The 60,948-nt window shown below is 36.2% G+C and overlaps 1 protein-coding gene across 2 annotated transcripts; it reads right to left on the reverse strand.

The window, feature by feature from the left end:
* Positions 1-15,000: 15,000 nt before the first annotated feature.
* Positions 15,001-60,707, reverse strand: EIF4E (eukaryotic translation initiation factor 4E). Of its 2 annotated transcripts, XM_027599167.2 has the most exons (7): positions 59,825-60,702; positions 35,815-35,921; positions 26,192-26,287; positions 23,422-23,485; positions 22,606-22,719; positions 21,157-21,296; positions 18,566-19,046 (listed from the first exon to the last, which is right to left on the reverse strand). In XM_027599167.2, exons 1-7 carry the CDS (start codon positions 59,840-59,842, stop codon positions 18,932-18,934), a joined length of 654 nt encoding a protein of 217 aa, XP_027454968.1. In that variant the 5' UTR covers positions 59,843-60,702; the 3' UTR covers positions 18,566-18,931. The 2 variants fall into 2 exon arrangements, with proteins under 2 accessions (XP_027454969.1, XP_027454968.1); XM_027599168.2 differs by lacking the exon at positions 26,192-26,287 and having other exon boundaries at positions 15,001-19,046; positions 59,825-60,707.
* Between the last annotated feature and the right edge of the window lie 241 nt (positions 60,708-60,948).

The following is a 60,948-nucleotide window of genomic DNA, read 5'->3' on the forward strand; positions in this document are numbered from 1 at the left end:
AGCACTTTAGAAGTATTAACTCCTTTAATCCTCATAACCCCATGAGTTAGATGCTGTTATGATCCCTAGTTTACAGATGAGGAATAGAAGTACAGAGAGGTTGAAAAATTTGCCCAAAGCCACAAGCTGATAAGTGGCAAAACCCTTTCTTTCTGCTAATATCAGCCAGTGCTCAATATAATATTAAAAGCCACAGCAGAATAAAGAGGCATTATATAGAAAGTAGCAATTCATGCTGAATACAATGGTCATAAACCTATAAGCACTAACAGCATAGATAGGTTTGACTTCAAAAAAATTTAATTTGTGGATGAGAACATATAACTCAGGTCATTAAATGATATACTGGTACATGTATAATGTGAAGCAACTCTTAGAAAACAATAGTAAAGAGCAACTTGACAGAAACATGGACTAAGGATATAAATATGCAGAAGAGTAAAAAGAGGCAAATACACATATGAAAATATTTTCAAAACATTACCATACAGAGAAAAATGAAGTACCAATGACATTACCACTTTACATTCATCAGATTATCAAGAATTAAGAGCCTCAGCACCTTACCAAATTTCTTACTATGGCTGACAAGGCCTTTTGTAATCTAGCCCTAGACCACCCCTTCTGAAGTAATTTTTTTCTTTTCTTCCCCTATCACTCCACCCCAGCTACATTGTCCAGCTAGTAATCTTCAAATAAAAAACACTGTCCTGTCTGCCTGAAATACTCCCTCCTTAGATATTATCATGGTTTGCTCCTTCACTTAAATCATGTCTTTGCCCAAAAACCACCTGCTCAGAAATTTGTCCTCATCTCCCTAAGAGAAAATCCCCTTCCCATAATGCTCCGCCTGCTTATCCTACCTTATTTCCCTTTATGGCACTTAGCAGTTATCTAGTGTAATGATCGTTTTATTGTATGTGTACAATATTTATTTTATTAGATTGCATTCATTGTTTATTGCCTGTCTTCCTCAATAGACTGTAAACTCCATGATGGCAGAACATTTTCACTCTAGTGCCTGGAATAGTGCCAGACACATGGGTGAAATAATAAGTATTTGTTGACTGAATGAACAAACATACAATGAGCAAACACCTACCACTAGTAAAAGTACTAATGACACTCTTCTACACTTGTAGAGGATATGTGAATTTATAACAGAATTTTTGAATTTGTATATGACAACATTCCTTTAACACAGCAATGGATCACCATCCTCATAATCTAAATACAGCTCCAAAATATAAGGACACACCCATAGGAAAGATGTCTCTAATAGCAATACTTGTAGAAGAAAAAGCTAGCAACATGAATGAATGTTCACCAATAAGGATATAGTTGAATAAAATGTGGTACGTATACAGCACAGATTATCCAGGCTTTAAAATAACTGAAGTTAGGGGCACCTGGGTGGCTCAGTCGTTTAAGCATCCAACTCTTGATCATGATCTCAGGGTCGTGAGATCAAGCCCCACATGGACCCGCACATGGGGCTCCATACTGGGTGTGGAGCCTTGTTCAGGATTCTCTCTCTCTCTCTCCCCGCTGCCCTCCCCCCACAGCACCACACAAAGTCTCTCTCTCAAAAAAAAAAAAAAATTAACTGAAATTAGACCCACGCCTATCAACTTAGGAGTATTTGTACTATATAGTAAGCAAGAAAAGGAAGATTCAGATAAATGTACATAAACCTCCACTCTATACCTGGGTGCATTTATAAGCACAGTGAAATGTGAGCTAATAGATTTGTAATAATGGGTATATGGGGTTTGGGTATGGTAAGAAAAAAAAAGAATTCACTTTCAAAAAATGTCTACACCAAAATAAACACAATATGTGCACCATTGTGTACTATTGCACAGACAACTATAGGCTAACAGTCATTCCCTACCATTCTTTTTTTTTTTTTTTTTAAGTTATTTATTTGACAGAGAGAGACACAGCGAGAGAGAGAACACAAGCGGGGGGAGAGGGAGAAGCAGGTTTCCCGCTAATGCGGGGCTCGATCCCAGCACCCTGGGATCATGACCTGAGCCAAAGGCAGACGTTTAACAACTGAGCCACCCAGGCGCCCCCTACCATTCTTTCTTGCTATCAAAGTCTACCTGTCAATACAGAAGCAGAACATGCCAGAAGCACTCTTTCCCAGCCTCACTTGCAGCTGAGGGATAACCGTGTAACCTGACCAATGGAAAGTAAACACTTGCTAGGGTCTCTAGGAAAGATCTTTTTCCTTAAGAAGAGAGACACCAGGAAAAGTAGCTTATTTCCTTGCTTCCTGATTTTGAACATAGTTATCTGAGTAAGTTATGGCTGGAACTGTGAGAGCCATCTTGTGACTAGAAAAGGAAAGCCAAGAAAATCAAGAGAAGCCAATCCAAAGCCCCAACTTTGCTAAGCTGCTGTAAACGCTGTAACTGTCAACTGGTAGCCTTATTATATGGTAGCTATTTAATTAATAAACCTCTGTTGTTGATACTGCTTTTTGTCAAGTATTTGGGTCAATTATAGCTCAACATCTAAACTAGCTCTAGGTTTATCTGGATATTATGAATGCATGAAAATTTGACCACCAAAATATTAACGGTAGTCCTCATACTTTTATAAATTTGAATTTTTAATGAGCAAATATCATTTATATAGTCAGACCAAAATAATAAAGCTGATTTCATTATTTTAAAAAATGATGACTTCAGGGTCAGGTAGTAAATAAAAAAGAGATAACTTTTAATGCTGTAAATATGTTCATACTGAGAATTGTAAGAATTGAAGTACTTTCTTAAAAAGGGGCTAAAAATATTACATCACGGAATGGTTAATTCTAACAAAGAACACAAGTTAAAGAATGCTTTGAAAACTTAAAGTATCCACTACAAGAATCAAAAATAAAATACACATTTTAGGAAGACAAAAGCAAAGAAAATAGTTTAAACCAAGACACTGAAAAAAGCAATCAAGCATTTAAGAAAAACTAAAAAGATGATTATCATCAAACACATTAATTATAAGAATAAATTAATCTTCTGTATTAAAGACAGATGGGGGCGCCTGGCTGGCTCCATCAGTAGAGCATGCAACTTTTTATCTTGGGGTTGTAAGTTCGAGCCCCACGTTGTGTATAGAGATTTAAAAAAAAACAAAAATGGAAAAAGATGATATCAGAAAGGGTTAAAAATGACCAAATTCTGGTTTCCAATTGAAAATAATAGACTGAGGATAAATTTACCTCCCTTCCTTCCCATAATCATAATGCAATAACAATGAAGAAGAATAAGGACTTCTTACGCAAAATAGCTAGAAACCAGCATCTTTCCCTTTCTCTTCTTGGAAATTGTACAAAAACAAGAATATAGGGAGGAAGGAAACCTTGTGGCCTCTCCCAATGAAACATAGGAAAAGGATAATCCGCAGACACCTAAACATAGGTAAGTACCGCCAAAAGCGCTTGAGACTGCACAGAAGTGAACACAGACAGCCCAGGGGTGGCAGATCTGAGAGCACCAGAAAAAATACACTTGCACGCTAAAATGCATGGCCTTCTTTACAACAACAAGCACAAGAACTAAAGTGAGGGCTATCGCAGACAAAGGGGAGTGGAAAGCTTAGAGAGTATCAAAAAGGCCCAGCAACAGAAAATGTGAGAAATACCAGTAAAGTACAGTTAAATTTTGCAATTCACTAAATAACTTTTTTAAATGGGCATAAAGATACTATCAGAAGTAAAATAGCAGTGTCTGGGTGGCTCAGTCGGTTAAGTGTCTGCCTTTAGTTCAGGTCATGATCCCAGGGTCCTGGAATTGAGAGCTGCCAAGCTCCGCATCAGGCTCCCCACTCAGTGGGGAACTGCTTCTCCCTCTCCCTCTGCCCCACCCCAATGCTCTCTCTCTCTCTCAAATAAATATCTTAAAAAAAAAAACAACAAAACTGACCAACAGATGAATACTCCTCCAGAGAATATGAAAAATTATTGTAAAAAAAGAACAAAATGGTTTTCTAGACTATTCTGATAGCAACTGAAATCCAATGAACTTAATTAAGTAAAAGGTAAGGGGATTTATTTGCACACTGATGCAGAAATTATTGAACAAAAAATAGAAAGAGCAGGGAAATATATGGGTTCAGGAACAACTGGAACCAGGAATGCAAACCACCAGGTCCCACACTATCCTTATTTTTTTTTTAGGATTTTATTTTATTTATTTGAGAGAGAGAGCACAAGAGAGGGTAGGGTCAGAGGGAGAAGCAGATTCCTCACTGAGCAGGGAGCCCGATGCGGGACTTGATCCTGGGTTTCCGGGATCATGACCTGAGCCGAAGGCGGTCGCTTAACCAACTGAGCCACCCAGGTGCCCCCCAACACTATCCTTATTGATTCTAGGGCATGCATGCATGTGCACAAACACACACACATACACACACACACATTTTGGGAAAGGAGTATAAATGTGGCCAAAGTGGAGAAGTTTTATAAGAACAGAGCAGGAATTTTCAGTCCTGGCTGCACAGTTGATTACCCGGTGACTACCTGAGGGGCTGTTAAAAATACCAGAAAAATTGTAAATAAAAGACAAGAACAATTTTTGAAAACACACAACCTCAGCCCTTAAAACATATTCAAAATCACTCAAAGTAAGAGAACATTAAAACTATACCAAAATACCATGTCTCCATTTTCCACTGGCAAATATTCAAATATTAGCAACGTGCTCAGTTGGTGAAGTCATGGGCAAACAGGCACGTTCATATACTGCAGGTGGCAACGTACACTGAAGCAAACTTTAAGGAAGGGACCAACAAAAACTACATCACTTATCTTTTAATCAAACAATCCTGTTTCTAGGAGTTTAACCTGAAGATATGTGAAAATTTAACTGCAAAAGAATATTCACTGCAGCATTGTTTGTAATTGCATATATTGAAACACATACAGTCATACATAGGAGTGGTTGAATAAACTATGGGACAGACAATGGAGTACTCTGTAGCTATAAATAAGATCTCTGTGAATTGATGTGAAACAATTTCCAAGATACACTGTCAGGTGAAATAAGCAAAGTACAAAAGTATTTGTAGTATATCACCCTTTGTGTAAGGAATAAAAGGAAGTTAAATATGTATGTATCTACTCCTTTGTGCAAAAATAAATAAAGGAAAGATAACGCTGAGACTCATGAATTTAGTTACCCGAAGGAGGTGGGTTGAAATGGGGTAGAAAGGACACAAGAAATGAGGGGGAGAAGAGGGTGTTGTTTTTCCGAGTATAGCTTCCTAAACCATTCTGTCTTTTGGAATCATGTTAATGTTTTACACATTCAAGGAAGATGAAAGGAACCAAGGGAAAGGGGCGAGGGGAGGAAGAAAAAAAGGAGGGAAAGGAAAAGAGAAGGGACAAGAGAGAAACAAGAAGTGATGGGGCAATGGAACCTAAAATGGAATACAAACAGAAACCAATGAACAAAATGGCACTTCCAATGATAACACAGCCACACTGAAGGGACGGGTAGGAGGGAGAACTGAAGCTGTGAACACAGTATGTGAACTAAATGCCCTACATCAAAAGATCAAATGAACTCTGAACATATCTTGAATTTTTAGATTTTTTTTGTAAAGACAAAGGCTAGCAACTATGAAACTATTTTCTACTCCAGGATTGAACAAGTAGGTATAATACATTGGGGATGATGTCTTGTTTTCTCACTGCACAAAGAATTACACATGAAAAGAGAAAATGCAAAGACCCCTGTGTGATGCTGAGTTGGAATTAGAGATATCAGTGTAAACTCATGGATTTCAGGATATAAAGGATTATAGAAAGACATGTATGTAAATACATACATACTCCTATTTCCTAGCTCTGTCTACTGTGAGAACTTTTAAGCAATGACACCTTGGTAGCAATGAGGATACTAACTGTCCAGATCTCGGTTATAAATTCCAGTCTCCACTAAAGGAATCAGGGATCCAGAGAGAAATCACCAATTTCAGAGCTACTGAAGTAGAGAAGTACACGAGTCAAGAAAAGTCTGGAACACTCTTTTGTACCCGAAAGTAAATTCCACTCAAAGAATGATATGAACATGTCAAAAGGACAAAGAATCAGGTTGAAGGAGCTCCCACTTCAATGTGAACATCAAATATGAACATCAAAATAATGATGATAAAGGATTATTATCAATTAATGGAAAGCATGAGTCTGCACTAAATAAGAGAAAGCTCTAACAATAGGAAACCAACTAATAAATACAGAAGGATTATGAAACAGAAAAATCACCATTTGTCAATCATAACTGAAGATATCACCATCACTAGGTACTAAAACTTTGTGGGCAAAATTTGTGAAGAAACAGAAGTTCCACAAGATACTTATTAACTACAAAGGGAAAATTAGTAAAATCCTCCACTGTAAAATGGAGAAACCCACAGAAATTACCTTATTCAAGTGATCAAAATTAACATCACCAGTAATGGAACAAATTGGCATCATGTGTTCCTGGTAGGATGCCCTGAGAAAAACACGTTAACTTCTGTTGTATACTTGCTGAAAGTTCATAACCTCATTCTAATCATGAGGAACCATTATTCAAACCCAAACAGAAATAGACTACAAAATAGCTGGCCGGTTCTCTTCAAAGATGTTATTGTCATTAAGCCAAAAGGAGGGCTGAGGACCGATTCCAGATTAAAGGATGCTAAGGGGATAGGATACCTGAATGCAACATATAAACTGGTTTTCAATTGCTATCAAGGAAATTATTGGGACAGATGATAATATCTGAGTAAGATCTATGGATTATACCATTGTATCAGTGCTAATTTCCTGATTTTGATCATTGTATTATGCGTAGGTAAGAAAACATTCTGGCTTTTAGGAAATATGAAGTAAATGTTTTAAGAAACACACAAGTATTTAGGGCAAAGGAGGGTATCAGCTATTCTCAAGAGGTTCAGAAAAAAAATTTAGAATAAAGTAAATGTGGTAAAATGCTAACATTGATGAATCTGGGTGAAGGTATACAGAAATTCTTTGTATTATTACAATTTTTCTATGACTTTGAAATTGTCAAAATTAAAAGTTAAAAAATATTTTCTGGAGTTCACACATAGATAACTAATTATTGTTCTGGAATAAACTACCTATTCAAGATCCTAACCTACACTAAAGCCGCAGGGACTTCCGGAAGTAGGGAGTAGAGGAGGGGTGTTCAGGGTAAGTAACATCAATGATTATCTACTGCAATGGAGAAACATTAGCCATTTTTCTGTATGATAAAGCATACAATTAACAGTGAAATGTTATCTGTTAGCATCAAAGAACTTTGCATTGAATTGATGAGGCAAAAACTTTCACAAATACAAAGGGAAAATGAACACATCTACAAATCTATTAGAACAAGATTTATTAGGTGAGAGATTTTTGTTCTGCTTTGTTGTTAGTATAAACTACCGTGGCATGTAATAACCATTTAATAAACATATTTTCATTTACATTATACAAATTTACAGATTATAATCATCATGGTGTGGGGGTGGGGTAGGAACCATGTCCTCTTTTGTTCATCATTGTCTATTCAAGACTTAGCAATGCCTAACATATAATAGGTCCTCAATATTTATTGAATGGCTAAATACTGAGCCTATTTATTAATATTTGTGGGAGACTGAATACTAAGAAACATCTTTAATAGATCAGAATTCCAGTGGGATAAAGTTAAAGTGCATATTCCCTGCACCTTCTTTTCAATTTTTAACTTAGTAAGTTGATACCACACTTGGATGATGAATATAGGCTCTTTTATTATACAAAGTTAAGTATTCAGGTTATTGCAGATGATCCAGGTTTACTACCATGAACTGTGACCTTAAATAGGCAAGTAGTGTGCAATATAATTATTGTTCCCCCCCAAAAAACATTCCACAGAGTACCTATCTAAAACCAGCATTATTGGGGCACCTGAACGGCTCCGCTGGTTAAGCATCTGACTCTTGATTTCAGCTCAGTCATGATCTCAGGGTTGTGAGATCAAGCCCTAATTCAGGCTCCTTGCTGGGGGTAGAGGCTGCTTGGGATTCTCTCTCCCTCTGCCCTTGCCCCTCACTCCAACCCACTTACACTCTCTCTCAAAAAAAAAAAATAAAATAAAATAACAGGCGCCTGGGTGGCTCAGTTGGTTAAGCAACTGCCTTCGGCTCGGGTCACGGTTCCAGGGTCCTGGGATGGAGCCCCACATCAGGCTCCCTGCTTGGCGGGAAGCCTGCTTCTCCCTCTCCCACTCCCCCTGCTTGTGTTACCTCTCTCGCTCTATCAATTAAATAAAGTAAAATAAAATAAAAAAATAAAACCAGCATTATCAGTTCTTACAATGTTGTGACTATTTTAACTGATTAAGACTTAACAATACCCATTCATTTACCTAGGAATATATTTTGTTTATATGTTAGAGTCTAATTAAAAGTTAAAAGAACTCAAACAACTTAATAGCAAAAAACCCCAAACAATCCTATTTAAAAAATGGGCAGTCTAAATACGTATTTTTCCAAAGAAAACATACAGATGGCCAATAGACACATCAAAGATGTTCAACATCATTAATTATCAGGGAAATGCAAAACAAAATCACAATGAGATATCACCTCCCATCAGTCAGAATGGCTAGAATCAAAAAGACAAGAAATAACAAGTGTTGGCGAGGATGTAGAGAAAAGCGGTCCTTTGTGGGAATATAAATTGGTGAGCCACTATGGAAAACAGTATGGAGGTTCCTCAATAAATTAAAAATATAACTACCACATGATCCACCTATTCCACTTCTGGGTACTTATCCAAACAAAAACACTATTTCAAAAAGATGTATGCACCCCATTATGTTCATTGCAGCATTATTTACAATAGCCAAGACACGAAAACAACCTAAGAGTCCATCAATGGATGAATGAATCAAAATGTGGTATACACACATAATGGAATACTACTGGGGCCATTAAAAAAAAAAAATCTATTTGAGACATGGATGGACCTTAAACATATTATGCTAAGAAGCCAGAGAAAGACAAATAACATGATTTCACTTATATGTGGAATCTAAAAAACAAACTTGCAAACCAAATTCATATAGAGAACAGACTAATCGCTATCAGAGGGGATGAGGATTGGGGGGGTGAGCGAAACGAGTGAAGTCAATTGTATGGTGATGGGTGGTAACTAGACTTATGGTGGTGATCACCTTGTACTGTATACAAATACTGAATTATGTCATACACTTCAAGCTAGTATTATATACTAATCTTACTTCAGTTTTTAAAAAGTTAAACTAGGGGCACCTGGCTGGCTCAGTCAGAAGAGCATGCAACTCTTGATCTCAGGGTTTTAAGTTCCAGCCCCACATTGGGTGTAGAGATTAAATAAATAAAACTTAAAAAAAAAAAGTTAAACCAAGTATAAACAAGTAACAAAGGCTTTATAAATACTTTTCCATTGCCGATGTGGCCAAATGGTATAAACTGTTTTATATTTTTAGGGTGGTGCAGTCAGTTAAGCATTGGACTCTTGATTTCAGCTCAGATTATGATCTCAGGGTCTTGAGATTGAGCCCTGGGTAGGACTCTGTGCTCAGCACGGAGTCTACTTGGGACTCTCCCTCTCTCAGATAAATAAATCTTAAAACAAAACAAAACAAACCTGCTTTATAAATTTAATAGGTTCACATTACCAGGGATATTTCCTATGGTATTTTTTCAAACTGCAGATGTGACTAACTAGATGAAGATCAAGACCAGCATTAAAAAAAACAAAAAACAAAACAAAAACAGATCAGCACAGAAAAATCTCAGAATGCGTCCCTTATGGTAAAGTTGAGTACAGCTTAGTGAAACTTTTGTTTTGGGATATACATATACATATACATATAAATTGAGCCACAATATAAAATGTATTCCTTATTGTAGGTTGTTTTATGCTTCAGAACTCCTTCAGTACAAATCTAGATCCATCTCTGCAGATTTGGTGACATTCCATTCAGGTACATGTCTTTATCAAGTTCAACTTTCACAAAAAGAATGGCAATCTTATTCCAAACACTGCTCCTAAAGCATATGATCACAAACGTAACTAGTTCTTCAGACAAATGTCAAGAAGTAAAACTCACTGGTATTTGAAACCTATTAAAAGATCACTTGAGAAAGGTATTTGCCACAGCTCCTTAACAGAACTTTTTGCAATTAAAGAAAAATGTACCATTTTGGACAGTGCAGATACAGAGCATTATGCCTTAAAGTATGGTCCATGGATCACAATAATCACCTGAATCACTTGGAACTTATTAGAAATGCAGAATTATAGGTTTGATTCCAAGTATAATGAACAGAATGGCCAGCTGATTCACGTGCAGAATGAAAACAATCTAAAGGACTGGTTGTCAATGGGCACAGTACCATTGACCACTACCATCAGTGGAAATTTATGGGATACTTTGCTTGTAGCAATTACAGGTGGAGTACACAAAAGAGATCTACACACCTAAGGACTAGTATCTTAAACAACATTCAAACATCCTGCCAGACATTCACATAACCTTTTAAAAAATCTATTTGTAATAGATTTTGAATTGAAATTTTGAATTTAACTATATTACATAATGTCATTTAACCAATTTTTGCACAATCTTAACATACTGAATTTTCTAGAAATACCATATGTAAATTGAAAAGATAGTTTTAGTCCAGAACTTTACTAAGTATTATTCACCATTTTAGAGTAACGTAATAGCTTACATTTAAGACTATCACCTTCCTACTGATACTAGGTAGAAGTTCAATTATCAGACATCATTATGTAGTTATACTTGAGCTAAAATAATTTTACTAAAAACTACTTCCCTCTAATTTTTCTTCTCTTGTTATTCTATTATTCTCTAGTTAGGGTATTTGTTAATTTTTCTTTAAAATGTGGATAAGCAAGTTATATCACCCATGAATTTCACACTTCAGGATAAGAATGTGCAATGATACATTTCCTTTTACATATGGGGTGCTATGTCTGACAGATTTAAGAACTACTGATTTAAAGATTTATGCACATTACCATCCCCCTAGAGCAGGAGCCCTTCATTTGGTGATACAAGGACATTCAGGCTAATTAATCCATGGAGTGGCTTCAGGAGGTCAACAGAATTCCCAAATACTATATACAATTTGATATATATGCACAGCCACCCTGGAGGGGTAACACATAACTTTGTCCCATCAAAAACTGTTAGATTAAGAACCATTACATTATACCCTGAGATTCTATGTACTGGACTGGATTATAAACTTGGATCTCAAAAAGTAGTTGAGCCCCCTACCCACTGACACTTATGGAACTAGAGTTTGCATCACCTCATTAGCTTACATTGACAAACATTTTTAAAAACCCCATAAAAGAATTACTATAGAATGTCAGTCACTGCATCATGTACACTACAGGTGTTCTAGCACATTCGTTTTTTATGAAGACCCACGGAAGATGACTAATAGTCATTACACATTCACAACACATCAAGCACTGCACTATACTCTGTACACACAACCTCAATTAAGTCTCACAACTGCCCTCTGATGTATCACTTGCTTCACAGATGACAAAATTGACTTAGAGAGGCTCAATGAATTTGACTAAGTTTATATATCTAATAGATGGCAGAACTAGAATCTGAACTCAGGCTGTCAGACTCCAAAGCATGTGTGTATGTGCTTTTCTGGATCAGGTAGCTATTTTTTCCTTTGATCTTTCTATGGAATATTGACTGGATCCTGTCCTTTGGCATAGCCTGTTAGATGACTTACAGCAAAAATTGTGGCCACAAATGCAGTTGCCCAAGCATAGTATTAGCATCTCTGAATTACTTGCTTTTCCCTTTTATTTGGTTGCTAGACTGACTTCATGGAATGAATGCATTTTTCATGCTAACCTTACTTCTGGCTTAATCTTTTCTCACATTTCCCCCCTTTCTTCATTCTTCTACTCCCTGTAATAAAACAAGGAACAAATAAATGCATACTACATGCTGCTTTAGATAATACAGTAAATATATTTTTGTAAGAGTCCTACAGAGTGAGTACAAGCTTTCTTGGATAATTCAAAAACCACCTTGCAATCATTTTTATAATTAAAAACACCAACTATCACTTTGATAACAAGTACATAAGCTCCAGTATTTTCCAGTTTGCGAAAACACTGGTTACTTTGCTTTCAAAAGAGCAGTAAAAGAAGTCTTAACATGCAGATAAAACAATAAGCATTTGAGGACATGGGCAAAAAGGAAGGAGTTCAACTGGAGATGTCTTTTAACATAAAAACCCAGACACTAAAAGGGACAATTAGGAGAAACTGTGGTGGACTGAGAGACACTGTGTTAAGTGGAAGGTGAAAGGAAATAAATAACAATGCACATCATACTTAATTGACTGTATTGGTAATAAAGCCATCAAGTGGGGACGGGGTTAGGAGTTTGCTAGAAGTGAAAAGGAAATGAGAAGAGAAGATATTTGGCTTTTGCCAGTAACACCATGGCTACAAAACATTTAGACTAAGGATCAGACTTAAAAAAAGAAAAGAAAAAAGAATTAGCCCTTTCTCCACTAAGGGTCAGATAGTATCTTAGTCTTTGTAGGCCACAGTCTCTATCACAACCAGCCAACTCTGCCACTGTAGCACAAACAGCCACAGACATATATAAACAAATGGATGTGGCTGTTTCAATAGAACTTTATTTACAAAATGGAATGCAGACCAAACGTAGCCTATGAGTTGGTAGTTTGCTAACCCCTGACATAAGAGATCCAATAGCCAGGGAGAAACAAATCTGAAGCACAAGAGGAAGGTCATGGATAAGGACAAATATTTGGAAGTCACTGTCACAAATAAAATGACAGAATGGATAACCTAAGAAGAGCAGAAATGGAAAATATGAATATTTAAAGACAGAAACTTTATGAAGAACAACACTTTCTGAAAAGCATGAGGAGGAGGTAAATAATTAGTGGTTTCCTGAAAGTAGAAAAAGCATGTGAAATGAAAACTCATGATTCCCTTAAATGTCATTCTGGCTCAATTAACAAATCCCTTATGCTTGAGGAAGTGCAGGACACTGCAATTATTTAACCATGGTCATTATCTGGAAGGCAGAGCCAGAACACAGAAAAGGCCCCAAATGTGTATGTAATACACTTAAGGCCATGACATGAGACAACACAAAGCAGGGTCAAGTTGGAGCAAAATCTTGCACCTCACATTATTTTATAGAGTATCCTATATAAAAACAAACTCCACAGACATTTCACAGAAACTATTTACACAAAATTGAGTCAAAGGTTGAAAACAAAAATAAAGCAAAAAATTAATACCCTTAAAAACAAAACCAAATGCCAAGGGAAATGGTTTTGACAATATATAGATGTGTTTGGGAAATGCTCTCATTTTAAAAATTATGAAGTTAAGTTCATTACACTGCTTAAAAATAAAACAGGGTCCAATATCAATGTATTTGATTCAAGCTTTTTCAATGTTACAGGCCTAAAATATAATAGGTCTTATTGCTTGTCTTTGGGAAAACATACAATCTAGCAAAGAAACTATTTATGACTTGTATTTATAACAATGTTGGCTCATGAGAAGTAAAGCAATTAAAAACCAATTAAAAAAATATCACAAGGCCCCAAACTGCAAAACTTGCAAAGGAGCACTATAGAACAGTTATAGAACTGATGATGATTCATGTATGTGGATTAGAACAGTCTGGATGGGGAAGGGGTAGAGAGTAAGTGTCACTGCTAAAGAACAGAAAACTATTTCCTTTACCCAAACCCAAAAAACTCCAGTATACAAAGGTAAGACTACAATTTACACAGGGGACTTATATAAAGGCAAAAATGACCAGGAAAGCAGGCAGGCAGTCCTCCAACAGAGCACACATTCATACAATGGATCACTAGACCATGAACAAAAATAATGTTCTATGTGCGCAATGACAGGTAAAAATGTCCAAAATTACTAAATGAGAAAACGCCAGCAAAATGATTTGTGTCCAAAGTTACACACACATGCCCACACATGTATCTGGTGTGTGCACAGAAAATCCAGACATTTACAATAGATGTGAGTGGTACCTTGAAAAAGAAGAGTGGGACTGAATGAGAGAGGAAATTTTTACCTTCTACCTTTCTGTAGTGAAAATAAAATAAGCATGCATTATGTTTGGTCAAACATTAAAGGAAAAAACATTATCAGTATTTTGGGAGGGTAGCTATAGGACTGCTCTCTATAAAACCACACCAATGTAGACATTTAAAATGCTTCACCATACTCAGTATGTTAAATGAAAGTTGTAATTTTTAAAAAGTACAATCAACATAACCAGAAAAGAACTACCAAATTTCTCTTGGACAATCTTACAGACTTCAGTAATATAAAGTAAAAATTACATCTTGCAAAAGCTGTAATTCGCATGTGAGGGTTTAGTCCAGTCTTCCTATATAATGTGATCTGTTCATTCAATGTTAAACAGCCTTATTTTATATGTACCTTCAGATTAATTCCTAGTAATAGAGATGCAAGGAATTCTATTTCAATAACAGAAACTGCAGAACTTTATAGATTTATTTTTAAGACATGTCTGCTTTTAAAAGTTTACAGCAGGGGCTTTTTATTCTATTCATTCTATTTTCTCCTGTATGCCCATTACCAAGAACATAATAAATATAAGTATTCAATACATATTTTTGGGGGGGTATGAAAGGTAGGAACAGAACCTCTGTGAAAAACTATGAGGCATTACAAGTTCTGAATTAAAAGAAAACGGGACAAGATTAAAATGTGAAAATTGGGGGCACCTGGGTGGCTCAGTCATTAAGCATCTGCCTCTGGCTCAGGTCATGATCCCGGGGTCCTGGGATCGAGCCCCACATTGGGCTCCCTGCTCAGCGGGAAGCCTGTTTCTCCCTCTCCCTTTCCCACTCCCCCTGCTTGTGTTCTCTCTCTCTCACCCTGTCAAATAAATAAATAAGATTTAAAAAATAAAGTGAAAATTTGTTCCTCTGAATTAAAAAAAAAACCATAGTACCACATGTGACCGCATGACTGCAATTTCATTTCTGGCTTCTAGCAATGGAATAGAAACAGCAACATTAAAATCTAAACTACTCAAAGTACTAGGAAGGCTGCCTCATGTCTACTTTGGAATTCATAGTAAGCAGGATACCACACAGTATTAAAGATGTTACAGTTCAGGACTGAAATTTTGACACCAAGTCCAGTAGTTGTGAGGAGATGAGGCACAGAGAAATAACAAACCTAGTTGTTTCAGCGAAGAGCAGGCAAATGAGCTGGTCTTGGCTCCTGAGGAAAACTACCTAAGAGTAGTGTTTCTCAAATTATATGTGAAGGACCAGTTTTAACCCTTAAATTGCACTGTCAAAAACATACTTTTGTAAAATATATTTTCAAAAATTACTAGAAAAATTACTGATCATATATTTTAATGTGACAGTAATATCAAACTGCTATAGAATGTAGACATTCTCAATTTCTAAACTGGTCCAGAGAGAACAATGACCTAGCATTTTGTTTTCTAATGTCAATCTGACCTAAAATCTTGCATTCATCTAGAGTCTAACTCTGAGTGAGAAAATTTAGTTGTTCCCCCCCACCTCCACTAAATAATGAAGACAACCCCTAACAATTAAGAGATAAAAAGTAGCATAGAGACTTGTCATTAACGTTTTAATTTTAAAATGTAAAACACTGCATCATACTACCTTAGAAAATTAAAATTATCCTTTTAAATGCAAGCTACAGCATTTAAGAATGTTGACTCCTATCAACTTGAAAATTTTGCTTTACCATTTATTTTAGAAGATAACAGGATATAGACACTTAAAGTTATATATGAAAATATCTGCTTAACTTATATTAACTATGTAACTCATGTATCTATAAACTCCTGTTATCTTTGTTTCCATGTTCTCAAAACTCCCCCAAATGATTAATTTAGTTGATTGCTAAGAGGGTGAGCCTCGGGGGCCTATTTTAAGTTCCATTACCAAAGGAAGTAAAATGAAAGTAAAATGCCTGGCCTATACAATGACTACAATCTGATGTGATTTACTATAGCCTGTAAAATAGGCTCTACACTACTGAGAGAGTATAATGTAAGTATAGGGTCTCTGGAACCAAATGAATTTTGCAACTTACAAGCTGTAAAGTAACTTACATCCTCACTGCTTCTGTTTCATCTATAAAATGGGAATAACAGCACCTACATCAAAGGATAATTGTGCAAGTTAAAGTGCATGTAAAGTGCTTGGAACACTGCCTGCCACATAGTAAGTACTATATAAGTATTGTAATTATTTCTTACACAGTATGTCTCAAATCCTTCTCTAGAACTGGATTAACAATTAAATTGGTTAAATATGTCACATCCCTACAATTAATTACAATTCTTCTATTAAAAGATTTCATTTCTCTATTATGAAAATATATTTATTTATCATCTCCTATTGGACAGGGAGAAAAAAGTAAGATAGAAAATCATGTACAGTCTAATCTTATATTTAGAAAAGATGCTAATGAAGTTATGAAAAGTTGCAAGTCATTCTAATACTTATGTAGCATCTGCCAAAAGTGACTCAGTAATTTATCATTCTCCCCACCCACTGGGAAAAGACTTAAAATAAAACTGACTATGATTCTAAAATAGTAATAATAAGGATAATCAAATGCATATTATAAATCAGGTTTTTTAAAAAATTTAGAAATTGTACACTTAATTATTCCTCCCTCCACTCCTGAAAGCCGATGCTTCTTAAAATGGACTACATCTCAGAATTAAGGAAATAGAGCACTGAGTTCTAATAGATATACTACTCCAATCCCACCCATTGCCAACACACCACCATCACCACCATCACTTAGAAGCAGCTCTTGTAGTGCTCACAACTACACATATCAACAGACAATAAATCACCTTATCCAATCACCCAAGCTTAAAAAGCAGGTATCAGATACAGTCTATTGAGATTATAAACACAAAAGATTCAGTATTTCTAGAATACTGAACAAGAGGTGTTTGTGGTATTGAGAGTACTCAGATGGTAGCCTGTGGCACCCTTTAAATGGTTTTAAAATTCTTCAATGAAATCAATACTATTAATTTCATGTTTACTTTATATAGGATTTTTGTTAAACTTATCAGTTTTTAAATTAATTCATAATCACCATTTAAAGACAAATTTTCCTCTTATCTAATGATTTTCATTCTATCTGTAAGTCCAGCTTACCCTTTTGTCTATAATAACCAATTTCATTTTCTCTCATCTGAAACACACAATTATTATATACAAAGTTTTTCACATGTGCTTTCAAATGCCTACAAAGAGTAGATCAAGTTTTCTAATTTACATAAAACCATACTATACCAATTTACCAATATAAATATGTCTTCATACCTATTTATTCCATTCTATTTAGACAGTAACACTAACAAAATTCCTAATGAATATGCCCCCACCACCTGAACTCTTTCCCTATGCTATCATGTTGACACTTAGAAAAGAACATCTCAATTCAGCAACGAAGTTTTACAACTACCATTCCTACCAATCAAATGGTAACGCACCAAGATAACAACTCTCTGGAGTTCTACCACATTAAGAGTACATTATTTACCTAAGACCGAAGGACTGTGCCTTCCTGTATAAAAAACAAAGATAGCCACATCAATTTAATTCCATATATATGGTGCTACCTATTCAATTTATTAAAATTTGTAATAAACATAATAATCAAACTAGTGCTCCAAACTTATGCTGTTCACGTGGAAGACACTACAAGAAGACACAATAGAGACTGCCTGGCAATAAGAGGTACAAATTCCTTCTATAGAGATGGAGAAATAAAAGGACAAATCTAGTTGTCTAAAAGACAATTCACTGTACACATTTTATTTACAGTTTTGTACACTGTCTTAATATGAATGGGACCGCTTTTCTACTTGAGCCATTTTTTAACCAAAGCAAAATAACCTAAGTAATACAAAGTGTTAAAATACAGCATAAAGATACAAAAACAGACATACTAATTCTAATTAGGAATGTAATTATGATGTTACATTTTTTATAATCCACAATTATGTTTAGGAAATCACACAAACATAGATCACTGATTTGAATGAAATGCATAAATTTGTAGCAAAGCTTTGTAGTTACAAAAAACCAAAAATATTACCAAAGAATGCACAAAATTAATGTTTATTCCACCTTTGTGTCATATTCCTGGATCCTTCACCAATGTTACATGAGGAAAAAAACAAAAGCAAAACAAATAAAAACTGAAATCAGAATCACTAATGTTATCAAGTAGGGAAACAAATAAATTAAAATCTAGCAGCCATCAGCAAGAGTACAGCAAAGACAATGCTGTAAAAGGAAACAAAGAAAATTGCTAGAAAACTGTATGCTTCATACTCTTTCAAACCAGCAAAATATGCTCCTGCATACAATGGAACATAAACAGAATTTTTTTCCTGTAAGGTATAGAAATGCAAGTTCTTTTTTGAATATTGTGGATGGGTAAGATGTGTTTGTAATGGTAATTCTACTAAGCTATTACAGAGTGGGCCAGGAACACATTTATGGATTCTGGGGATGATGTGTACTGTAATTCTCTGATTGGGATAGTGGACACTCTAGCCAAAATTAAAAAAAAAAAAAAAAAAAAACATGAACACAGAAGTACAAGACAAAGGCGAATGAGACTTCTCTTATATCTTAGCAACATTTAGATGGAAATCAAATTTAAATGCAGTCCACTCTGCTTTTGAAGAGGCTTTGGTTCAGCTCCCAAATCTCGATTGCTTGACGCAGTCTCCTATGAGAATACTCAGAAGGTGTCTTCTTAAACAACAAACCTATTTTTAGTGGTGGAGCCGCTCTTAGTAGCTGTGTCTGCATGGGACTGATAACCAATCACTATCTTTGGAGGAAGTCCTAACCTTTCCTTGTATACCCTCCTAGAAGAAGAAAAAGAAAAACAGTAGCCATTAATTTTTATTCACACACACCAAATTTGATATTACTGTTCTTTACATTAAAAAGTCCAGAGAGTGAAATAGGAAATTGTACATCCTTTTCCTTTTAGCAAAATTTACTCTTCATTTTTCACAACAATCTCAGTTAATCACTAAACCAATATTTAGACTCTACTATGTTATCAGGTACTGAGTAATTACTAATAAATCAATAATAAGCAAAGCATGGACGGTCCCTGGGTGTTTACAGTATTTGATTATTTATAAACAATCACAAATACATATACTGGAGCTGTATCACATGTATAACTCATTTATACAAAATAAATTGTCTACATGTCTACTTTAATTTTCTGATATAAAATGCTAAATTATATTTTACATATAAACCATAATAAATATTATCACTGCATTACATTTACTGTAATTATTACTTTATGATATTTTCAGAGTAATTTAGAACATACATGATTTCTGCTTTATATACTAACTCTGCAACCTAATTTTCAAATAACATTTGCCTCTATTTTAAGAACAAACTATGATGAGTGCCCAAGTGGGTAAGTATAGGGGCTGTGATGTTGTGTAACAGGGATGATCTAATCTTGTCTGTGAAATCAGAGAAATCTCCCCTTTAAAAGTCATGAGGTTAAAAGTAAGATGCTGAGAGAAAGAAGCACATCTGAAAGCTGGGGAACAATATAAGGCTGTGTGGCTACAGCTCATAAGGAAAAAGGAGTATGAGCAAAAAGGATGACAAAGTAAAATTGGGGACAGATCATAGCATCACAGGTAAAGTAGGAATCCAGACATTTATTCTCAAGAAAAAATAGCAACACTTCAAAAATAAACACCAAAATAAAGAGATATACATTTATACATATTGTAGCTAAATTCTTCAATATGATACCAGGACAGTTTTATCCACAGTCCACCTTCCAGAAGATTCTACTACCTTCCTTCAAATAGTTTCTAAAAATAATTTTATAACTAAAATAACTATTATCAGATTTATATTATGATACCATGTATTCCCTTCCATTATACTTAACCATTAAAAATGCCAGAAAGCCAGAGCACTGAGCCATGTAACTTGGAAGGGTTTAAAGAAACCCTCCCTTGAAAAACTGAAGTCAAATATTTCACAAAGATTTCAATAATTTTTAATACTGACACAAATACAAGATTTTCAGAGGAAAGAAATTCACACTTATTTTTAAACTGTTTTCAAATATGAAATCCCCACAACTAATAAGTTTTGATGCTGACAGAAAGATTAGAATACGACCACAAATCAACAGTCAACTTCTCTTTTAGAGAAAACCTCTGTAGCATGAAACCTGGAGAATTTCCATACCTTTTGGTCCAAAAAGGACTAAAGGAGAATTCATAATGTTTGAAAAAAAATCACAAAGGGCAAACCAAACATTTTGTGACCGATGAGCAATACTTAATTTTAACACAAAATTTAAAGTCAAATTTTACTAATTTAAATGTAATAAAAAGAAGATCCCAGGTAACAATGACCAATGTATGGGGTGGGGAGGGGGGTGGGAATGATAGGCAATTTTTGCAAGGAATAATATTCACACACATAAAAATTTAAAAACATACACATGTGGGTTTTAAAAATATGGACAGAACTAAGACATGTCACTGAAAATTTTATGTACAGTGTACCCACATGTGCACAGAATACATATATACTATTTGCCAACACTCACTGAATTACTAAGAGTATTATAATATTAATGTTATGATTTTAAAGTAGAAAAAAGACAATATTGTCATATGATAAATGAATAAAATGTTACATGCCAAAATAGAGTGCTCTGGTGATTGATTATATACTCCATTGTGAGGGAAAAGAAATTTTACAGAAATTAAAAAAAAAAAAAAGAACAAGAAAATAAAAACGAACAGAACAGTTAAGGATTATAAGTTTTCATGAAAACATTACAAGGAGAATAATAATCTACAAATCTAAGTGTTTTTAAAGCTATAAATAACAGTACTTCTGCTTTTAGTTATCTTAATATTTTATTTTCTTATCTTAATATTTTAAAGGAAGTATACGAACAGCAAAACTTACCCTATATGTGTAACAGCCTCTCTGTTTTCACATTCAGTAGTCCATATTGCTATCTTATCACCTTTAGTTCTAACATTAACAACAGCTCCACATACATCATCACTGTAGTCATCAAAAGATTCTCCAATAAGGCACAGCAGCTTTAAAAAAAAATTCAATCCCAAATTACATGAAATAAATTATACACTGCTTATTGAACTACAAATGTCTCTTATATTTGTATATATACAAAACTGAAACAGCTTTTAAATCAAAAGTTGACTTTCTGAATGTCTAATTTATATTTATGTATAGAGTTCTTTGTCCTGACTTTTTAAAAATTCATTTGTTTCTTTGTTTAATATCAAGAACATTAACAGTTGTTCTAGCTTTTTTAGCAAATGGAGAATTGATGTCAGGGCAAACATAAAAGGCAAATCATCTTAATATTCATCTGTTCTGCTGCTGCTTCTACTTGCCAGCAGACAAATTTAATGGAATAACTGAATAGTTGCTCATGCTGCCTCTTGTTCTTGCTGTTTTTCATGAACACAAATTTTTTTTATTGTGGCAAATATACATAAATTTTACCCATTTTGACCATTAAAAAAATTTTGAGTATAGACAACACATGCCATTAAATCACTTTAACCATTATTAAGGGTATGGTTCAGTGGCATTAAGTATATTGACAACATTGTATAACTATCACAACCATCCATCTCCAGAACTTTTGTCATCTTACAAAACTGAAATGACTTTTTAAAGTGGAATTCTAAAATGTATTTACTGATAATCTCCCCCAAAGCAAAATTAAGTCCCTTCATTTAAAAAAGAAAAAAAAACCCAAACAACATTCATTCAAATACTAACTGTTTAACTTAGTAAGTGCTAACTATAAATGAGACACTGTGACAAGTGCTAAGAATCCAAAAAAGACTATTATCCCTACTTCTGATAGCTTGGGGTTTAGAACTTCTCCCTAGAGAAAATGACAGTTACCTCATATTTAATATATGTTTTATAAAGCCAAAAGTTCCAAAAGTTCCAGGTTATATCACAATATATATCACAATATATAAGGTTAATAATATCAAGCTACAATTTCATTGTTTGCTTCACTGATCTAAAAAATTTAGTATACAAAGTAATACTCTAAGAGGGCTGTAAAAACTTACATCATACAAAACGCGAGGTTCTGTAATTTTGAAGTTAATGAAATGACCAGGATGAGCTCTCTCATGGAAGATGAGAGTCAACTACCAATCACTTTTATCTGATTTGTACTATGGTATGGGGTTTCACTGTACCAGTATCTAAAATATGGGGTATTCACATGACAGAACAAAATTGCTGGCTTAGATTTTGTAAGGTGGGCATCCTTATCTCTTGAATTAAGTAACTGATGTAAAATGTAATCCAAATTAAGTTTTAGTATTCCAAAACTGCTTTGTAATTTTAAAACCTTACTGTCTCTAGCCAAAAGCGGTCCAGGTCACTTCGTCTCTGCTGCTTGTTCAATGTAATTAGCCATCGTCCTCCTCGTTTGTTTTTCTCATCTTCCCACATAGGCTCAATACCATCCTACAAGGTTAGTAGGTAATAATATTAGACAAAATTGTTACTTTAATTGAGGAGATCACTAGAAAGAGGAAGCAACAACTCTATCAACTTCTTATTTTATTCTCCATAAAGCTGTTATTGATGTAGTGGGGAAAAAAGCAGGCAGGACTTAAAGCCAGAGGCATGGGACTGCAGAATTAGAGTCCTGACAGATATTTATTAGCTATCAAACCCTTGGGTTTCAATTTGAGGTTCTTAAACACTGAGAAACGGATACCCTTGAGAAGCTACATACATTTTGATATCTAGAAAATATATGCAAAAATTATGCAATTTCAGAGTTAATGAATGCCCCACCCCCTACCACTTGACAAACCCATTTATAAACATAAATATCCCAAAGACCAATGCATCCCAAGTTAAGAATTCCTGACAAACTCTAGACTTCAGTCTACTCAAATGTATGAGAGAGACTGGACTGGATGATCAAAGCTCTCTTCAAAAATCAATCACAGTGTGTGCCCATAGAGTAAGAGACTCTCATTCTCAATTATTTATAGCAATAGGGTAAAATTTGTTTATGCTAAAGCCCAGTAAAACTAATTTAATTATTCTCCAAACCTCAGAGCATTAACTATTCCTAAGTTTCTGACAAGATTTCTTAATAAGTAACTCAACGGTCCAGTCTTATAATAAATACATGAAATCACCAGTTAAGCATACCTTAAAAAGTGAGTAGTCACAGCCTGGCATTAAATTACTAGACAACTGGATGTGGTTGTACAGACTAGGTAAAAGAAAAGGACAATTATAAACATAGAATATGTAATGCAGAGTTTAGGTACTTAACATATATATTTAAAGAACATGATGAAAATAAAAAGATAAAAGTTCATGTTTACTTGTTTGTCTACTGAGTCAATTTCTGTAATGGACCAAACAGTTATCTTAATAATGGTCAGTTCAAGAATCAGCATTTGATGATTTTCAAGAAAGTATTTTTAATGATTTTATTCTGACAAAAGTATATTTTGATATATTAGTTAACTCAGTGCATACATATATATATACATATATATATATATAAGAAACTCATAATAGGAGGTATGAGGCAGCTTTAAGTGCATGAAAGAATTCATGAGGCTAATGAGCAGTTTTAAACACACAAAAAAACAAATCAAGGGAAAGTCAGGACTGCATGACTAAAAGACAACACTAATATCCTTGAAGGCATCCTAGAACAGACCAATGGGTCTCAAATACTGCAGTCATTAATATCAGTCAGCATAGCAATCATTTGGAAAGCTTTGGAAAAAACAAGTGAGCAAGCAAACAAAAAACACCCCAGGCCCTACTCCTTGTGATTTTAATCCCTTTATAGATAGTGTGGAACCCTGGAATCTGTATTTCTAAACTTTCCCCAAATTAACAGAATAACACTTGGGATGACTTAGATACTCACCAGCCTGAAGGTAGAAGGCTAAATCATTTGATCTCCTGAAGTTTTTTCTTGCAAAATTATAAAATTGGCAACAGAATAAGAATGCTTTGCTTGTCTCCAATATTAGTTGCAGAAACATGATCTTTACTACATCTGTAAACCATGGCCAATGCTACTATCCTTAGTCAGATTCTCTTGATGCTATTTTAACCCAGTCTAGAAATATTTCGAGTTTTAAGAAAGATTCTGGAATCCTTTGGATCACATTCCATAGGATGACATACCAATCCAATTTAGGGGAAGGTAGCCTAAGGCTGAATAAGATCTGTAGAGTTACTACTCAATGGTCACTCTTTACAAACTACATTATCACTGGCAGCTTCCATTAGGCAACAAAAGAGGCCTGGGTAGTAACAGTAACTATAGAATTAACACTACCACTTTATGAAATTAATTGACAGGGTAGAAATGCTTTCTTCAATGGCATTCAAGGTAGAAATAACCAATGCTTCTTTATGCTGTCTCCTTTCTCCTTCATGATGCTCTAAGGTCTATTAAGTTTATAGTAATGAGAATTTGTAATGACACATTTAAACAGAATCAGAGCACTACAGAGAAGACTGGATAAATCCCAAAGGGCTCAACAGCTGTTTACCACTAAATCTGCCAGGAAAAAAGAAATTAAGAAGTGCTTAGGTATTTACAGAAAGCTAAAGAATTCCTGCATTATGTCTAAGTGTAAAAGTCCACTGTGCAACGACATTGCTTACACATAACTAAAGTATTGGGGCCATGTTCTAATTAGAGGCCCACTTAGAAACCCAATTATGTAAACTGGTGAAAAGCCAAACATAAATGCAGATCTGGTTCAGTGGGGGAAATGGTTCAAGACTCTTGCTCTTCCTCCTCCATGGGAGACTGGAGACTTTTTGGTTTAGAGTCGGACTCAAATACAATCAAAGAAGAAAATCACTTGATGTTTTGATGAAGGGCAAAACACAGCAACACTAGTTTAACTAGACAAATAAGCCTATGAATTACTGGGGATTTAAATAGAGTTCCATTAAAAAAAAGATAATGATTTCAATATAAAGGGGCCACTCTTAAAGTGCATAGCTTAAAATTTAAGAGTTTTCTCTAATTATTCTATGCTTTTTTGTTTTCCATGATTCAAATGCATACTAAATGCCTATTATGGGCAAAGCACTGCAAAGATACAGAAGAATACTGTTTCTGCCCTTAAAGAAGTATACATATATGAATCTTCTGACAATCTATTCTTTTGTGTGGGCAAAATAAACTCAGGGGTTATGTTAATACATAAGAGTTGCATCACTGATTCAACATATATAGGATACAGAAATATACTAGATGTACAAATTAGAATTTTTAGGTAACTGCTATTTACACCTCTTAAAAATGTTTTAACAAGTTTTATCTTTGAAATGAAAATTATTTTTCAAATAAATTACATATTAAATTAACTTTGTTTTTTGAGAATCAATATTACAAAACATCTTGAAAAAAGTTTTGACCCCCAAATCTTTTAACTTTTTGCTAAATCTGAAACAAAATCTCAAAGAATATCTTTAAGTTGATCAACTACCATCACAGATACTTGGCCAAACCTTTCAGCCTTTGAAAAATCTCAGAATCCCTATCACAGGAAACCCCAGGTGTTATACCAAAAAGAATTTGCACAAATGGGAACCTAACAAAGCTCCGGAGTATTAGGCAAATGTATCTAGGCAACAAAGAAAAGGGATGGGTTCCAACAAATTGTCAAAAGTTCTAGAAGCAAGAAAGGACTCTCAAGGGAAGGATCTCTTAGGACAAGGAATATAGAATATACACAGGGCTAAAGATGACAAGACTGAAGCTTTCTAAATGATGAGATATAATCAATTCAAACAATTATGAGGAGACGGACAAACAAAAAGGTAGGTCTACAGATGCACATTTATTAGTTGTTTACCTTATCCTTCATTTTGTGATTGTGACTCAAAATGAAAAATTACACAATTAATAAAACATCCTAAAATGGTTACTTACGCCCAAAAGTCTTCAACAGTATCAAACTTAGAGATCAGCCGAAGGTTTGCTTGCCAAGTTTTGCTTTTATCATTTTTAAAAAACCAGAGTGCCCATCTAAAAGTAAAAAGTCAGTGTCAAACGTGGTAGTTTTTAATTTACATTCCTAGCAGCATTCTTCACAATAGCCAAAGGGAGGAAGCAGCCCATCTCATCACTGACAGATGAATAGATAAACAAAATGTGGTTTAAACATACAGTGGAATATGTGTCAGACTTAAAAAAGAAAGTCTGAGATTGAACCTTAAGGACATTAAGTGAAATAAGCCAATCAAAAAAGACAAACAGTATGAATCTACTTGTATGAGGTATCTAAAGTAATCAAATTCATAAAGACAGAAAGTAACATGGCAGGGACTAGAAGGAAAGGGAATGGACAACTGTTTAATGGGTACAGAGTTTCAGTTTTGCAAGATGAAAAGAGTTCTGGAGACTGGTTGCACAACAGTATGGATGTACTTAACACTACTGAACCGTACTTAAAAAATGGCTAAGATGGTGAATTTTATGTTATGGTGTATTTTACCACAATTAAAAATTTATTTTATTTTAAAAATAATTTTAAATGGTAGGTACTATTACAGTGGAAAATAATGAGTAGTTTTTGCTCTTTCATTTAGAAAGTATGTATTTTGTACCTATTTCCTAACAGATTCTCTGCTATACTTTAGAGACCCATTGAGGCTCATCCCCCAGAGTAATTCACAGAAATGTAATAGACAATTACAGGGTGGTAAGTGCTATGACAGACATAATCAAGCAGTTACTTAAGAAAAACAGCAGAGGCACTTAACCAGAAAAGAAAGCAGGGAGCAAGAAAGCTGAATATTCAGAGAAATGAAAAGGTATTAGCCAAGAATGGAAAATAAGAGACTCCTAAAAAGGGGGGGGCAACTATGAAATGCAATTCTGTTTACTCAAGCACACAAATGGGAAAATAACAAAATAAAGGGATTCACTGAGTAATGCTATCACAGATATGTTCTGAAAAAAAAAAAAAGAAATAATGTATACTAGTTTCTATACATCTATATATAACTGTTAAAAAGAGTTTTATTCTAATACCTGGAAGATAAACTCAGGTCACATCAAAGTTACACTTAAATATCCCAAGATAACATCTTTAGTACAATTCTATTATCTAAATTACGATACCAAAGGTAACTCAAAAGGGAAATTTCATTTTCTCATTTAGAATAATATTGTCTGAAGACAGGTTTCCAAAAACATATACACATTTCATAACTCCATGATTAATGCTTAGATAATCTGACATAAAAATAAGATGCATTTCAACATCCACTTGATAATGTGAATTTGCCAAGCCGCTATCAGGGACAAAAAAGAAAAAAGCAAAGGCACAGAAATTATCAAACACACATTTAATAAGGTCAAGTACTACACTCTGGTCTTCCAAAATTAATGAAACCTTTCCTCAAAAAATTAAAAATAGAACTACCATATCATCCAGCAATTCCACTTCTGGGTATTTATCTGAAGAAAACGAAAACACTAACTCAAAAAGATATATGCACCACCCTCATGTTCATGCAGCATTATTTACAATAGCCAAGATGTGGAAACAACCTCAGTGCCCATCAATGAATGAATGGATAAAGAAAATGTATGTACACAATGGAATATTATTCACCCACAAAAAAAGAGGAAGAAATCTGTCACTTGAGACATTGGATGGACCTTGAGGGCATATGCTAACTGACAAAGACACACAAATACCGTATGTTCTCATTTAAATGGGGAATCTTAAAACAAAAGCAAACTAAAAAACCAAGGTCATAAACACAGAAAACAGAGTGGTGGTTGCCAGAGGTAAGGGCTGGGTGAAAAGGGGTGAAGAGGGTCAAAAGGTCAAAAGGTACAAACTCCCAGTTATAAAATAAATAAGTCATTAACTATATACAACATGGTGACTACTGTTAATGACAATGTATTATGTGTATGAAAGTTGCTAAGAGAGTAAATCTTAAAAGTTCTCATTACAAGGAAAAAAAACTTTATAACTATATATGGTGACAGATATTAAGTACACTTACTACAGTGATCATTTCACAATATACACAAATACTGAGTCATGTTTTATACCTGAAACTAATGTTATATGTCAATTATACCTCAATTAAAAATGGTAATAAAATTTTTTCTTTTTTTTTTTACTGCATCCAGCCATTGAACATATAAAAATCTATCCTAAGAAAATAATCAGATGATTAGGCAAAAATTTGTACAAGAATGTTAATGTTGGAAAATCTGGAAACATCTCATGTGCTTTCAACAAGGGATCATTTAAATCCAGTTATCAAAATGTGGTCTGCAATGCTTAGGGGACTCCAGGACCCTTTCAGGAGCTCTGATAAGAACTATTTTCATAATAATCCTAAGACATTATTTTATTTTTCACTGTGTTGACATTTGTACTAATGGTGCAAAAGCAATGGTGGGATAAATCTCCTGGTGTCTTAGCAAGTTCCATACAATGGGACCAAATTGTGCTAGCAGTCATTGTACCCTTTACCTTCACCACCTCTCATAGTAACAACGTCAGTTGCAGTTAAGAATGCCACTGATGAAGCAATAATTATTGGTTTCATTAAATTTCAATCTATGTACATCTTTTTCATATTCTGCAAAAAATCAAAAACAACAAAAAAACATTTCTGCATACCAAAGTACAATCAATGCTTAACGAACTGAACTGTGACGTGAACTAGCCACTTTTTTCACAGAACTCCATTTTAACCATGACTGATAGATAAACCAGGTTATTTCTTGAAAATGAGGAGAATAAGCCTGATGCTTATCATGTGAGCTTTCAGGAGAAAATCATAATTTTGGAAAGCCTGCATGTGCCACTGAGACAAACTTACAGACATTTCTGATGAGTTTAGTAGTGATATTAATGAATGTTACGGTTTTCATACTGTATCATTAATGAGAAGTATCAATATCCAGAAGATCTGCATAACTCACTGAACCAATGTTTTCCAAATGACCACTGGTGTTGCAAAATCATGCATGGGTAAAAGATCCATGCCAAATGCAAGATAGGCCAATAGATATTAATGTAACAGAGAGGGAAAGGTTCTTGGATATGGTTGCAGATTCTACATTGCAGCTGACCTATAAAAAACCTATTATCAAAGGAGAGTATCTATAATTAACTTACAAGGCTATTAAAAAATTCTCCTTTTCCAACCATGTACTTCTATGAGGTCATATATTCTTATACTTCCTATGAAACAACTTATCTCCTTCATAGACTGAATGCAGAAGCAGCTATGAAATACATACCACTAATTTCTGTTAAGTCAGGCACTTAAAGAGATTTATAAAAATGCAAAAATGCTATTCTTCCCACTATATTTTTGAATATTTTTTCATAAAAAATATTTATGTTAACATGCAATGGATTTTCTAAATGAATATAATTTTACATTTTCTCAGATTTATATACAAATGGAAATAGATAAAAATCTACATAACCAAAGCTCTGTGGGGTCCTCAATAAAAAGGTCATGAGACCAAAAATTTGAGAACTGCTAACTTAAATAAAATATACACCAATAAAATAGACCACTATGCAGCTACTAAATAGAATAATTACGTGGATAAAGTTATTCCTAAAGATGGACATGAAACCAGAAGCCATGGAGAAAAGGTGGTATTGGACTACATAAAAATCAAAAACCTGAAAAAAAAAATCAAAATCCTATAGAAAAAAAAAACATGTAATTCCACAGACAATGTTAAAAGACAAATGATTTGGCTAATTCACTTTCAACCTAATGTCCTACGTGGATAAGTTAGCATCCTTAATTACAATGCTTGGAAATAAACTTTTTTTTTTTTAAAGATTTATTTATTTTAGAAAGATGGGGGCGAAGATCTCAAGCAGACTCCCCGCTGAGCACAGAGTGCAATGCAGGGCTTAATCTCACAACCCTGAGATCATGACCTGAGTCAAAATCAGAAGAGGGACACTTAACCAAATGAGCCACCCAGGCACCCTGGAAATAAACTTTAAAGAATACCTACCCCCCACCCCTAGACAAAAGAACTGAGCAGACTGTCCACAGATAAAAACATAAATGTTCAATATATATAAAACAGCTTTGCAACATCAATAAAAGAAATGCAAATTTAGGGACGCCTGGGTGGCTCAGTTAAGCATCTGCCTTCGGCTCAGGTCATGATCCCAGGGTCCTGGAATCTAGGCCCACATCAGGTTCCCTGCTCAGCGGGTAGCCTGCTTCTCCCTTCCCCTGCTTGTGTACTCGCTCTCTATCTCTCTCGGACAAATAAATAAATAAAATCTTTAAAAAAAAAAAGGCAAATTTAAAATGAGAAGACTTTTTTTTTTTTAAATAAATCAGACTAGGACCAACCAATTGGCAAAAATGTAGAAACCAGGAGCTCTCAAACTGCTAAGAGCCTAAGCTGATAAAGGAGGATAATTTGTCAATTAAGGTTGTTAAAGCATAGTCTTTCACCTAAGAAATCTGAAATTTTGGGCCTCCTGGGTGGCTCAGTTAGTTAAGTGTCTGCCTTTGGCTTGGGTCATGATCTCAGGGTCCTGGGATCAAGCCCTACATCAGGCTCCGTGCTCGCGGGGCAACCTGCTTCTCCCCCTCTCCTTCTGCTCCTCCCCACCACTCTCTCTCTCTCTCTCAAATAAATAAAATCTTTTTAAAAAATTTGAAATTTTATCTTATAAATATATTCACACAAGTGCACAAAAAACATACAGGAATGCATACTATACAACACTGTAAATAGGAAACAAAAAAGTCTATATACCCATTAATACAAGCCTGACAAAATACATGACTATTCATTTTAATACAAAGCACCAGTTTAAAACAACGAGGCAAATCTGAACAAACAAAAATGTCAACAGTATTGTCACCTGTATAAAAAAAAAAGATAGATATGCACATTGAAAAGCTACGGAATACTACAAACCAAATTTAACACTGACTACTCCAGGGAGTGAGGAAAAGTAAAATGGAGAAGAGAGTATGTGAGGAAAAAAGAACTTTTACTTTATATACTTGTACCCTGATGATTTATTCTTTTTTATACATTTTTTAACAATGCATAATTATACAATATTTACAAAAAGTAAATAATGAGGAAACTACAAAGATCTGAACATAAAACATCTTAGAATATTTTTCTAAATGATATTATTATCGAAGTAGAATTCAAAGAGAAATTGAAATCCTCAGAGACTTCATTTCAGTTTATCTACTAATGACATTTTTCAGGCTCTTCTCAAATTTTATTCAAGCTGTGAGGGATATATGCCTTGATTACTTCTCCCAACAATCAATAACAACAATACCAAAAACTGGTTCACAGACAAAAGGCACACAGTTAGCTTTTTATAAGATAAACACTAAGAACATGAAGAAAAAAAAAATAGGGGTGCCTGGGTGGCTCAGTCGGTTGAGCTTCCAGTCGGTTGAGCTTCCAACTTTTAGTGGGGAGTATGCTTGAGATTCTCTCCCTCTGCCCCTTCCCCTGCTGTGCATGCATGCACTGTCTCTCTCTCTAAAATCAATAAATCTTAAAAAAAAAAAAAAAAGATTAAAAAATACCTTAAGGGTTTTGGTGCTACTCTTATGTTGAATTATATGAAATTGCTACTAATCAATCATTCAACTTTGGTACAATGCTTTCCTGAGGAAGGATTTTACCCTTTATGTACTATTTGACCTTTGATGGCTCACTCATTAGCTGACAATCCCCACTGTGTAGAGAATTAATTTCTTCCTCACTACAGGATATGCTGCACCACAGGTCTCTTATGAAAAAACTCATAAAACATGTTTGGACATTTATTTCAGTAAGTCTACCATGATAATGAAGAAATTATAAAAAATATTCAAGCCATAAAGGGAAAATGTAAATTTTGGGTAAGTGAAACTATAGGTATACCTCAGATATACTGCAGATGCAGTTCTAAACCACCATACTAAAAGCAAGTTTACAATAAAGTAAGTCAGACTATTGAAGTTTTTGGTTTCCCAATGCACATAAAAGTTATGTTTATACTATACTGTGCTTTATTTTTTTTTTTAATTTTATTTATTTGACAGAGAGAGACACAGTGAGAGAGGGAACACAAGCAGAGGGAGTGGGAGAGGGAGATGCAGGGCTTGATCCCAGGACCCTGGGATCATGACCCGAGCTGAAGGCAGACACTTAACAACTGAGCCATCCAGGCGCCCCTATACTGTACTTTAGTAAGGGTGCAACATCGTTGTCTAAAAAACTAATGTATGTACCTTAATTTAAAAATACTTTATTGCTAAAAACCATCATTTAAGCTTTTAGTGAGTCATAATCCTTTTGCTGGTGGAAGGTCCTGTTTTGATGATGCTGGCTGCTGACTGATCAGGGGGTGGTTACTGAAGGATGGGGTAGCTATGGTAAGACAGACAGCAGTGAAGTTTGCCACATTAATTGACTCTTCCTTTCACAAACGACTTATCTGCAGCACGCAATGCTGTTTGGATATTTTATCTGCAGAACTTCTTTCAAAATTGGAGTCAATCCTCTCAAACTCTGCTGCTGCTTTATCAACTAAGTTTATGTAATATTCTAAATCCTTTGTTGTTATTTCAACAATCTTCACCATTTCAAGAAACCATTTTCTTTGCTCCTCCACAACAAGCAACTCCTTATCCAATCAACTTTTATGATGAGTTGCAGCAATTCAGTCATATGTTCAGGCTCCACTTCTCATTCTAGTTCTTTGCTATTTTTACCACATCTGCAGTTGCTTCCTCCACCAAAGTCTTTCTGAAGCCCTCAAAACCATCCAGGAGGGCTGGAATCAACTTCTTCCAAACACCTATTCATGTTAATATTTTGACCTCTACCCATGGAATCACAAATGTTCTTACTGGCATCTTAGAATGGTGAATCCTTTCCAGAAGGTTTTCAGTGTACTTTGTCCAGATCAATCAGAGGAATCCCTACCTATGGCAGCTACAGTCTTACAAAATGTATTTCTTAAATAGTCAGACTTCAAAGTCAAAATTACTCCTTTATTCAGATGTTGTATAAACTGCAAAATAGATGTATTAGCAGGCATGAAAACATGTACCTTGTACATCAGAACTCTTGGGTGACCAAGTACATTGTTCAATGAGCAGTAGTATTTTAAAAGGAATTTTTTAGTTCTGAGCAGGTTTGAACAGTGGGCTTAAAATATTCAGTAAACCATTTTGTAAACACAAGTGCTGTCATTCAGACTTTACTCTTCCATTTATAAAGCATAGGAGAGTAGATTTAGCATAATTCTTTAGGACCCTAGGATTTTCAGGACAGTAAATAAGCATTGGCTTCAACCTAAAGTCACCGGCTATATTAGACCCTAACAGAAGTCAGCCTGTCCTTGGAAGCTAGGCACTGACTTCTCCTCTCTAGCTATGAAAGTCCATCCAGATGGCATCTTCTTCCACTAGAAGGCTGTTTCATTTACACTGAAAACCTACTGTTTAGTGTAGCTTCATAATGCTCTTAGCTAAATCTTCTGGATAACTTGCAGCAGCTTCTACATCAGCACTTGCTGCTTCACCTTGCACTTTGATGTTACAGAGACAGTTTCTTTCCTCAAACCTCATGAACCAAACCTGTGTTAGCTTTAAACTTTTCTTCTGCAGCTTCCTCACCTCTCTCAGCCTTCAAAGAATTGAAAAGAATTAGGTCCTTGCTCTGGATTAGGTTTTGGCTTAAGAGAATACTGTGGTTGGTTTGATCTTCTATCCAGACCACTTAAAACTTTCTCCCTATCAGCAATAAGGCTGTTTCACTTTCTCATTATTCATGTGCTCACTGGAGTAGCACTTTTAATTTCCTTCAAGAACTTTTCCTTTGCCTTCACAAGTTGGCTATTTAGTGCAAGAGGCTTAGTTTTTGGCCCATCTCGGCTTTCAACATGCCTTCCTCACTAAGCTTAATCTAGTTTCTAGCTTTTGATTTAAAGTGAGATGTGTATGACTCTTCCTTTCACTTGAATACTTACAGGCCACTATAGGGTTATTAATTGGCCTAATATCAATATTGTTGTGTCTCAGGGGAGAGGGAGAGAGATGGGGAACAACCAGTGAATAAAGCAATTAGAACAAAACACAGTATTTATTAAGTATGTCATCTTATACGGGCACAGTTCATGGTGCCCCAAAATAATTATAATAGTTACATCAAAGATCACTGATTTCAGATCATCATAACAAACATAATGAAAAAGTTTGAGATATTGCAAGAATTGCCAAAATGTGACAAAGAGACACAAAATTAGCAAATGCTGTTGGAAAAATGGCACCAAAAGACTTGCTCAAAGCAGGGTCACCACAAACATTCAATTTGTAAAAAATGAAGTATCTGCAAAATGCAATGAAACAAGGAATGCCTATGAAACATACACAGGCTTATGGGATTTTTAAAGTAGATAGGGTAAAAAAGTCTTGGGGTAGGGGAATGAAAGGAATTGAAATACTTAAATATCCTCAAATTAATTCTAATTTGCTTTCTTCTAGATTCTTAAAATATTTCTGCATTGCCTTTTTCTTCTATCAGCTCTCAGAGCGTTAATGTTAATTTTCATCATATAAACCATAATAACACAAATATACTGGGAAGGGGTGGGGTGGAATTGGGAAAACTAAATAATGAGCTACTACTCAACTACTACACTTAACTATGAAACTTAACTCATCTTTTTTTTTTTTTTTTAAGTAGGCTCCACCCCAACATGGAGCTTGAACTCACGACCCCCGAGATCAAGAGTTGCATGCTCTACCAATTGAGCCAGCTAGGTGCCTTGCAATTTAATTCATCTTAAAACTCTCCTCTTTCCTCTCGTAACTTGTCTTAAAAAGAAACCAACCAACCTCCAGACTCTATATCCCCCAGCCTTTTCTCCTTCACAGCCCAACTTCAATTTGCTTGTTCTTGCTCTATAATACGTTTATATTCACTATACAAACTACTCCAATCTTTTTCCATCATCTACATTCTACTAAACTTTCTCCTACCTTAGCAAGAAGTTTATCATTCAATCCAATGGCCATTTTGAGCCTTTTTCAATTGTTTAATCCAATGGATATTTGATCTTTTTGTGGAACATATGCTATTGACCACCTGGCCTTAAACCATTTCCTTTGTTTCCCTGACCACCACTCTATTGTAGTTTATACAGTTTATATCTAAACCCTTCATAGGCATTATCCCTCCAAAAAAATCCCTTATAAGCTGGTATCCCAAGCCTCTCTGTCTTGAGTCAAGTTCACTTTAAAGAGAATTCATTTACTATTATAGCTTCACTTCCGCCAATTACTCATGAATTTCAAACCCAATGTCTCAACCGGTTCTCTTTTCTGAGCTCAAGACTTACCCATAAAACTGCTTGCTAGAAACAGGTTATCCAAGGGAAAATGGAATCTTCAACCAAATATAACAAAAACTAGTCTCGCCTAACTGTGCCCCCAAACCTGTCCTACTCTACCGTTTACCGCAACGCGGGAGTCAGAAGAACCTACATGTCAGAGGCTTACCTGTTCTGTAAAGGGTGTTTAATATAGTGTTCTGGGTTAGCAACCTCCTGATGAGACTCTGTTTTCTCTTCTTCTGTGGGCGGGGGATTAGGAGTAGGGGTGGTTTCCTAATGGAAAATAATAAAACATTATTTTAAATTTCTTAACATAACTATGATAGCAATACTCTAGATCAAATACTGCCAATATTCTTTTTTTAAGAAGATTATAAAAGCATTTCATAAAACAGACCACAGACCAAGCACTAATAAAAGCACCAGATTCTCCATTCTAGCATCTTTTCACTAAGAGCAAAAGGCTTCTCAATAAAAATACAGTCCATATACAGTTATCTGTGACACATTTTGTTATCAGAAAGATTGTTAGACACCATGCAACAAAGCTAAGAAAATCAGCTGTCTTTCCTAACATACCATTAAAGTACTATGTATGGTTTGGAGGGTGGGGGAAGTATGACTAAAGTTTGGAGAATAACAACTATATTACAATGACAAAAGAGAGCTTTATAAACTGATCAAGCCAGTACTACACAGGTCCTTCCCTTTTGTCACACTATAATATGGTAACTTAGAAGTTCAGCAACTTCTGTCATTTTCAAATGGCCCCAGGCAAAAAAGCTCAATGTTGGCTTGAACCTAAATCTTCTTCTAGGTTAGACATAATTAATATTATCATCTAAAAACGTCAGGAAAAGGGGCACCTGGGTGGCTCAGTCAGTTAAGCGTCTGCCTTTGGCTCAGGTCATGATCCCAGGGTACTGGGATGGAGCCCTACATCAGGCTCCCTGCTCAGCAGAGAGCCTGCTTCTCCCTCTGCCTGCCAGTACCCCTGCTTGCGCTCTCTTTCTCTGTCAAATGAATAAATAAAATCTTTAAAAAAAAAAATCCTTTAAAAATGTCAGGAAAAAAAGGAGCTTGGGGATTATCTGTGTTCTCCACATTGCTCCATGTAGCTTTTCACCCAATTATAAACTATTTCAACAAAACTGAATGCTAAGGAAAGGCACCAGAAGCTAAAACAAAAGCTGATTTTTTTTCAAAAAGGGCACCACAACAAGTCTGGAGATAAAGTGAACCAGCAAGTCAACAGAGATGTATGCTCACATTAACAGGATTATGCAAATCAGAGATGTGGGATCTAAAGGTATCCCAGTGGATAGGTAGTATTCATTTTACAAAATACATTTTTCCTAATAACATGACATGTCTAGGAGCTAATTTCTACTAGCCTATGAAGTCACTCATAACAGAGGCTATGCCTTGATTTTGCTCACAACTGTAATGGCAATGAGCAAAGTGCTATACTCAATAGGAACTTATTGTCTTGATTTCTTAAGTAATAAATGTAAATGTTTACAAAGCAATCAAGACTAAAACTTAGAGTAGTCAATGCCCTAAAAATCACCATTTTTTACTAGCATTTTTCGATCAATTTACGTCATCATATAATTACAAAATGCCATTCCTTACCCCACTAGATTAAAATTAGTGATAGTTTTCAGACAGAGGCAGTCTCAATGTTCGGGACTAAGTGGGCCTAGGGAGACAGGGTACTAGAGAAAAGTGGGCTACAGAGGAGTAAGCCTCAAAAATCTATGTAAAAGTCCCTCAGAGGTCCTTGGCTAGTTGCTAAGCTGTGATGTTCAGAGTACAGCTCTGGGTAGTCTAGCAGAGAACAGCTGAGCCAAGACTTCAGAGGCTGTATACCATTAGGAAGACTGGGTCCAGACTCAGTCTTGCTCAGCAGGGAGCCGGCTTTTCCCTCTCCCTCTGCTTGCCACTCCCCTTGCTTGTGCTCTCTCTCTCTTTCACTCTGTCAAATAAATAAAAAATCTTAAGATTTTATTTATTTATTCAGAGAGAGCAAGAATGAGAGACTACAAGCGGGGGTGGGGGGGAAGCGGAGGGAAAGGGAGAAGCAGGCTCCTCTCTAAGCAAGGAGCTAGGCTCAATTCCAGGACCCTGAGATCATGATCCGAGCTGAAGGCAGATGCTTAACCAACTAAGCCACCCAGGCGCCCCTACAAAGAATCTTTTTTAAATCACTAATGATCAAGAGATTCACCTGTCCACAGAAAGACATCCAGACATGACCCAGGTAATGGGAGTTAATAACTATGATTACTACGGTAAAACAGCAAAGACATAATAACCAAGATTACTATAGTAAAATAGAGAAGATAGGGGAAAGGATGAAAAAAAATGGGGAGTATTTGAAAAGAAAACAAATCTATTTTTAAAAAGAACTAAATAGACATAATTATGGAACTGCCAAGTACAATGTCTGAAATTAAGAGTTCACTGAATGGGGGCACCAGGATGGCCACAGTCGGTTAAGTGTCCAACTCTTTGATTCAGCTCAGGTCATGATCTCATGGTCATGAAATCAAGCCCCACATGGAGCTCCACACTCAGTGTGGAGTATGCCTGAGATTCTCTCTCCCTCTGCCCCTCCCCCTGCTCGTTCTCTCTAGCTCTCAAATAAAGCTTAAAGAGTTCACTGAATGATTAACAACAAATTCAACTCTGCAGAGTGTGAGATTTGTGAACTCAAACATAGGTCAACAGAAGATATTCAAACAAATACAGAGAGAAAAATAGATGGTAAGAAACATTATGGAAGACAGTTAAAAAGTTCAAGGACAAGATGAGAGAACGGAACAGAGGCATACACAAACAATGACCAAAATTTACCAAATCTCATCAGAAACTCAAGTCACAGATTCAAAAAGCTCAAGGAACTCCAAGCAGTAAAACACAAACAAAACTATACCTGGGCATATCAGCTTCGAACTACTGAAAACCTTTTAAAGGAGTCACATTAAAAGCAGTTAGGAAAGGGGACACACACACACACACACCATTCACAAGAATAAAATTAACAGCTAACTTCCCAACAGAAACTCTGGAAGCCATTAAGACAACAGAATTGACATCTCCACACTTAAAGAAAAATGGTCAACCTAGAATTCAGTGCCTAGGAAAAATATCCTTCAGAACTGGATAAATACACAGATGCACACAGACAGACACAACCCCTTCTCCCCCAACACATACACACAGGTCCAAAATAAAGAGGAACAAACACCAAAGGAAAAGTCTTCAGGCTAGAGGGGAAAAAAAGAGCCCAAGTAAGAACATGAAAATGCAAAAAAGAATGAAAAACACTGGAAAATGTAAATAGGTGGATCAATTTGTCAGACTATGAACAGTTTAAAAGAACAATAATAATGACGCCTTATGGAGTTTAAAATAATAATGATGGTTCTAGCAAAGGATTAGGTATATATAAATTTGTAAGGCTAGGTGTATAGTACATTCTTCCTCCAGAAGTACTATAAATTCTTATTTATCTAAATTAAAAGACAAGTGAAATTTACTCATTAAGTTCCAAATCCTCAATACAAACCATACTTTCACATTTATTTAAACAGTTTATGTCAGCAGCACATAAAAACAATGAGTTAATTATAGTATGAATAATTATATGTTTCATGAGATCCAAAATATCACCTGCTAACTCACTCAGTATTTTACTTTCTTTTTGATTACTCGACTCTTTTCACAATTAGGAGAATGATGACTTAGATGATATCAAAAATCTCTGGACACATAGGAACTAAAAGCAGGTAATAACTCAGGAAAAAGTATATTAAGTTCCTAGAATTTAAGTTTCTTTTGCTTTAAAAGTCCTACCTTATGTTTTAGTCTTTACATTAAGAATTTATAATTTTGAATTTTTCTTATAACTAAAATTAAAATAACTACAACTTTAAATAAATGTGTGTGGATGTATAAAAGTGAAAAACCTTTCAGTCTTCACTTTTAACATTATACAAATATGCTAGATGTTAAGACAAATACTCTAAAACACTCTGAAAAAAATATTAAACAATTATCTTTCAGTATTTAAAGCTTTTTTTTAAAGATTTAATTTATTTGACAGAGACAGAGCAAAAGAACACAAGCAGGGAAGGCAGCAGAGGGAGAGGGAGAAGCATGCTGACTGGGATCTCAATCCCACGACCCTGGGATCATGACCTAAACCAAAGGCAGATGCTTAACCAACTGAGCCACCCAGGCACCCTCTCCCCTTTTTTTTTAAGATTATACAAAACTTTTTTTTTTAAATATAAGCAGTAGACTGACATTTATTTAGCCTTTTAAGTTACCATCTGCAGTTTTAATAGTCTCATGTTCAAATTTTTTTTAAAGATTTTATTTATTGAGAGAGGGAGCACACATGCCTGCGTGGAGGGGAGGGGCAGAGGGACAGAGAGCCTTAAACAGGGTTCACTCTCATGATCCTAAGATCACGACCTGAGCCAAAACCAAGAGTCAGACGATCAACCAACTGTGCCACCCAGGTGCCCCTCACGTTCAAATTTTTACCTTAAGAATTTCTCGCACTCTTTTAATAAACAATGGTTTTAATAACCATTTCTAAGACAGAATATAAAATACTCAAATACTCTATGAAAATACTCATGAACACAGCACAAACCAAATCTAATAAAAGTTAGAAATCACTTCATGATGGAATTTACTTATGAAAACATTAATATTAAAAACCACATATAAAAGGGCACATTAAAAAAGGAAAAGTCATATTTTCTTATTTAGGCCATATTTTGTTATGATCATCTACTTGTCTCACCAATTCATTCTTAATTAGCAGAAATTTAAACCAAAATCTAAACCAAAAATTTATTAATCATTCACCTTTTAAGTTGCTTGCAACTATATTATAAACTATTGCAAAGAAATAAAAAAACTTGAGACTGCTGAAACATGCCTGTTAATTTCTTTCAACTTATTATTTAGTTATAAAACCTCTCAACTTTGATTCAAATAATCAGATGTTTTTAAAAAACTTAGATAAAACAGAAGAAAAAATATTATCAATGTAGGAGGTTATTTAAGACTTCCAGGCTAATTCTGTGAGGGTAGTCCTCTACGGGGAAAGTCCAATTCCTACACAAACGTTTGAATCTATAGCAACATACACAATGAGAAACGATGTCCAGAATGGTGGCCATACTATATTAAATTCTTTGATCAAAAAATTATTTAAAAAATGATTTATAATGAGCATATGCCAAATCAGAAGAAATATAATTTATTTTTTAAAGAACTGGAACAAAACTGATTTCAGTTCACTCATCAGTTAAGCATAAGCCTCATATAACTATAACAAATCTCCAAATTACCCATTTTTTGTTCTAATTTACTAAGTACTTCTAACAAACTGAATTTGAAAATAAAATTATCTTGGAATTTTATCTCCTCTTAAAATTATTTGGAAAGCTATCTGAGACTTAAGATTACCATGAAATAGGTATAGGAAGGCTATGTGTTACTTGTTAACACCAACTTCACAAAATTCTCCCTGAAAACTCCACAGCAAGTGTTTTCATGGTATTCAGTTATTTATTTTTTATTTATTTATTTTTAAATATGTAAGATCATCAAAGTAGCAAGTAAAGCAAACAAGATTATTGTATGATCTGTATAAGAACTAAAAAATGTATTTTATAATTTGTGTCATTTTTATGGTTGCTTTATATAGAGAGCAGACAATAGAAGTTTTAAATTTACATTCAACTTAAAAACAAAATTCTTTACTGCAAAGTTCCACAACATCCCTCTACCTACCCTCTAAGCTCCTCTGTAAGCAAATTTCATTGAGAATTACATCTTAAATATCCATATTTACCAGTGTCATATTTACCAGTGTTTCTAAATTTAAAAATTACACAAGTAAAACACAAAAGGCTAATTTAACAGATTATTATACTCTCAAAGTAATCAAATACACTTTTTTCTTTCCAAGTTTTTATTTAAATTCCAGTTAGTTAACATACAGTGGAGTATTAGTTTCAGGTGTAGAATTTAGTGATTTAACACTCACAACACCCGGTGCTCATCACAAGTGCACTCCTTAATTCCTATCACCTGTTTAACCCATCCTCCCACCCACCTCCCCTCCAGTAACCCTCAGTTTGTTGTCTATAGTTAACAGTTTGTTTCTTGGTTTCCTTTTATTTAACTCCTGTGTTCATTTGTTGTTTCTTTTTTTTTTTAAGATTTTATTTATTTTTTGACAGAGAGACAGTGAGAGAGGGAACACAAGCAGGGAGAGTGGGGGAGGGAGAAGCAGGCTTCCCTCTGAGCAAGGAGCCCGATGTGGGGCTAGATCCCAGGACCCTGGGATCATGACCTGAGCCGAAGGCAGATGGTTAACAACTGAGCCACCCAGGCGCCCATTTTGTTTCTTAAATTCCCCACATGAGTGAAATCATATGGCATTTGTCTTTCTCTGACTTAGCTTATTTTGTTCCACATATGAGTGAAATCATATAGTATTTGTCCTTCTCTGACTTATTTAGCTTAGCGTAATACTCTTTAACTCCAGCCATGTTGTTGCAAATGGCAAGACTTCATTCTTTTTGTGGCTGAGTAATACTTCTGTGTGTATGTGTGTGTGTATACCACATTTTTTTTTTTAAAGATTTTATTTATTTGAGAGAGAGAGTGAGAGAGAGAGCACAGGAGAGGGGGGAGGGTCAGAGGGAGAAGCAGACTCCCCACTGAGCAGGGAGCCCGACGCGGGACTTGATCCAGGGATTCCAGGATCATGACCTGAGCTGAAGGCAGTCGCTCAACCAACTGAGCCACCCAGGCACCCCTATACCACATCTTCTTTACCCATTTATCAGTCGATAGACACTTGGGCTCTTTCCATAATCTGGCTATTACTGATAATGCTGCTATAAACATCAGGGTACATGTATCCCTTTGAATTAGTATTTTTGTATCCTTTGGGTAAATACCTAGCAGTGCAATTGCTCGATCATAGGGCAGTTCTATTTTTAACTTTATGAGGAACCTCCATACTGTTCTTCAGAGTGGCTGCACCAGCTTGCATTCCCACCAACAGTACAAGAGGGTTCCCCTTTCTCCGCATCCTCACCAACACCTGTTGTTTCCTGTGTTAATTTTGGTCTAAGTTATCAAATACATTTTTAACCTAAAAAACAAACTACACTTGAAAAACTCTTGTATAACCTATTTCAGGTGTGTAGAATGGAGAGTACAAAGCAATGAGATGGTACCGGGTTCAACTAGAAGATGGTAAGGAATCAATGAGACTGAAAGAGAGGGCTCATGAAACCAAAGACAGACTAGAACGGTGGGCTGAAGGGAGACTGAAAGGGCTCAAAGGTCAAGCTAAAAGTATACCTTTCATCTTGTGAGCAATGGAAGCCATTCATTGACAGATCAAATTGATTAAATACTGATGACGAGTAAGGGAATAGAAAAGACCACCATTTTAAGTGCAAAATATTGAACATAGTTTTGGATTTTCTGAGTTTGAGATTAAAATAAAAATGTAGTCTTATAATTTAGTGGTCCCGGAGCTCAGTAACCGTCATAACAAGAGAAGAAAGTTGAAAAAAAAAAAGTAGAGCAACAGTGGGGCAAGTTTAACAATCAGGGGCAAAGAATCCCAGGCAGCTTTTGAACATTGCTACATCTCAGAATGCAGTAACATTCTGCAAAAACCAGAGCATGTATCAAACACAATATTAACTTTGTTGGACAATCCTAGTATTATAAAGCTAAATACTTCCCAGATATAGTATCATTTCTCTAATCTGACTAAAGTTTAGATTCTTCCTTCTAGCCATGTTCAAATCTACAGTGCTTAAATTCCAAAACCATGGTATGCTTTTCCATGGTTGTGAACACCCAAGATTTTTCATTAACTCTCAACTCAAACACACTTACAAACTATCTCTTCTAGAAATAACAGTAACCCTTCCCCTCAGGACACTCAGTTAGTGTCCTCCATTACTTCACTGAACAAATATTACTACTAAGAACTTCCAGGGTCCCCCCCAACACACACACGTAACTTTAGGACATCACCTAAACCTTAATTTGGAACAAAAAGCAGTAGTTCCCCTGGCACTAATACGGGTTAAAGCAGTAACTCAAAATGCAGTCCACAGATTTCTGCTGGTTATAGCCTACAACCACGGTAGGTATAGAAATGGAAAGTAAGTACTTAGGAAACTTTACAACAATCTGACAGTATTTTTGCACCTGTCGAAACTAGTAATAGCAAATGCAGGCTTACACTTTTGTGCTTTTTTTTTTTCATTTTTCTTTATACTTTTTATGACTTACAAAAGCATTACATGAGAAATTGTTTTAAAACAAAATAAAAGGGGTGCCTGGCTGGTTCAGTCGGTAGAGCATGTGATTCTTGATCTTGGGGCTGTAAGTTCGAGTCCCACATTGGATGTAGAGATTACTTAAAAAAAAATAAAGTCTTTGGGGGGGTGGGGGGATGGGTTAGCCTGGTGATGTGTATTAAAGAGGGCACATTCTGCGTAGAACACTGGGTGTTATGCACAAACAATGAATCATGGAACACTACATCAAAAACTAATGATGTAATGTATGGTGATTAACATAATAAAAAAATAAAAAAAAATAAAGTCTTTAAAAACAAGTAAATAAATAAATAAATAACCCACTTTCCACCAGAGTATGGGAGACACTGGTTTAGATCACATACTCTGGAGCCAGACTATCCAGGTTAGAATCCCAGCTCTGCCATTCACAGTTGTATGATTTCAGGCAAGTACAACAGAGCACCGAATAATGGATAATAATGTCCAATTTTCAGTAGCACTTCCTTGTATCTACCCCCTTCCTTGCTTCACTGTTTTTTCAGTTGAGTTAGAAAAGACCATTTGTGGCCTAAAGAGAAATGTAAATGCTATCATGGCAAAGATAGTTGCAATTATCTCTACAAGTTACTCACCTCCCAACATTTCAGTAAACTGAAGGCACTACATACATTAAATACAAATATGAAATAATGAAAAGAGTAAGCAAATAAGAACAGAAAAGAATGGTGCTTTATGACTTTTAAAGTGGTAACACCCACCCTCACACTTCATCCAAACTTTAAGTTTTTACTTGATAGGTAACATTTACCAAGCAGTTACTATCAAATAATGTGCTACATATTTTTATATACATTATTTCAATATTTATATAATCTCAATATATTCAATCTTCATAGTACTGTGAAACTCTCTGGTCTTTAAATTTAAGGGCTGGAAGTTAACGTGGCCTAGCTGTATTCTACATCTGAATCCAGAACTATCACTATCAGGATTCACAGCTAGGGATACCATATGTCCTGGTTTTACCTGTTTATTGTTTCAGGGTATCAACAGAATCTTCGTTCACTCCCAAAAGTGCCCAGAGTATATAAGGTTATCGAGGTACTTTCCAGGCCACATAACCCTACAGTATGTACTATGCCTTGTGCCAGAGCCTCAGCCTCAATACCTTCACTATCTTGCAAATGTATGCCACTGCCAATAAACTAGAAAAAAAGGCCATGAATGGTACACCTCACTCCCAACACACACACAAACTCCCACTATGAAAAAAAGCAAGTAAATGCCAGTGATCAATTATAGTGAGTTTTTATTATTATGTAAGACAGCATACTAAATGCCTGTATGGCCAAACACCTCAAAAATACAGGTAAGTATAAATAAAATCCTCTCTTTATGGATACAAATAACTGGAAAGAGAATTCTATCATTTCATACAAGATATGTAAACAGACCTCAAGATATATTACTCTTCCCTTTGGTCTCCAAACATTCAGTTTCCAGGTCTCTTTTTAGCAAACAATGCATTTCCCCAGCACCCTCCATATGTAAATTAGTGTAATTAATTAACTAGTACATAAGAACAAGTAGTTTTACCGCTTGCCTTGTAAGGAATAAAAAAATTGGTGTAAACACTGAAAATTACCACAAATAATTAAATCAGTTGTCTTGGTTGTTAAAAGTAGTATCAGCTAATCCCGCATCACTCATCACAAAAGTGGAGGCTGTGGATTTTGCAGGTCTTCTTCCTTGTAATAATCAAAATAGTGACCTTCATGCTCTAAACTAAAACACTGAAGTAGAAAAATAACATATGCAGATTTAGCAAAATACAAACCTTTTCTTAAAGCACTGCTAAAATGGAGAAATTTTTTTCATGTTTTTCATTCCTTTACATTAGTGACCATTGATCAGTGGTCACTAATCAATATACAGTATACATTAATTCTGATTCAAAAGACAGTACTTTTTAATATTCTTTTCAAATGATGTAAAATGGCATCTATACAACAAAAAAATACTGGAAGCTGAGGTACAGAAAGGAAGAGCTGTGATTTGTACAAATTGTGTCGTATCTTAAGTACTACAAAATTTAATAGCTGTTCAATCTATTTAAGGAAAAATAACCTAGTTACCTGACTAAAACTGATGACTAGCAAGCACTACACTTTTCAGTGAACAGAGCTGATTAAGTTTGCAGCTCTATAGCTAAAAATGGTTATTTCTGGATAGACAACAAGATATACTTAACCACATTTTACTAATATTAAAAAAAAAAAAATCCCTACAGGCCACACTTGAATTTTTGACCTTATGGAATACAATTTTTAAAACTTGGGTGCGTGTATCTTTAACTCTTTACTAGAAAGATCTGTAGGCATCTTGTTTCATTTGAAATCTGCCAACCAAATTACTCTCCACATCTTATGTAGCTTAGAAGATCCCAAATTCAGAAAGGAAAATGTGATGGTAGACATAAGAAATAAACATGTGTGATCTAGAATGGTAACAAGGCTAATGATAAAATTTAAATATCGGGCGCCTGGGTGGCTCAGATGGTTAAGCGTCTGCCTTCAGCTCAGGTCATGATCCCAGGGTCCTGGGATCGAGTCCTGCATCGGGCTCCCTGCTAGGTGGGGAGCCTGCTTCTCCCTCTGCCTCTGTCCCCCCCCCCCTGACTCTCATGAATAAATAAATAAAACATTTTTTAAAAATTTAAATATCAATGCTACTTAAATCAAAGATTACCAAAATACTCATTTTATAACAACTAAGGAAATTTATAGAAGTTAAACATCATATACAAAATTAAAAAGTGCTCCAAATAACATTAAGGTGATGTTAGGACAAGCATTTTCACTGCATAAAATTACACTGGTTTCAGTAACAAAGCATTTCAGTTATTCTTTAAAGCTTCATAATTAGAATTTGAAAGGCAAATATTTTGCCTACTGATTCTTTTTAAGTTTATTCCTTTTAAAATTATAACTAAAATTTAATGACACTGAAATCTTTAGTCCCAGTTAAACAAGTAAGCAGCTTTTTTTTTACAGCTGAATTTTCTAAATTCTACATGTTTTTTCAAAGTTCTATAATGTTAAAAGTTAAAGATTAAAATTATGATCTTAACTATAGTTTCTTTAAAAGTAATCTCTACACCCAATGTGGGGCTCAAACTCATGACTCTGAGATCAAGAGTCGTATGTTCTACCAAACTGAGCCAGCCAGGCACCCCAAAACAATAATTTTAATAAGAAAATTAGAGTTGTCCTTTCATATTTCAAACATTTAAATTATCTTCTGAAAGAAATCAACCTATATTTCTTTAAAAAATTATAAAACTAGGGACAGTTTCAAATGTCCCCAGGTTTATAGATTATATCCCTCCACTAACTGAGCTTAAGTTAATGAAATACAAGCTTCCAAATATAAAAAGAGCTATGTTCTTTAACTCAGTAATTATACTTCTAAGAGATTTCTTCAAAAAAAAGTACCAGGACACTAACAGTTTTGTGTATTTTATGTTAGTAAATAAAAAGTACAGTCAACATATATCAAAAAATACAACCAAAAAATAAGAGATGTATTATGGTGTTCACAATATAGGCACTAAATGTGATGCTTAGAAAATTATTTTAAAATGCTAATGTAAATGTGGGAAAAGGCAGATTACAGAACTGTACAAACAAGGAGCACTTTACTTTTCTGGTGGAGGGGAGGCACTTTTTAAGAAGTCCTAAATAAACTATGGTACATCCACACAATGCAATACTGTTCTGCACAAAAAGAAATGAGCTATCAAACCGTGAAAACACATGGAGGAATGACAAACGTATATCACCAAGTGAAAGAAGTCAATCTGAAAAAACCACACGCTGTACAATTCCAACTACATGACATTCTGGAAAAGGCAGTAAACATGAAAGTATTAAAAAGATTAGTGGTTGCTGGGGTTAGAAAGGAGGGATAAAGAAGCAGAAAACAGAGGATCTTAGGCAGTAAAACTTCTGTATGATACTACAATGTGGTAAATACGTGTCATTATTTATTTGTCCAAACCCAAAGACTGTACTACACCAAGAGTGAACCCTAATGTAAACTAGAGACTTGAGATGATGATGTTTCAGTGTAGGTTCATTTGGTGTAACAAATAACAAATGTTCCACTCTGGTATGGGATGTTGACAGTGGGGTAGCGGGGGGGGGGGGGGGGGGTGCACCTGTGCATCCAGAACAGGAAGTATACCAGAACCCTCTCTACCTTTCTCTCAATTTTGTAGTGAACCTAAAACTGCGCTAAAAAATACTCTTATAAAGCAAAAGAGGGGGTGCCTGGGTGGCTCAGTCGTTGGGCATCTGCCTTTGGCTCGGGTCATGGTTCCAGGGTCCTGGGATCGAGCCCCGCATCGGGCTCCCTGCTCCGCGGGAGGCCTGCTTCTCCCTCTCTCACTCCCCTTGCTTGTGTTCCCTCTCTCGCTGTGTCTCTGTCAAATAAATAACTAAAATCTCTAAAAAAAAAAAATAATAATAAAAGCAAAAGAGACGTCTAGGTGGCGCAGTCGCTTAAGCCTCCAACTCTTGGTTTCAGCTCAGGTCAGGACCTCAGGGTCCTGAGATGGAGCCCCACATTGGGCTCTGGGCTCAGTGTGGAGTCTGCTTGAGATTCTCTCTCCCTCTGCCCTTCCCGTTCATATGCCCGCTCTCTCTCTCTCTCCCTCCCGCCCTCATAAATAAATGGAAAAGAGGTATGTATGTATGTATGTATGTATGTATGTATGTATGTATAAATAAATAAATAAATGGAAAAGAAAAGAGGTACAAAGAAGAGATGAGGTAAGAAAAGAATCCACAAACAAGTAAACCAAAATATTACCAAGGAAAACCTAGTTGTTGGAATTATAGATGACTTTTACTTTCTTCACACAGATCTAAATGTTCCAAATTTATTACAACAAAATTATACTGAAACCGAATATATACTTGAGTCTACTGGACTGAGCAGTCTGTTTCAGTGATCTGTCAGTCCCGTTTACACCAATACCACGTTTTAAAAAATTAACTGTTCAATATTTTTTTTTCTTATTGTAGGGCAAATTCTCCATTCCCCTTTTCTTCTTCAAAAATTTACTGCCAATTCTCATTTATCTATTCTTTCAAATAAACTTTACAATCATTTTATAAAGCAGGGGCTTGCAAACTTTTTCTATAAGGGGTCAGAGAGTAAATATTTTAGGCTGGTGATCTTTCTGTCACTTATAATCTGCTTTATTTTACAACCCTTTGAAATACAAAACACATTCTTAGCTAGCAGGCCACACAAGAACAGCCCTAAGGCCAGTTTGTGGACCTCAGCCCACTACAAAGATTTTGGCATTTTGATTCAGTACATACTGAATTAATTCAGGAAAAATTAACATCTTCCCAATATCAAGTATTTCCCAAAAGCAAATTATGACTTTGTTTACTAAAGCCCTTCATTGTATTCCTCAGTAGAATTGTATAGCTTTCATTTATAAATCCTGCAAATTACTTACTAGGTTTATAATTTCTGGGCACTTGAAGGCACTGGTACCTGGGTACAGGAAAGCAGCAAGTTACTTGCTAGGTTTATTATTCCTGGCACTTTTTACCTAGTTACAGAAAAACTGTAATACTGTGTTTTATGATCAGAATGCAACAATAAGTTACTTTTTAAGTATCATGCTAAGTGTTACTTCTTTACTTTTTTTGCTATTCAGTAATTCAGTAACTTTAAGCTCAAAGGAGAGCTGGGTTAAGCACTCAGAAGTGTCCAGCACATGATAGTACAGTACTCAAATGTTTGAATAAATGAATGATTTTCATTTTGTTCCTTCTCAAAATCCCACTAAAACGATAATAGAGATTTTTTTCTAGGTCCACAACTATGGGAAGAGCAAGGAAAAAAAGAAAAGAGCTGGAACATAGACGGACAAGTGGTCACTAATCAATATACACAGCTAGATCCTGAAAGTCTCAAAAGCTGGCAGCACCTTTAGAACTGAGAGTGAAAGGAGGAGGTAAATTAAAGAGAATATGGCGACAGCTATTGAAAAATAACTAGATCCCTCAATTTCCTCCCTCTACCTTCACAGGATTGCTGCCATGAGTTCAAAAATAAAAAAGAAAATAAGCAACTTGGAGGGAAGAGGCAGGGAAAAGAAAATGCCTTCAAAAATATGTAGAGATATATATATATATATCCTCAAAAGGTTAAAATGTGGGGCGCCTGGGTGGCTCAGTCGTTAAGCATCCGGCTTTGGCTCAGGTCATGATCCCAGGGTCTTGGGATCGAGCCAAGCGCCGCATCGGGCTCCCTGCTCTGCGGGAGGCCTGCTTCTCCCTCTCCCACTCCCCCTGCTTGTGTTCCCTCTCTTGCTATGTCTGTCTCTGTTAAATAAATAAATAAAATCTTAAAAAAGTTAAAATGTTGCATCACAATTATAGGAAATTATAAAGTGAACATAGAGAAGAGAAGAGATCTGGAAATTAAAATTATGACAGAAAGCCCTGAAAATAAAATTTCCCAGAAAATGAAAGCAAGATTTAAACTTAAAAAAAAAAAAAAAAAATCAGAGAACCATGCTAGGAGATCCAGTATCTGAATAACTGTTTCAAAGAGGGGAAAATCACAAATAAATCTAAAGTGATGAATAGGAGTTGCCCCGTTAAAAAAATGCAATGAGTACCTAGCCCAGTGGAGCATGTCATTGTGAAATGGGGACAAAAAAAATTTCTCCGTTGAAGTAGAACTGGTCACACAAAGAAGAGAAAAAAGAAAAGTAGCCATTAGAATATCTGACTGAACAGCCACAACAGAAGATGACCTGAAATAATGACTTTTAAAATTCTGAAGAAAAGAATTCTACACCCAGCCAAACTACAGATATGACATTGTTTAATAGGCAAGGTCTCAAAAATCTTTAACTCTCATATATCTTTTCTCAAAATATTACTGGAGATGTGATCTACTGAAATGAAACAAGAAACCAAGTAAGACAACAAGGGATACCAAGGAAGTCAAATGAGAGGGAATCAAGAGCATAGTCAAAGACAGGTGTGCACCAGATATAGAGAGCAACATCCAGATTGGACCAATGTGATTCAGGCTACATTCTTCATCTGATGGCTATAATGATCAAGATGCCTATTATTCTACCCTTAAAACAAAACAAAACAAAAAAAAAACAAAACACTGATTGCCATGGTTTGTCTGGCCCAGACTTTTATCTTTACTTAACTCAGCTTAACCCTGTGTTAACAAAGCTCCTTTTCTCTCCTTTGTGCCCTTCCCCCTGAAACAACTACAAATTCCACACCAACTGAGTTCAGCTTTAACCTACACTTAAAACAACACACAAAGACACAAAGCATCTTACTACCACAAACCACTCTCCTAACTGAAAGTTCTTTGCCTGGCCCACACCATAACCTGCCAGATAACAACTGTGGAGTCCTGTTTCCCAGAACATGTTCAAGATCTTGCCCAGTGGTTTCCCCAAGTGGGGCTTTAGTAGAGATTCGAGGAAGGTGAAGCCATCATAAAGACACGATGATGTCTTAAAGTGATGAGTACAAAGGTCATCAATTTATTACTCTAAAACTTATGCACATGTGTATCTTTTATGTTTTTTATATAAATTTTTCACAATTAGAAAAAGAGGTGTAGTTCTAAAAAAAATTATAGCCTGATAGCCAACTATAGTCCCGAAGTGTTTTACCTAATCAGTAGTTTCTAAATTTTCAATTTACTGGCAAAACATTTACCTTTCAGCTATACTACCTCATGTATGGAGTATTAGAAGGCTATTCACCATAAACTGAATTAGCAAATGGTTGGAAATTACCCATATGTATAGAAATACAACATAGAAATAACTATGTTTAAGACCAAACCATGCAATACATACCATCAGGAAAAAAAAGGGAAAGGTTTATGTGCTAATATGCAATGCTCTAAAACACCTATTACTGAGTGAAAAACATAACGTGCCAGATTAATGTATACAGTTGACTAACATTTTTTAAAAAAAGAATATACATCCTTGTTGCCTATATATACATAAATCTCTATGAAAAGACTGAAGTGACAATGCTAGTTGTCTCTAGAAGTGATCTACCTGAATGGGATCAGCTTGAGATACAGACTTCACTATACAGTCTTTCGCACAAAATCTGATTTTCAAACAACATAAAGTACTGCCTACTCACAAATTTTTTTTAAACAGCACAAAAAAGGCTATAGGACAATTCTGATTATCCATACAAGAGCAAATAATTGCCTCTGAAATGCATATGCTTACACCAGATAGGTCTAGACAGCTACACTGTCCAATTTGGTAGCCACTAGCAACATATGAAATTAAATTTCAGTTAATTAAAATGACATTTAAATTAAAGTTAAATGAAGTTTAAAATTCACTTCCTTGGTTCAATCAGTCACAATTCAAGTGCTCAAAAGCCATGTGGGGCTAGTGGCTACTGTACTGAACCGCACAAATATAGAACATTTCCACCATCACAGAAAGTTCTCTTGTACAGCCCTTAGCTAAAAGAATCCTCAAACTGGTTAACAGTATGGATGCATTGGAAAAGGGAACTAGATGGCTGGAAAAGATAGACAGGAAATAGGTTTTTCACAATAAAAAGACAGGACTGGGGCGCCTATGTGACTTAAGTCAGTTGAGCATCCAACTCTTGGTTTCTTGGTTTCAGCTCAGGTTGTGATCTCATGGTCATGGCACTCAGCAGGTAGTCTGCTTGAGATTCTCTCTCCCTCTCCCTCTGCCCCTCTTGCTCATGGGCTTGCTAGCGTGCACTCTCTCTCCCCACAAAATAAATAGATAAATCTTAAAAAAAAAAAAAAAGACAAGACTGAGCCTGTGCCAGGCAGCATCCTTAAGGGTAGCATCCTTAATGCTGCATGTTAACTCAGTTAATCCTTACTGTACTTCAATATAATTAGTTTCTTTTGTAATCCTAAGTATTTTACTTAATGCATTTAAAAACATTATTCTGACAATGGGGCCACAGACTTCACCGCTAAAGGGATCTATCTGAATTTTGGACCATGAGCATGTATTACTAATTCAAGAAAAAAGTTACTGAGAAAAAAAAATAAAAGCTAAATGGTAATTATCTATAAACCAAAATCCAAGAGATTTTACAATCCTGAACGTTATTAAAAAAACAATGTACAAGTTCAAATGAATGAATAAGAAAAAAAAAGAGAAAAACCTGTATTGCTCCATGCCACAGCCCATAAGTCATTTGGTACATCTTTTCAAAGATAGGAATTTTTTTTAAATGTTTATTTGAGAGAGAGGAGAGAGGGAGAGAGACGGCGTGTGCATGCTTGGGGGAAGGGGCAGAGGGAGCGAGAGAAGCAGACCGCCTACTGAGCATGGAGCCTGACCCTGGGCTCAAGCCCAGGGCCCTGAGATCACGACCTGAGCCTAAATCAAGAGTCTGCCCCTTAACCAACTGAGCCACCCAGGTGCCCCTTCAAAGATAGGGCTTTATATTTATTTGTGCATAATGATGATCTATCCAGCAATTTTATGCTTAAGGGAGGAGTTTTACTGAAGATAAGGAGTTAAGACTTTTTAGTCTTGAATTTGTTTCTTTTTTTGAACAGAATAGTGACACAGCTTGGGGCCAGGGCCTGGGTTTGAGTTCTAAGCTTGGCAGGAAAAAAAATTACTTGAAATATGAATTTCCCGTCTATTATTTATCTCAAAATATTAAGAGAATTAGGGGGAAAAACTACAAGAAAAATGTTTCATCTTTCCATTAAAATATTACATTTTCTTTCCTTAGTTAATACTTGGAAGTTATCAGACTTTGTAACTGCATAAGCCGTTGCCCTAAGAGGACTATGTAAAACCCCGTAAAAATTCTTCATAAGAACACTAATATGGGACGCCTGGGTGGCTCAGTCAGTTACGTGTCCGACTCTTGATTGCAGCTCAGGTCAAGATCTCAGGGTCCTGGGATCAACCCTACATCAGGCCCCATGCTTAGCACAGAGTCTGCTTGAGATTCTCTCCCTCGCCCTCTGCCCCTGGCCCCACTTGCGCTATCTCCCTCTAAATAAATAAAATCTTAAAAAAAAAATCCACAGACATTAGTTCACATAAATATAAAAATCTTATTAAGTGTCACTATAATAAGCAGAGCACAGAAAGATTATAATTTCTGTACAGCATTTTATAGTAACAAGTTTAAAACATTTATCTAAAAACATGCAAATATACGTTTTAGCTCTAACAATTACTGCAAAGCCTTGAGTTTCAGAGAAATGGCCTTACTACTATCTTCCTCAAACAACTGAGCTTTTAAGACTAGCAACATTAGGGGCACTTGGGTGCCTCAGCTGGTTAAGCGACTGACTCCTGATTTAGGCTGAGGTCATGATCTCATGAGATCAAGCCAGGTCTGGCTCCGCGCTCAGTGAGGAGTCTGCTTGAGATTCTCTCTCCCTCTCCCCCCACCCATCCCCCACATGCACTCAATGCACCCGGAAAAAAAAGAAAAGACTACCAATATTATACTGAAACTTTTTCAAAACAACTGCTTAACTCTTAGACCTTTCACCAAAATTACTAACAGTACAAAGGTAGTTATGAATAAATTCCATAATCACAAATTTTTAAAAACTTACTGCACTGTTTTTACTAGGAAAATATTTTAATTGGCAAATCATTTGATTTGACAAGGTCCAAAAATCAAATGAGAAGGGGGAGAAGGGAAGTGACCATTTGCTTTCTTCAGAAATCTATCCAAAATGTTCTGGACCAGTTTCTAAAATATAACCTTATATGTAACAACGTGTTTAGTTCTTGAATTTAGACACCACAGTGCTATTTTCTTACCGTACTTTGGCTTTATCACTGTAGTAGAAAAGAGCCTAAAATGTCCACACATTTTCTTTTAGAGCTGCAGTAAAATACCTAGTAAGTTTATCAAATTAATCTCCCCAAATCCCATAAGGAAAACACATTACATGGCTATTGGAAAGACAGCGTCATGGTTAAGAACACATCCTCTGGAATTTGGCTGCTTTAGTTTGAACTCCACCCCACCATTTACTAGCTGTGTGACCTTGAGCAAGTTAGTCACACGGTTACTTAATCTCTTTGTGCCTCGGTTTCCTCATCTGAAAGATAATAATACCTACCTCATAGGGCTGCTGTAGGATTAAATGAATTAATATATGTAAAGTACTTAATGTGGTGCCTGACATACGTAAGTGCTATATGTTAATTAGTAAGAAATAAAGATCTGCCTACATTAAAAATCACTGTTACAAATAGGCTGTGATTAAAGGTCACTTGTTTTAGATTTAATTTATTTATTTGGCAGAGAAATAGAGCCAGAGAGCATGGCGGGGGAGGGAGGGGAGGGATGGGAGAGGGAGGAGTGGGCAGGGGGCCCCCTGGGCAGGGCTCAATCCCAGGACCCTGGGACCATGACCTGAGCCGAAGGCAGATGCTTAACCACCTGAGCCACCCAGGCGCCTCTTAAAGGTCATTTTTAGGGCAATTGCTTAGAACTCTAAATCCATTATCCCTGAAAAGTCAATGCTGGTTAGATTTGTCCTAATGCCACAGAACTTACTGAACAATGTGACAATACTACAGCTTCCCATTGTTTCTATGGAATAATGTATCAAAAGTTCCAACTGGAGGGGGAAAAAAACTTATTTTCTGACCACGAACCTGAAAGTCAAAAGTGATCCTTTCTTTTTTCTCCAGACACAAACAGGAACTTCTGAAGGAACACTAGTGATTTTTATGATAGGGATAGGAGTGGGAAGAGTATCAGAGGATTGCAGAGCATAAGCTTTGCATTTCTTGCCAATGACTAAGGATTGATAATCAAAAAGCAGCTATGTGAATTTCTTATCAAAGAGAGGAAAAGATGAGTATACATGAGTATGCATGAATACACCTGCATGCAACACACTCATGGACTATTAACTTGGTATACCTAGTTTTTCATAATGGACAAACTGTCATCTCTGAATACTGAATTTGAAAATCAAAATCATTGTAAGATATCTTATTCCCATTTTCTCAGCTAGACTTAGAAATTTCAGTCAGGGTGACACAGATATTAAAATTAGACTATACCCCATGCTCTTTTCCACTTCTCTAAGAAGTCTCTATAACATAGATGGAAAAACTCATAGGTACCAGAAGAGCAAGAATATTTCCAGTAGTAGCAGAGAAGGAAAAGTAATTACCATTGCTAAAATAACCATCTCACAAGTTCCTTGTTACATCCAGGTACTCCACTACATTTTTAACCTTATATAAATTGAACAACATATTTTAAATATTGCCTAGAATTTGCTGTCCAAACTGAATTAAGCTTACCTAATTCATTTAATACTATATTCTCTGCAACTTCAGTGTATAAACTAGGACTGCTTTCTAAATTGGATTTGAGTCAAATGATGATGCATAGTATTAATTCAAAGTATAAAATGAAATGAAACTTGAAAATATAAACACCAGAACCAAATTTATTTGGTTTATGAATGAACTTTGATACATGTACTGGGTTCTTTCATTAAGGCAAAAACATATTAATTTGCAAGGTCTGCTTGTCAATCAACAGTCTTTGATTAACCAAAAACAGCCTTTAAATTATATACAACATATCTGTCAATATATAAGCCTTATTCACTTTTAATAAGCTCTTTGCAGTACAAAACATGTTTCTAAAGGGTAAAAATGGAAACATTTGATCAGCAGACTGTCCAAGTTGATTCCAGTTAGCAATTAATGTAGCTTTAAAAATCCAAGAAATACAATGTAAAAACAAATAAAACTGTATACCTTCAGTTTAAACAACAACAAAAAAAACAAAAAAAAACCCTTACCTTAAAAAGAACTACAAGTCAAAAAACAGCCCAATAATGAAGAACGCAGAATGAAGATAAAGTTACAAAGAAACGTTTTGCCACTGGAAGCAAGATGGCCTGGGGAAACTGCCTTGCCATCTTCACTACTAATATTAAGTCTAATTTTAATCTAGCCACAAAGTCTAATTTTGACCTAGCCACAGCTCAAATGCCAAGAGAATAACAGAAAAGCATTGTTTATCCCAATGTTCAAAATTTGCCATATTACCTATAAAGAGGTAAAATGCTTCCTTTAATTTGCCCTATCAAGCTTCTCAACAAATTTGGTATTTGTAAGCCACATCTTAAAGTAACTGATCTCTTACACACACTTGAAAAAATCAAATATCGAACTGAAAATGACTGATATTTTATGTAATTTCCATAGATAAAAATTCCCCAAATACCTATGAAAGGTGGGACAAGCAGGAAAAGCCATGATTCTGTAAGTGCTTATGATTATACCCTACAGAAAAGCAATAAGGAAACTCACAAGCTAGCTGAAATAGCAATGAACAAATATAAATAAGGCTTCTGTAGGCTTCAGCAGGAATACCTCAACTACAATCAATACTAATCAGCTGCTGTTTAAATCGTCAAAGAATTCTAAAAGACTAACCTGTGAAAAGGGTGCATTAAAAGTACAAAAAATTTGCCATTCTCGCTAAAAATGAACACGTCAATGTATTTTACATACATCCTCAAACTACTACTGGCCTTCCACTTTCACACACTCTAGGTTTTTAGGTTCCCTACTACCCAAATTTAAATGCAGTATCCCAAGTTTCCCTGGGTCAGCACTAGAATGAATACTATACTGTATCACCCACCACATCACTGGGAATTAAGCTCCTTAAGAGTTTACATTGAACAAGGTACAGAATCACATTTTGTATAACTTTGTAACCTAAAGAACATTTGATTTAACCTCCTAAACATAACAGAGGCTATAAATATTTACTGACTCAAAATAGTCCTTCAACACTTTGTAGTTCTGTTCTGTGCGGTTGAAAGAAAACTGCATAGCTTTACAAAATCCAAAGGACCTAAATGTTATTGAAACTTCACAGAATACATCATTATTTCGCAGCTTAGAGGTTTTAGCCTTACCCCTATGACCCGCTGTAATGCTTTTTAATGATACTGGCACAGTAGGGAGGAGAGCAGATCCAGTAAAAAGTTGACATGGGAACTTGTTAAAAGGGAGTATTTTCATATTCATCCTTTACCTTTTTACTTATGTAACATTAATGTTCTAAAGTCAGTTAACTGTATCAGCAAATTAAGAGACAGTTTTGCAGAACATAAATGAAAACTGGTACCAATAAAAAACAAGTAACCAAAGTGAAGAGCTGCCTTAAATTCCGGCAACAAGATAAGGATAGTTCACACCAATGTAATGAAAAATAAGTCTTTTTGTAGTCTACAAACCGTCCATGACTAATTTTTGAGCTAGCTATAAAAGTTTCTAAAAAGTTAAAACAAATTGGTTAACACATTATCAAAATCACAAACTATCATTAAAGATACACAAAAATATCTGGCAACCAAGGTCTAGAATTGGTTCCAAGGTCTTCAGTTGTTAAAATACTCCATTATGCCTCTAGAACAATTTCACTTAGATGTGACATTCCTAAAACAGCAACACAGGCCTGTAAGTTTCAGTGAGCCAGTGCCGGCAAAACCAAACTATGACAAAGATCTCCTCTCCTTTGGGCGGTAACTACCAAATTACTGTTCTGGGATCGGCTTGCTTCCACTAAGTTTAACATGGTGCCTAAACTGAAAGGAAAGAGGCAAAACAGGTAAAGGAAAAATAAACAGAAAACTAATTTTAAAAAGTTAAGTTCCTATTTCCAGTAAACTGTGTCTTAGAAATCTTTCAGACGATAAACGCGCCGAAGAACAGATGGATCAAGACCCATCCGCATTCTCTTGAGACGTGCGCACTGCGCGGAAAAGGATGAATGAATGGAAGACAGGCGCGTGTGAAATGCAGCAGGTCCGGCCGGCAACCAGACCAGCAGCAGCGATCGGTAGGCCTTGCTCCTCCCCCTTCCCTCCTCCATGACAGCCCAATATCAAGCATGGAGGGGAGAGGACAATGTGATCCCCCTTTCTCACCACCACCACCCTTCATCCTACTCTGAGAGCTCCACCGCGCAACACGAGGTTCTCCTCCCCACCCCAAACCTTTCTCGCTCCCCTGCCGCCAACCCCAGCAACTCTCGGGCGCGCTGGAGTAACATGCGCTTGCCCCTCTCGGCTCCCCTCGGCGAGGTCGAAGCTTCTCCTCGCGTGCCGCGGCACCACTCTCGCCCAACCCACCCTCCGGCAACGCGCGCCCACCGGCTCCCTGGCCCACCGGTCTAAAGAAGACCCGCGCGCGCCTCGCACACGAACCCCCAGGCTGGAGCTCGGGAGGGAAGTAGGGACGGAAAAGCTACCCCGGGGCTCCCTCCTCCAACTCATTCCAGGCCGGCTCGCCGCCCACCCTCCCTGCGGATCCCGGCGCCGGCTCGGAGCCAGTCCTGCGCCCTTCTATCCCGAAGACACAAACCCCACACACCAAGCCCAGGGCCCCGATCACCCTCCACCCTAGCAGACCACCTCGCGGATCTGCAGGAGGCGCCGTGCCGCCCCTCCCCCACCCCCTTCCCCCAGCTCTCGGGCCCCCACCAGAACGTGTGCGCTACACGCCGCCGCGGCCAGCCTCCGGGGCGCCCCCAGTTGCCCGTGGAGAGGTCAGGCCCAAGAAAAGGGGGAGGGGGCAGCAAGGGGTAGCGTGCGCGCCGGGAACGCCGTCCCGCGGAGTCCCCCAGTCCGAAGGGAGACGGAGCGCGGGGACCGGTGGGGGTGGGGGCCAAAGGCAATACTCACCGGTTCCACAGTCGCCATCTTAGATCGATCTGATCGCACAACCGCTCCTGAAGGGGGGGTGAGAGGAAAAAAAAGAGATTCAAACCGGATTGGCCGGCTACTGTCCACGTGACGGACGTGTCCGTTTGGCCCCGGCGGCGCCTGCGCAAGACTGCGGCTGCGTGGGTAACAAGAGGCTTCTGGGAAGTGGAGTCTCTCTCGCTCACTGTCTCTCTCCCTCTCTCTTTTTTTAAGGGCAAAGAAGTTAAAAAAAAAAAAAAGGACTGGTCGCGTGGTTGGTGGGTAAGGTGCGCAGTTCTCGGCGGCGGACCCTAGCGTGCCGGACGGTGGTTTTCAGTTCCGTGCTCTTCCGCCTGGTTAGCTGCTGTCGCGTTTACCGCCAGGCATGCCTGCTGCGCCCTTTGTTGCCCTGTCCTCCCATCTTCCCCGGAAAGTTGGGAACTGCAGGCTCAGCACGCACAATGAGGCTTCATTTGCTTAGTTGAGGTCCTAGGACAAGTTGTTTATTTAAATTTTGTTTGACTTCCCACCATTTTCTCTTGCTTTCAGAAAGAGGCGGCGATGGAGAGTCCTTGTTTAAAGCAATCAACCCTCCCCAGTCTCCCGGCTCTGCTAACGCTGGTGGTCACTCATAGCCATCACTGCGAAAGGGGTGGCGGAACCGCCCGCAGTACCCACTTGCCATAGGTTGGGGGAGGGGGAATGCACCCGACAGCTTTTCCTGTCCCAAATCCTGAGATTAAGACCTCAGGGCTAAATCTTGAGTAGAAGTAAAAATTATTTGAAAGTTCTGCCCTCTCGGTTCCCCTACTCAGCCTAACGAGAACAGAAATAGCCTAAGTCCAGGTGCCAGCCAGGGAAGCCACTCCGGGCCCCGCTGACTAAGCCCTGGACTGATCGTCAGAAGTTAGGTCGGTCAACTATGACTCTTGACGTTGACTCATTCTCCTTAGGCGAGTGACTTAATCATTCAGTGCCTCAGCTTTTTCATTTATGAACCACAGATGATAATACACTTACCTCACAAGGGTGTGCTGTGGTAATGATTGTAACCAGCTTTGAAAATGCATCGGACTCTATAAGTGCTTAATAATAAGGCAAGCTTTTGCCTCCCTAAGGATAAG

The sequence above is a fragment of the Zalophus californianus genome, chromosome 2 (assembly GCF_009762305.2).
Source record: "Zalophus californianus isolate mZalCal1 chromosome 2, mZalCal1.pri.v2, whole genome shotgun sequence".
Taxonomy (NCBI): domain Eukaryota; kingdom Metazoa; phylum Chordata; class Mammalia; order Carnivora; family Otariidae; genus Zalophus; species Zalophus californianus.

Excerpts from the sequence above, each read along its gene's own strand:
- EIF4E (XM_027599167.2), bottom strand. Across the intron at positions 22,720-23,421 it reads GTGACTACTCACTTTTTAAG|GATGGTATTGAGCCTATGTG; the intron begins GTATGCTTAACT and ends CTAACCTTGTAG. Across the intron at positions 21,297-22,605 it reads ACCGCTTTTGGCTAGAGACA|CTGCTGTGCCTTATTGGAGA; the intron begins GTAAGGTTTTAA and ends TTTTTTTTAAAG.